Genomic DNA, 72,089 nt, shown 5'->3' on the forward strand with positions numbered 1-72,089 from the left:
AGCCATGAGGCCTCGAGTTGTCACACTTTTCTCTGGAGGGATAGGATAAGACCAAATGGAATGTTACTACTGTCTTTCATTTTGGCAAGCAGTCTCGTCATAGGATTGTTTGGAAACATGAAATATGGGGGCTTCAGTTCCGTCGTCCTCCAAAGAAGTCAACTTTGGACACTGGGTACTTTTTGGAAATTGGAAGCTAAAGCTATAGGTAATAAAAGCTCTAAAAGGAAAGAAGAGAAAATTAGGGATATGGATCTGATTAAAGAGCTCTCAAAATTATCTGCTAACATTAGATGGGTATTGGGTTTTAGGTATTAACATGGTTATATGTCTATTTTATACATTTCTATGCAGATTCAGTAGAAAAAGAATACTTAAATATATATTTAATCCCATAGGATCCCAGAGCACTTGAGGATTTAAACTGATAAGCCAACCTCAAAGGGACTGATTCTTGCAACTAAAACACAGACACCTCTGGGGTGAAATGTGGCAACAGTTTGACAGGCATAGCAGTAGCTTAGGCCAGAAAGGATTTATCCAATTAAAATTATGGGATGAATTTTGGCTGGCAGAATGTAATTACCAGCCTTGGAATGGGTCCAGGATCCTGAGGTTAACACCCCTCCTCTTGCCAACAACCCTCCTACCTGCCAACACTCCGAGATGGGGAAGGCTGGATCTGACACAATCGCACATAATACTGTTGTGACATCTAAGTACAATGATGATGATGTGAGAAGCATCATGAACCTGATTTTTTTTAACACTCATTATGTTACTTATTTTTATGCCACATTAGGCTAGAAACCAAATGTCCACATAAATGTTAATTTCCTCAAATCTGTGTTTAAAAAGTATAATTAGAAAATAAAAAATAGATTTAAAAATTAATTTATTCTGTCAAAGTAGTTACTTAGTGATTACTTCAGTTTAGGAATGAAATTGGATCAAAATGGTGACATTTAATCGTTGCTACATAAAAAAAAAAATAAAAGAAGCAGGTCCTGATTTTTTGGAAGAGAAATGTGTTCTCAGAGTTCACTGGCCTAGAAAAAAGGGAAATAAATGCCTAATGCTTGGTTCCTATTGATTGTAACGTGGACTAGATGGTCGTGTGCAAGTCATGCTTTTGTCCTGGGGTGGGTCCAGTTCGCATTTACAAGCGCTCACGGGCAGTGCTCCGCGGGAGGAAATCGACGGAAGGGGCGCTTGTGCCCGCGTGTGATCCAGGGAGAAGCGCCCCCTGCCGGCGGCCGATCGGCGGTAATGACCTCCCCGGGCTCTAATGCCCCGACAGAAGGCCGCCGGTACCGGAGAGCCGTGGAGGCGTCCGAGAGGAAGCGGCGGCGGCGGCGAGGCGGTGCTAAGAGGAACGCTAGGCCTCCGCGGGCGCGGACTCGGGGTGAGGGCCGGGGCCGGGACCCCGAGGGAACGCGGCTGGAGCGCTCCCAGCGCGTCTGGGGGGCGGGGCTGGCGGCGGAGGCTGCGCGTCGGTCACGCGCGGCGACTCAGGCTCGGTGCCATCCTAGCCCGTCGCCCGTCCGCGGGCGCAGGTCGGTCCCCCTCCCAAACCGCGGAGCGGCCGCGCGGCCACGGGTTCGAGCCGGCCCCGGGCTGCGCCGCGCTCGGACCGCGCGCCCTGCGGGTGGCTGCTCGGCCCCGGGGCCCTGGGCCCCCGCCCGTCGGACCCGGGGCGGGGCTGCGCGGAGGGGCCCGGCCGCGGGTGCAGCCCCGCAGGCGCTGGCGTCGGGTCCGCGAGTCTCTGCGACCCTGAAAGTGCTGCTGGCGGTGCGCGCGCTGGAGGCAGGTGATTGGACGGAACCGTCGCGAACTGCGCCGCTCGGCTGCGGCCCCGCCGGTCCCTCCCGGGCGAGGCAGGGTTGGTCTGCTGCCCGGCGATGGGAAGGGTAGGGTGGGCCGTCTAGGGTCCCGCTGTCCCAGGAGTGTCTGCAGGGCCTGCTCGGGTCACTTTGTTAGGGGAGGGAGAGAAATTCTTACTCTTTCGACTAATAAGCCTGAATGCTCTCCAAAAGCCTGGTACCGCCGCTAATTCCAGCTTTTGCTGTGAAGGTAGATTTTCCTAACACCATCTTTGTATGATTTAGCTGTCCACAGGGAATCAAAATGTGGAATGAGAAGATGAAACTAATCCTTTCTCTTGCACTGTTAGGGGTTGCCATAAACACCATTTGTTAAAAAGCATAATTATGTTGGGAAAGTGCCTGATGAGACAATTAAGCTACATAAACACACCGAAAACAAATGAAAGCCAGAAGACGCCCACACCCCTGTGTAAAGCAATTTTTTGTTTACATAAAAACCAGAGGTCTGAGCTGCTTTAATACAACAATGTTATTAATGCCCAGATAAACCTAATGACTGTATCTTTATGAATTTTCGATGCGATGATGGTCACAACCATGAGCTCCTGACCCCCTCTAGATTAGGATGATTAGGCCATCAATCCTAGTGAATGGGAACACTTATTTGCACCCAGCTTAAATTTATAAGCTTAATGTGTGTCTCAGAGTTGGACACCGTTCACTCAAGTATCCCCCACACGGAGAACATTACCTGACACAAAATGACCTTTGTCTGTTTGTTGAATGAACTTATGAGGGCTACATTCATTTTTAGATAGGATATTTAAAAGGCCGAAATATGATGGCCTAATCTCCAAAAGGGGGATTTTTTTCTTATTATTTTGTTATTTAAATTTCTTCATATAATTTGAGGTATGGAAAGATAATGAGTTGAAAAATGACTTTCTAGAGTACTAAAGCGAATCAAAGCAACTTCCAAAATGTGTGTAATTAATCCATTTTCAACGAAAGAATCAGTCACATTTTTGCCATTATTGAGTAACATACCAGAGTACACGTCAGCTTACAGTTCAAGGTACAGAGTCCTGTGAAAAGGTTTTAAACTGATTTAGAAAATTTGGAGATCAAAGTACAAGAGGAACTGAGTCAAATAGTTGTCATTTAAAGCCCCCAAATGAGTCCCTTTATTTCTTTTTGCTAGAGGAATGGTTTTTATAAGAATTAGCATATTAAATAATCTCCCTCATTCCTCTTTTTTTGCATTTACCTAGTAAGTCTCATTTAGCAAAAGGATCTTGGTTAGTTGTTACATAGAGAAGACCTGGAAAACAGGGATAAGATAAGGAAGACTGCTTAAAAGGGAATAACATACTTTAATGAAAGTTTCACTCACATGACAATTCAGGCTGAATAACTTGAAGGATATTTTCTATTGTTGTTAGTATGTTCATATGTAATATGTGCATGGCCACATACGCAGTTTGTTGATGAGCCAGTCTGAGGATTTTATCATTTAGATGTTCCCTAGGAATGAAAGAATGACGTGTTAATACTATGACTAACTGGTTTCCAAAGAGCTATGATTTTTTTATGGTTAATAAACATGAAAATATGAATGAACTGTAGAGACTGAAATGAAGATCCCTTTTTCTCCTATTCTAGAAAAAATCAGCATGTCTTCCTCCAGATTGGGGCTCCGTTTGGCTGCCTGTTTACTAAACATTTCAGAAGCCAGAAGAAAACACATTGTTGAGAACATAGCAAAAGCAGCTCTTCTTGGAAAAAATGGTAGGAACAACAGACAATTGAAGTGGATATGTAGTGTTTTGATAATACAGTAATTTTTGTACTGTGCAGATAGTATCTATAGAACATTTTTCTTTCTTCTTAGATTGCCCCCCTTGTTTTGGGGCTGTTACAGCTTCTGCAGGACTCCAGGATACTGAGATAGAGCAGTTCCACAGATGTGCACATATGGTCTTTTCCAAATGCCTGCATGTGCTCAGCACAGCACAGTTTCTGACACTGGGGAGAGAGTGTCTGAAATGCCCACTGTTCAGGATATTGGCACGCTCCTGAGGAGAGTGTAGGTACATGGAGGTTAAATGTTCTCCTCATAGACCATTTATTTGGTCATTAATAGAATGAGCATAATTGGGCATTGTGCTTTTTATTCAGCAGGTTACATAAAAAATAAACGTGCCAAATACCATCTCTTTTTTCAAAGCACTCCTGCCAGTAAAGCCCATGCTATCATTACAGCATTATTATTTCGATTACATTTTCTCTTTTTAAAGAAAGGCTCTTAGGCAATTGTATCTAAGTGATGCGTGTAAGATCACTTAGCAATTGAGAAGACTGGAACTCAAGCCTCCTTGTTCCCTGAGCCAGTATTTACTATGAGAGATATTACTCTTTTTAACCCTTGTTGAAATGTTCATGTGATGACGCAGTTCTAAGATATCATTTGTTTTTACTCACACACACACACCCCACAGTGAATTTATAGACTTACAAATGTTTAAATAGAAAACTTTGTTATTAAATGACATTTTTTGCCAACAGGTAAACATTAGGACCATTGCCCTAAAGCATTTCAGACAGTATATTTTAATTTCTGATTGTGGTTTTAAATTTAGTTACTGCCTTTTATGAGAAACAAGTGTTTCCTTCAGCCCATTTCTAACGATGAGCACATTTAAATTACTGTCTTGCAACTTTACAGGAGCTGGAAATGTCTATGAAAATTCCTGATAATTGCTGATAAGAAGAACCCTCGGGAGTCAGCCAGCTGAGCTTTTGCATTCTCTTTGTGGGAATAGCCCACTTGGGCCCCTCATTGTCTGACAAGTACATCTAATGGGATTGGGTTACCTGTCTCTGTGATTAAATGAATGGGCAGAGACTTTGGGGGAAGCCACACACTGATGGATGCCTTGTCTCAACTCACCATTTTTATCAGCTTATTAGTGGCAGCAGCTCAAATGGAATTATAGCTATTATGCTCCATTACAAATACCAAACAATTTACTTCTGCTGAGATTCAGACTGACAGGTCCTCCTGCCAGCAGTAATTTTTTCCCTATATGCATGCTTAAGAAATTGCAGGAGAAAGTGTTTCATTCTTTCAGCATCTGATTCAATTGAGTCATATGAAACTGAGAATAAAAGCTTTTCAGAAGAAGATTTAGGATGAAAAAATAAAATCATCTCTTTTCTTCTAGGAGCTAGGATATGTTGAAAAATACATTAAAAAGGAGCTTGTAAGATCTTGTTCTTGCTCCATCTTTTATAGTTATTAAAATGCAGGGAAGGTAGCATGAGTTAAGAAAATGACCTATTGTTTAAAGGCATTTATTTTTAAGTGAGTGGAATAAAAACCGTATCTCCTATAATTTTTCTAATTAAGTAATGTTAAAACATTTTAAATGGCCTAAAAAGTCTAAGGTAAAGCAACCTGAGTTATAAATTTTAGATCTACACCAGGGCAGGACTGTATAGATGCTCATTTGGCTATGAGCGTGTGACATAAGTTTATCTTTTCACATTATTAAAGTTAATAGCATAGGGCTGCTGTAAGCTCTGCATGCAGCTTATTTTTCCTCTCTTCTGAAAAGATTAATTGTTGAGCTGCCGGGGGACAGGGCGACAAAGGTATAATGGCATAGTGAAAGGGTTAATTACCGCCTGAAAACTTGTCCTTCTCTTTGAATTTGCTTTTGCAGGCTTAAGGGGGTCTGTTAAGGGGCCTGAACCAGGCTCATAAACTTCAAAAATAACTTTGGGGTTATGTGTGGCAGCCATACAGGGTATGGCAGCTTTCTTCTCCAGGTTACACATTCCAGTGAGTCACAGGCCCCTGAAAGCTGGAAGTCATTAACATCTGAAGGCTGTTGGTGGCCTCTGAAAAGGAGATGGTGGAGTCAGAGCAGTTTCTAATGGACAGGTGCATACATCCCAGAAACCTCTGCTTCAGGCGCTAATTGACCTATCCTAGTTTTTCCAGGTGGCAGATTTTTTTTAAAATATATCTTTATTGATTTCAGAGAGAGGAAGGGAGAGAGAGAGATAGAAACATCAGTGATGAAAGAGTCATTGATCTGCTGCCTCCTGCACCCCCCTGACTGGGGCTTGAGCCCGCAACCCGGGCATGTGCCCTGACCGGGAGTCCAACCTTGATCTCTCGGATTCTAGGTCGATGCTTAACCACTGAGCCGCACTCCGGGCAGATGGCAGATTTTTATCCAGACAGTTTGATTTCTGGGCTTTGGAAGGAAAAATTGATAAGGCCTAGAAGATGAGATTGAGAAGGAACAGGATTTAGAGTGATGTGGTGATTGAAAGAAGAGTCTACCATCTTAGACTGAGTTAAGAGATACCAAAGGCTAGTGTCTGAACTGAGCCATCTGGTAATATAGGAAGATGCTGTCAGAAGTGGACATTGCCACCCATGAATTTCATGATTCGCCAGTGTCACTTCAAAGGTCACACCCCAGAATTTTTCTATTGAACTACATTTAATTGTACCAGAAGAAATAAAGTATTAAGGCTTCATCACACAAAAATAATTCTTGCATTTATGTTTTTTTTCTTTACAGGGAAGAAACATCCTGAAGTATCAGTACTCAATATATTTTCTGATCAAGACTACAACAGATCAGTCATTACAATAGCAGCTTCTGTTGAAGAATTAAGTGAGACTTCAGTTTCTTTCTTTACATATATGTCTATGATGAAGGGAGCCTTCAGTTAGTTGCGAATGCTCTCTAATCGTTGATTTCCCGTGCAAATATGAATAGTCCATTGCATGCAGAGTCTACCTCAAAACTACATTTCATCATTTTTCTGAACATACACGTCAAACATTTCCCATTTCTTCTTCATTAAAATAACCTTGACGTCCAAGAATTGATACTATTCTTTCCCTGAAGATGATAAATGATCACACATCCTTTATGGTTAAGAAAAACATCAAGCTTTAACCAGTGGAGTAATAGTGTTGAAGTCAGCCTTGATTTCAATGATAAGTTCTCATAGAATGAAACATGCTGAGCAGTTGTATTTTGGTTGGGAGCCTGAAATCTTGAGTTGGTTCATAGGTTGAAATGAAATGGGCTCCATGTCTCATGTTGTAAGGTTTAGTGGGACAACTTGAATTTGAAGGATCATCTTTGTTTAAACAAAAGCTTGTATTATCTTAATATTGCTTAGTAAAGGTTCAAAATATTTTTAAATGAACTTTATTTCAACTCGCAGATTGTCTTTTTTTAAAAGGTATGTTTGTTTGAAGAACAAAGAGCTGATTGATAACTCCCAGCAGACAGGCCAAATGATCTTGAATGTCAATCATAAGATGTAAAATTTGCTTCTTTGTTGTTTATCTTTCTTATTAAAATGGTCATACTGTACTGCTAATGAAAACTCAGAGTAATAACATAAAACTCTTAGGTGTCTAGCATATTTATTTAGATAAAACAACTTAGTGAAAAAGCTAATTACTGGACGAGCAAAACTAAAATACTTATGCTTTTAAAACTTTATGTTTGTGTGTATATTTGAATATAAATTCATAAAATGTTCTGAAAATAAGAAATTTTATCAAATTAATTTGATAAAATTGAAAAATTTAAAGTAACCAGTAATAAAAAATACAAAGGTGTTTAAGACTCATAAACATTGTATAGTTCCTCCACTTTGAGGACTAGCAGGGAGAAATGTGAAATTTTATGGCAGTTGGGAGGTGCGGCAAGGGGAATGTTGTATCTTTTACTTTTCTTTATTTTGGATGAAAAAAATCTATGCAGATTACAAAATAAAAACAACTGGTGAGACAATAAAATATGGTTGCTTCTTTAGCTGTGTTTAAAAGTTTAATGATAGTTTTTTACAATTTTCCCTTTTTAAGACAATTCTGTTCTGGCTGCCTGCTTGGAGGCCTTCCAGTCTATCGATATGGAGGTTCAAGAAGGAATCCACCCTTGTTTGGGAGCAGTGGACCTGATTCCCATTTACCCTCTCACTGGTGTTGGAGTGGAAGAGTGTGGAGCTGTGGCCAGAAGTAAGAGAAAGTTTGGGGTAGTGTGTTATTTTTTAATGGAAACCATTTTTACAAATCAGAACAGCTGTGACAATGTAATCGCTCCTCAGCTCCCTGGGAAGTTGAGGCCTTGCATCAACAGTAAGGCATCATGGGTTGCAGTGGCACATCGTGTCTGTAACTCCTCCTTCCCGTTTCCACACCATGGTACCACGGGACACAAACTGCTGTGGGATGCAGCAAATCAATAATTTGTCTCTTACAAATTCGTGATGGATCATGAGGAAACAACAGTAGTTTCTAATGAGTTCCTTAGATTCTTCAGGGCAGAACGATGGTGTGTTTTGCCCATCTGTGTCTTATTTTCTTGAGCTGGGGTAATGATGAGGTTGAAAAACCGCTTAAATGTTAACTCCTACCCCTTTTTACTCCAACTCTCACCCCCCACGCATGCACAGCTCTCTTTAAGATTTTCTTTAGAACTGAACTGTCACATGCTTGATTTCAGCCCCTGGGGTAAGTTTAATTTGGAAAATTTGAGCTATGTCACTTGAGGTGTTTTTGAATTAGGCAAATTGGGAGAAAAAAAAGACCTTTTGCCTGGACTGTCTAGCTGCACCACGGTTAATTACGACATGCAGAGGCTCATAACCTTTGGGGAAAAGTCCGCCTTAGGATAATTGCATTCTTCTCTGTATGACCTCAGAAATCCCTCTATGATGTTGCCTCATTTTTATTTAATAGTGAATTGTCTAACATTTGGGATGTAGATTTGGACTCTAGCTGAGCTACATCAAGCACTAGGAATAGGAAATGAGACTTGTTTCCAAAGGAGAACCTCACTGTTGTGCTGCATTTTAATATGACCTGACAATCTAAGGATTACTTTGCAGCAAAATCTTGGCCCAACATTTGCTTTACGTTTTATCCAAGAATGAGTTAAAATTTAACATGGGGGAAAATATGTTTCACACAAAAATGAAGAGTTCAGAATTGTCCAGACCAGAATAATGATTTTAATTGTCTTCAAAACAATTATGTTCAATTACATTAAATCTCAAATTAGCTAGTACATGAAGTTCTTCATTACATCAGGACTAGTCCGCCCCAGATGCTCATCCTGCATAGGAGATGGTTGACGATCGGAGGGTCTGGACACAGGATCTCTCCCTTCCCTTGCCCTATTGCTTCATTGGCAGCTACTGTACCTCATGATTTAAACATGGACATTTCTAATTAAATGAGAGCTCAGCTGCATTCTTGAACTAATTTATAACATTTGATTTGAAATGTAATAGCTTCAATCTTCATCTGATTAAAAACAGTCATATACTGTACATGGTTACTATTTTGATGCTCCAACATGCAGTTTTTATTTTTACATTCCCCTTTCTGCACAGCTGTTCATCTAATATCATCCAATTTTTTTTTTTTTTTTGTAACAACATGCTCAGACATTCTTATAAGGCACAAGTATTCAAATTCTAGGGTCTGGCTGTTCTCCAAACAGTGAAGGGATGTTTTCCACTAGGGTAACCCCTTCGCAGGGAAACCAACTTTAAGTTAATAATCTAACTAGCTTTCTTTGGGAAGGAGGGCAATGGAGAGCAGTCCAGTGACATAAAAGATAGTTGATATTGGTAATTGATATTGGTAACTCATATGTGCTTTATGCATAAAAACTCTGAGTAATATATTTCAGAACTTTCTATTGCTTATACCTTAAGAAAGGGGTTCTTAAAGTGGGCCATAAAATCAGTATTGAGGAGACTTCTAAATACTGTCAAAATCATTTGCAAATTTTTATGCATGTGCTTTCTTATATACATACATAGACACATACACTCACACATAATTTTGCATATAATTTGAGTTTAAGAACTTCTAGAATAAAGGGCACAGCAATGCCGAGGCTCAGAGGTAAGAGCAGCCGGGGCTTCAGAAACTGAGAAGGACTTGAGTGCGGCTGGCCAGAACTTAGAGGTGGAGTGGGATGGAAAAGGCACTTCTGGGAATGTTAAGAAATGAAGCTCAAGAGGTACTTAGAGAGGTCAGATCATGAAATTTTATATGCCAGGTGAAGGAGATCAAACCTTATTATACAGTGATGGGAACCATTGGAGAGTTTTAAGCAAGAAAGTGGTCTGATTAGCTCTGAACTTTAGAAAGATCACTCTGCCTGCATGACAGAGAATGGAGAGGACTCAGGCAGATCCATTTGGAAAGTTGATGGTGGCCCAAGGAAATAGAGAATGGAGAGATGCCATAAGATGTTGGGGGTGGGGAACAAAACAGTGCTATGTAAGTGTCATCACTTACAAATGATGGGAGGAAGGAAATTTGGGGGGAAAGAGCATGAGTATGTTCTTTATATGCTGCTATTTGGCAGTTGAATATACTACAGTCGACAGCTAGGAGACACATAGACCTAACTCTGTATTTATTTAAGGCTTACAGTTTTTTTAATGTTTTAGACTTTGATTTTTATTTTCTCTAAAAACCACATTTGATCAGTTAGGCTCCATCTCATTTTTATCTCTATCGTTCCTCTAGATTTTTCCTCTCCTTCCTTTTTCCTTTCCTCTCTCCATCCATCCCTCTCTCCCTTCTTTCATCCTTCCTTTCCTTCTTTTTGCTGTTATCAAAATGAGACATGCATGTGACCGAAAGCCAAGTGTTCTACAGGGTTTGTACCCCAAACATTAAGTACCTACACAGCCCACCTTTCTCCCTCACCATGCACAAACTCCAGTTTCCTTCTCGCCTGAGCCAAGTACTTTCAACTTCCATTTTATTATTTAGGCTCAACTCCAGATACCTAAATATAAATGGCACTTCTTAGTTTTTTAGTTTTAGGCACTGTCTATTGGCTTCTTATTCATCCCCAACACACAGACACAGACACACAGACACACACACACACACACACACACACACCCCAGTCCTTCCTTCTCTCAATACAGCTATATCAGAATTTGGATCCATACTTAGTGGTTACATTATTATGACTATATAAACATTATTCACAATGAATTATTTAAAATATTATTTTACCCTTTCTGCAAAACGTTTTTTTGCTGAAGTTGCTCATTATCTTTTTGATTGATTACTTAGTTTTTTATCCACTTATCACTGGTTTAACCCCAAACTCTCCATTAATAACATTTCTCCATGCATTCAGATATGACACCCCATGTGTTGAGTATTCTATCAATTTCATCTTCTTGAAGAAATATTTTCTAGAACTCTCCGACCTGTTTCAAGTAGGCTGTTTATCCTCAATTTGTTGAGTATAACTGTCATCCTGGCATCTCCTGGGTGTTCCCTTTATCTTTCTCCATGTTAGAGTCCCTGGTTCCGGAATTCCAAATTCTCTCTCTCTTTCTCTCTCTTAAAATGTATGTCCTTGTTTTGGTGGAGCCCATCCTTTGATTGCTTTCAAAGAAAAGGTGGGGGGAGTACATTTCTGACACCTCGCAGGTCTGAAAATGCCATTATTCTACTTTCACATTTAATTGTTAGCTTGGCTAGGTATAGAATTCCAGGTTAGAAATAATTTACCTTTATTTTGAAGACATTGTGTCACTGAATTCTTATTTTAATGTTGCTTTTGAGACTTACTAAGCCTTTATCTTTGTGATCTGTCATTTTTCTCTGGAATCTTGTAAGATCTCACTTTGTTCCCACAGTTCTGAAATTTCTGTGCGTTCCTTTGTATGGGTCTGTTTTCATTCATTGTGTGAAGACTTGGTAGGCCCCTTGAATCCTTGAAACTCTTGTCTTTCAGTGCTGGACGAGTCTCTTGAATTACTCCATTGATGATTTCTTTCATTTACTCGTTTTTTTCTAGAAGCCCCATTATTTGGATACTGGAACTATAGTATTGGTTCTCTACATTTATTTTCTCTCACTTGATATGTTTATAGTACTTTCTGGCAAATTTCCTCTACTTAATATCCTAAGCCTTTAATAAGTTTTTCATTTATTCTGTATTAGTTTCCAAGTGCTTTTAATTTACTCTCTAAATGTTCTTTTTATTTTATTATTTTAAATAACACCTTGGTCTTGTCTCATGTATGTTGTATCAGTGGATAATTTTTGACATTTTCTTCTATCTGCACAGTGTATGTTCTCTAGCCCCCAATGCCAGGCTGCTGCTGCTTGTTTGTTTTAAAGGCTTTCCTCCGATGTCTGATAATCCATGGTTGACAGCTCACTCTAAGAGTGGGCACTGAAAGACTGAATGGATACTCCGTGTATGTAGATGGGGCTTGTTAGCTGTAGGCTGATGTGACTGTGTTGTTTCTTTGGGGACCTCTTATGTCCGTTTTTTTGTTTTTGTTTTTGTCTTTCCTCTTGGACTGTTCAAGTTCCCCAGAGAAGGATCTTCCAGTCTCCACCCTGGAGTGTAGAAATAGCTGTCTGTGTTTTTAGGAGCTACGTTCTGGAGGAGGGATGAAAAAGTTTCAGCATTTAGTTTGTACATGTTCTCTTAAGTCCCCTCTTCTCATTAGTCAGCCCTGCCCTCCGTACCCCCCGGCCCGGCCCCCTTGGGTTTCACCTCTTGGTCTTCTGCCACGTGGGCAGGCAGTTTCCTGTGTGGAGAAGTGGGGGGTCCAACTGCTGCTTAAACAGACCTCCTACTGGGGTCCCTGTTTTGATCTCCGCCTTTACCTTCCCTCCCAACGTGAGGCTGCAGGTTCTGAGGACTCGCAGGTGCCTGTGGTATTGACACAGTAATTTGCTGCCTTGAGCCTGTTAAGTAAGTAACCACCACTCCTGTGTCTGCTCTTCAAGTTCCAGCCCTGCTGTTTCCTCTTCCTTTACCATTTGTTTGAATGAGTCAATGCTTTTAAAAAAATACCTCTTTACCATCTTTTTCCTGCAGTTTTTGGAAGAAACGAAAGTAAACATAGGGATCCCACTCCTGTCTTTAATTGGGAGTCCCTGCTTTTCTAGTTCTTCTTTATGATTTTTAATTATCTTGGATCCTGCAAGAGCAATTCTGTGAATTCACCTAATTTGGAATCAGTGGCAAATGTACAGGAACTTTATTCTATGTCTGACATCTAACTCAGTATTGAAGATATTTCGCCTCACTTCCTGGACTTGAATAAGTGTTTTATATGCAGTTTCCCTGTGGGTCACGGTGCCTCCTGTGTGTTCTCCACTTCACCCTTGCTCAGTGCAGGAACCAGTGTCTCTGACCCCGTTTCCCATCTTCGTACAAACCTTCATGAGAAGGGTGGAGTGGAAATGGGGAGGGGTGGGGTCAGGGCAGAAAGTGCTTGTAAATTCTCCCAATGATTTACCAGTGAAAATGGGCGTACCTAACATGTAAGCTCATAACATTCAGCTTTAAAAGTCTGGACCATAGCTATGAGTTTTGTAAATGATATGGAAACTTGCTTTTGGTTTTATGTCATTAGTCAAATGAAATAATGCTTGTATAATGCTATGTAAATTGACAATATTCAGAAAGATAAAGTGCTAGCTAAGTTAGTTATATGTATAAAGAAATAGCTCCTGCATGATTGATTTTTTTATTTATCTTAAAATATATAAAACATTAATGAATTTGATTAGAATTATCAGCCTTGTTAGATGTTTTTCCGAGTATTTTTATGACTTGGAGGGCATGTGCCATGACAGATTCACACCACGTCAACACTTGTGTGGTAGTCATGAGACCCTTTGATTACTTTATTACAGATTGTCAAAACATGGGCTGATCTGGCAAATCAGGAACAACTTTCCACTTCAAGAATTTTCTACTCTGATTCTCCAGTTGCTATGGAGATTTTCTCATAAAACAGCCTTGGATTTGGTTGAGATTAATCAATTTAGATGCTAGGTTCCGCTACAGTTCTCTCCACTATCAGTACTGCCCTCATTGCCGTAGCATAAAAACAGTGGTTGATTTTAACAGCATATGTTCACATAGTTTTAGGACCTAGCACTTAGTTTGAGAATTATATAATACTGTCACCATATCAAAAGCTGATAAAACAAGGGATGTTGCATTGGAAGAGTACTTAAAATATTAAGATCGATTTCTAGTGACTTTAGTTCATTTTATCCATGAAGGGGAGTTACCAGGTTGTTCCTAAATGCATATTGCTACAGGCTTAATAAATGAACAGGATTATATCTACCACTGTAAAATAGAGGTACTAGTGAGGAAGGAAAAGGCCAAATGGGAGAACTAGAATATACCTACTTACTCTTCTGGCAATTATAGATGAACCCAACCATACTTGAAAAAGCTGCACTCTTTTCTTTTACTTTGGCTCTGCAGTAATCTGAAGTTCAAGCAAGTTAACGCCCCACGGGTGACTCTTGACAGAGCTGGTAGAAAAATGCGCTTGTCTTCTATCCCTGGGATGGATAATTCTAGGGCCCAGTGCAGCACAATCAAGCCCCAGTTGCGCACAGCAATGGCAGCTTGCTAACGCACCCTTGTGTTAGCTTCCCCTCCTTCCCTTTTTCACTCGTGATGCATATTGAATTGGGTTTATTGAAAGTATTGACAAGAATAAATGTACTACAAGAATCTTCTAATTGGAATGAGTAAGTGAAGTGCATGAAATCTTGCTGCCTGAGTGTATACTTCTTGAAATTCTTTCCTAGTTTAGAAGTAACTTATGAGATTTAGAGCTAAAAACTGTGAGGCCCATCTCCCCATTGCCACTTCACCTAGGGAAAGGTCTCTCAGAATATTCAGGATTAAGCCAGGGGTTATTGTGGGAGACATTGATTAACATTCACCCGTTACTAGCAAAGGGAGCCTTGGGGACACTCAAAGTTTAGGGGCTATAGGTTTTCTGATTTTGAATAGTTATCTACAGCCCCAGGAGATTGGTTTTGTATGATTACTGATGGTGTTTCAGAGAATGTGGACCTAATAGGGGATTTATAACAGGTTGACACCATGCTAACTTTTCCAGCCTAAACCCCCTGACCTTGGCAGTGCTTTCCCTGAATTCCTTTTCTTTTTTATCCCAGCTTCCTAGTACTTGTTTTGACTTCCAGTGTCAAGGCTACTAGGATTAGAAAATTCTGAAGAGATGACATAGTGACACTAGGTGGGCCTGTAAGATTTAGTGTATCAACCCAAGTCTCTCCACACTTTCAGGACGCCACCAGCCCATTGACCTGGTCTCCAAGGTCAAGGTGTGCTTCTTCAGGAGACCCAGGGCATGTGATAACAGTAATGAAGATTTTATATATATATATATAATATATATATATATATAGTGCCCCAGATTACTAATTTATCATATATTTTCACAGATTCCTATACATGGTACATTACATTAAAAATTTGGGGGCACATAATTCTTATGTTTATATAAGGATATAGGATAAGTGAAATTTTTCATTCTGTAGCTGGAAAAAAGACCTAGAAACATTAAGAAACTTACTCATAGTTTTCCACCAAGACAGCAGTAGAACAAAGAATCCTCACAATTGTTTATTAATTTTTATTCTCTTTTTTAAAGTTTCAAGCATTACAGGAAAGGATAAAGTTCACCTCTACCGTCTCCCTCATTCATGATTTCCTGAACCACACCCTGCCCAGTTATGGTATGAGGATAGTAGGCTCGTACTGAGTTTAGACTTTTCCCCGTGCTTTTATTTATATGTATATGTATATATTGATAAATCCAATGTAGTATTGCCTGTATGTGTTTATAATATAAATGTTATCATACCATAACTTTTTGATTCAGCAAGATATCTTGGGATTCTGACCGTGGTATTGCGTCTAGTTCTAGCTCATTCCTTTTAACTGCAGTATAGTTATCATAGTTTGGATTTATCACACTTTAGTCCTCAATCTGTGGACATTCAGATTGTTTCTCCTTTTTCCTACTACAAATAATGCAGCAGAGAACGTTCTTAAATAATATTCCTTGTGCACAAATGCAAGAATTTCTCTAGAGCCAAAAGAAAGGAATGGAATCATTAGGTACAAGTATTTGAAACTATTTTTTACACATTACTTTTTACATAAAAATTAATCTCGTGCTTATCCTCATTTTCTCATGACCCCATTTCCATAATACGTAACAGGTTTTTCCTTCGCATTTTATTTTTTACCGCAATGCCAGTGATAAATTGACAATTCAGCGACACAAGGGAAATGACTTTCTTTAGCAAGTCCTGTTATTTTGAATCATAGATGCTGTTGTCAGCATATCATCGTTCGTAAGCTTATTTGTCCTTTAGAAATGAAACGTGACAGAATAAACAGTAGCATCCAGCGATGTGCTGTCAAGTTTGGTTTTCCCCCTTAAATTGTTTTCTGCTATCTCACGAAAGAACAGGCCGCAGCATGTGTTAGTAGAAATGCAATTTAGGAATTGCGCTTGATCTCGTTTTTCAGCCTAATGTTTCTGTTCTTTCATCATAAAGATCAGCTGCGTTTTATTTTTCCCCCAGTCCCTAGAATAACATCCAGTTCTAGTCAGCATGTTTAATGTACTCCTCGATGTTCTAGCACAATAAATTTTCGTATCTCGTGCATGTGTACATATGGTAAAAATTTCTCCAAGTTCCAGCCACGTGGGGGAGGAATATTGCGGTTGCTTTGTTAATGCAGTGTTTGTGTTGGAGCGGTTAGGGCCCCGCGCTTTAACTCTCAGCGCTGGGTGTAATGAGATGGCTTTGATGGGGGCTTAAGAGACTAGTGGGATGGTCACAGCTTCACACTTCAAAGCCGAGCATATGGGGTGAATACTGGGTAGCTTTTTGCTCTTCGGGGATGGTTGGGAGACAGTTCTTAACAGCTCTGTTTAATGAAGACATTGGAAAAGAAATGCTCTGTCTTTAAAATAATTTTGAATTGCAAAGGGAGAAATTTCCACCACCCCCTTCCATAGACTAAACTAAGAATAATTTTTCCCAGTCTGCACTTAATTAGAGGCAGCGCAGCATCCCAGTACTGCACTGTATTTTCAAATGCCTTCTTTTTCAAAGTACTCTAGCAAGATTAATCGGCCAGTTTTATTTTAGGGATGTGTATGAATTTAGGCAAAAACTTTCAGGGCTATCTGTTTTACCATCTGAAAGATTTTTGTGGCTTCTGGTAGAGAATCTTTTTTCCCCCCCTTCTCATTAAAAAATACTAAATAAAAAAATCAACTAAACAAACTCTTGGCTCTACTATATTAAGAGAGCTATACTAAAACTAGGGGATGCTTGTAAGATTTCAAGTCTAGCACCCAGGTTAATTTTTAGATTCTGTGCTTTTTTACCTCTGCTCGTTATTGAGTATGAGGTGATGAGGTTGAAAATACTCTTGATCGCTATGTACTTATGAAAAGATTTGATACTCTTTTGCATATTATTAGAGTTCTGCTTTAAAATAAATAAACCGCATTTATATCATGTGTGGGCAAGAGGAAAGAGAGCTTATCTGTTCTAGAGGAAAGGGAATGACAGATTTGAAGTTTTTTTCTAGTTGCACATTTTGGCTGCCATGGAAAAATGTAACAAAAGTGAGCTTTTCTATTATGTTCCTTGAGCTGCTGAAATGCAGTTGGTTTAACAGTTAAATTTCAACTCCATTTATACCAGTAGTCCTAAATTGCTCCCAAAAGAACAGAAGCAGAAGGGGAAAGGATGTTAAATACGACTATAGAAGTGAAGTGTGTGTTAGTATAAGGTGGACGCATATTTAATTAAGCAGATTCTTAAATACCATCTTCACGGACTACTTTAACTGTTGTATATTCTCAATAAAATACTTCAATTTAGTCACACTTACGTCTGTTATAGGCTCAGAGAAGAACATTTGTTAATAGTATGAAGCTTAAACTTCTTATCACACAGAAAAATGTCTCATTGCATTGATCCTCTTTTGCAAAGAAGAAAAACCAAACTTATAGAAGTCTTTAAAGTTAAGACAGAAAACGATAAATATACCTGTATAGAAATGGCTAAAAATGATTTTTGAGTAAATAAGGTCAGCCAGTCATGAAGGTTAAAATATATTTTGAAAACATTGTCATCAAATCAGCCTTTTCATTATATATCTAGTAAAAATGGAAAGATCAGAACTGTTGATGATAGTGGTGGGGAAAAATTGTCAAAAATGGAAGAAAAACTAAAAAAATATTGTTCTTTTAATAAAGAGCAATTTAGGAAACGACAGAGTTTTGCTTTGCCTGTTTCCAGATGGCATGATGACGTCACACTGCACCAGCCCAGGGTGATTCCAGTGTCTGTCCTGTCCGACTGTGCTGACTGGCTCAGGCAGCCCCCGGGACAGGTGGCTTTGCCAGCTGTGGATGGGACTTCTGTTCTGAGGACAGCTCATAAGACATGATGGCAGTGGTGGAACACTGATCCCTAGTTTCTTACCACGGATACCTTGTACTCCCACCGGTGTTAAACCCAGGTCGTATTTTGTTAGCTGACCCCTTACTCTCATTTGGGGCTTTGGGAGGGACACTGCTATTCCTGGTTTGCAGTGTCCAACATCTGCAAAGTGCTCAGGACCCAAATTCAATTCATTCGACTTAACAAACCTTAATTGTTCGGGGAGCTTGAGGCTAGATGGAGGAACAAAAGTCCACAATTAACTGTGTAATATAAGTAGATTAGATTTGATGTTATAGCCAATAAAAGCTGTAAAATACTACACGAACACAAGAGAGGGAGAAATGACAGTGGGGGGAGAGCACGATTATATAGCAGGGATTAGTTCAGTAGTTCTAATTTCTTGGTAATCATTGTAAATGCTAAAGTCCCTGCCCTGGAAAATCTTGACTCCACTGGAGAAGGGAAAAATGGCTTCACAGGTAATGTGCACAGAACTGTTGCTTTAAATAGTAATGCCACTGACCTGAAGACTGATGGGACTTAGTTTCCCACAAGCTTGAGCTTGAAGTGTTTGGAATGTTTATCTGCTTTAAGAGGCCTATTTGTTTGCATGATGTGAGCATTTGCAATTACATGGAATGACTGTTGCATGGATTAATTATGAAAAAAGTGATAAAATTAAAACAAGCATTTTTGAATATGGAATTTGTATCACAAATAAAATGGCTTCCTAGTAAGTATTCTTCTGACTAAGTTTGAGACATTTCTTTGAAATGCAGGCAATCTACATTTACCTTTCAGCAAAATCACAGGTACCTACCTGCCATAGGCCCTTGGGGTGCAATCATTAGAAACCTAAATGTTCTTTCCTTGAATATGAAGAGTGTAGTGTAGTGTCTCTATTACTAAATGTCAGTTTGGTTTTGGTTGTCTTTTCATTGTGTGAGAGTGATGAAATATTTTATTTTCTTACTCCATTAGAGAACAAAAATTAAGTTTGATTTCTTCTACCATGAATTTGTGTAGAAGACATGGATTTCCAGTAAGCAGGGACATACTAGCCCAGGAAGGTATTTCAGACTTAGCAGAATTCAAAACACTGAGTAGGCTTGCACAGAGGAAAGAAAGCTAGCATTCACTGAGTACTGTGTACCAGGTGTGATGCTGATACTTTCCTTAGTTTATCTAATCTTAATTTCTCCACCTATTCTCTGGGGTAGTTTCTTTTCTTTCTTTGCTTCCTTTACTTTTCTCTCCTTTTCTCTCTTTTTATGTTCCTCTTTCCTTAGATTTTTACCAAAGTATTTTTATTTATTTATTTATTTGATTTTATAGTGTTTTGTAATTTTTACAAATATATGTAGTGCTCTACATTGATATTTACAGTTATAGAGTGGGGGGAAAAACCCAAATTATGTGACTTATATGCATAAAATCATTATAAATTGACAAAAGCAGAGTATTTTAAAGCAAGTTCCACAGATTATGTTATTTCACCCCTACATATTTAATATCTATCTCTGAGCAGTATGGACTTTTTTTTAATGTAACCACAATGACATTATTACATTTAACATAAAGATAATTCTTTTTACCCAGCTGGGCGTGGCTCAGCGGTTGAGCATTGACCTTAGGATCCAGGCGATCAGGGTTTGATTCCTGGTCAGGGCACATGCCCGGGTTGCAGGCTCAATCTCCAGTTGGGGGCATGCAGGAGGCAGCTGATCAATGACTCTCTCATCTGATGTTTCTATCTCTCTCTCCCTCTCCTTTCCTCTCTCTGAAATCAATAAAGACATATTAAAAAAAAAAAAGCTAATTCTTTGTTATCATTTAACACCCAGTGTATAATCCAGGCAAATGCTTTCGGCGATGGGTGTATTTGTGTCTGTATCTGCATGTGGTTCGTACGGTGCATTGATTGTTGTATCTCTGTCTCTTTTGATCTAAACCTTTTGCCCTGTCCCCACCCCCTTTTTCCTTCCCATTCACTGGTTTCAGAAACTGGGTTAGTTGTCCTATAGAATTCCTACATTCTGATTATGTCTGTTTGCTTTCTTGTGGAATAATTTAATTTGTATTTTTATCCCTCACATTTTCTACAAATAAAGCTCTAGAGGCTTGATTTGGTTTGAAGTTCAATGTTTTTTTTGGCAAAAAAATCTTCGAAGGTGGGCTGTGAGCTTCATACCATCATATCAGAAAGCCACAACGTCTGGTTATCTAACCTCTGGTAATGCAAACACCAACTGCCTTTGTTCCTAACTGACTTTCCATGAGGGTTTCATCCTTTGATGGTCTTTTCCTGAAGCAATTATTTTCTTAGAGGCTACAAAATGGTGATTTTCTAATTTTATCATTACTTCTCCATTTGTTAGATTTTTTCCTATTAAAAAAAATCTTTCCCTCATCAGTTCAGGCTGTCTGGCTATCCCAAAATACAATTTATACAGGGAAGACAGGATAAATGTTTTTTTCTGCCTTTTAATTGCCAAATTTCTAGGTAAGGAGTTAGAGCTTTAGAGGAAGCTTTTTTCTTCTTTTCCATCTTTCAGATAGTGAAGTTGGCTCAAAGATGTCAAGTATATTGTTAAAGATCCCAAGTAGCTATTAAGGAACAGAAATGGTATGTAAACCAAAAAAGCATATATTATTTCTACTAAAGCAAAATGCACCCCTGCCCTTGCCCCCCCCCCCCCCCCCCAGTTGCTGACAGCTGGTGGTTGCTACTGCAAATATCTCCCACGGCTCTGACCTTTAGGAACCAGGCTCTGAGAACACTCCTTTGAAGCATTTTGGGCTTTATAAACATACATTGTCCTCTAAAACTATGGTCAAATGAGATGCTGGCCTGGATAGGCAAAGAACTGGGCAGAGCCAGAAAATACAGTACTCTACCTAGCAGGAGAGGCTTTGGGCATCCCAGTGTGTGTTTTAGGCTGTAGCAGCCAAAGTGTGAGTCACTCTAAGTTATGGTTGGAGCAGATATCAGTGATCCGAACATTTGGGAGAGTTGGGATGTTAAGACATCTTAACATCTGACAACTCCCCAAAATATTCTCCTCTTTCTTCTGCCACTCCCACCCTCTGCCATTCTAGATTTGAGAATTTAGCTAACTGCCTGAACATTGTTTTACAATTCTGAAACCTCAGTTGACTGTATGTATCCTGGCATCTTCCCCCCCACCCTGCCCCCGCTCAGGTGCAGCGGTCCTTTTAGTATCTTAGAGTAGTATTAAAGCAGCAGAGATCACTTAGTAAATACTGGTGATTTTCTTGGCTTCTTGGTCTACGACATCACAGGCTTCTAATGCTGGAGTCTCTACCTGACTCAGAACATTTCCCAAGACTTCATACAACCCAGAAATATAAAAAATATTTTTTAGTAGCCTCCACATTTCACCCCTCCCATCAACATGACAGTCTACATTAGAAACAAATAACAAACCCTAGAATTGCATTTGAAGGTTTCCTGTGCTTATGTGGCTAGAGGCCCTGTCTCAGCCTCTGATGTTCCAGTAAAGAAGGCCCACATCCCTGCTGTCCCAGGCCACTACCAAAATTCCCTAAATACCTAAACTTTATACATCAGGCAAGAATTTATGCTCTGTCTGTCCTTGCTTACAGGAGACTGAAATTAGCCCCATAAAAATGTGCTGTGGGCTGTAAACAGAGGTTCTCTGAAGCAGTTCTCTAGCACAAACAAGGTAGCAATTTGGTGATCTGCTTTGAGGAGATAAGGTCAGAGACAGAGCCTATATATAAAGAATGGACAAAGAGGGTGCGAAAATGTCATTCAGAGTCGCCTCCATAAAGTTATGCTTAAATATTAGGCTTCTTTACAGAACATCTGGCGCGGCACTGTCCAACAGAACTTTCTGTGATGGTGGAAATGTTCTATGCTGTGCTGTCCAATAAGGAGACTGGAAATGGTCTACATCTGTGCTGTCCAATAAGGGGACCACTGGCTGTGCGTGGTTCCCGAGCCCTTGACATGTGGGTTGTGCAGCTGAAATACTCAATTTTTAATTATATTTCATTTTAATTGATTAAAATTAAAACTTAATAGCACATATAGGTAGGGGTTACCATATCAGACAGTGTAGATCTGGCCCTTGTACTCTTTTTACCTCTCCTAACAATATTCATAATTTGGGGTTATTATAAAATTGTTCAGAAACTGAAGGGACCAATTTCATTAATCTCAGTGATGAATTTCTCTTGTGAAATTAGATTTGTGATGGCTTCGAAATTCTAGCGTCCTTGTACAAAATCAAACTATTATGAGACTCTTCACTGGAAAATAATGCTCAAACTTTGATTTTTAAAATGAAGTATGAATTACATGCTTTAGTGGTGATGGTTACACAGTGATGGGACTGCACTTAATGACACTGAATTTTACCCTTAGAAATGGTTAAAATGGTACATTTTGTGTTAAATATATTTTACCACAATAAAAAAATTATATGTTTTATTTTCTTTCACTGGGCCCAATTTTAATTTTGTTAAAATCTCCCGCTGCCCACAGGCCTTGCTGAGGACCTGGTCCTGCATGTTCCGGGCAGCAGCGTGTTTCTCTTCGGTGAGGCCGACCTGCCCGAGAAGCGCAGTCTTGTCCAGAGAAGGAAGCAGCTCGGCTGGTTCACAAGGAGGGATTTCAGTTCTCTCGAACCTGACTTGGGAGCTGCACCTGCCCGAAGATGTGGTTTAACAGGTTCTCAGTATGGTTCTGTTCTTTTGATTTTACTCTTGATGATAGAATCCTGTCATCCCCTTGGCTTGGTCCCTCCTGCATTATGGAGGTTACAGTTGGGACTCCTTCTTGAATTGGGTAAGGGTCTTGCTCAGCCCTTACTCTCACCTTTGTCTTCATAAGCTGACTAGAGAGGTGAGAAGCCCTCCTTGGATATTTGATGAAAGGCCCTTAGAGTGATATTCAAGGAGCCCTGCAGCGTGGCCATTGGTGATGAGAATGGTTGTCACTCCTGACACTGGGGTAGGATCCTGGAGGCCTGTTGCTGTGCCAGGTGTGACATTGTATCTGAGGTGTGGTGGGGACACTTGGAGGGTAGGGACTTGGGTAGAGGTTACTTTTAGCTGGTCGGAAAGTTTCTCAGAACTTGACCATTCAGTGTGGCCAAGTTGATGCATACAGCTGGAACTCAGTTCTGAAGGCAGCTGGGGAAACACTTCTCTAGATAACAGGCTTCTAGAACAGAGAGGACAAACACTGGGAATGGTCTCCCTTCCCTTGGATTTCACCAGCTCTTGCCGCTCTTCTGCTCCAGCCCTCTCTCCTGTATGCAGGGCTTACATAGGAAAAGGCAGTGGCGACTCTCTCCAAAACTCCATCCTTGTTTCCTGTAGTTCACCATCCTGGTGCCATTATTTGAGTCTTAATTCTTTCATTCTCAAATACCTTCTGTAGGGGTTACGAATTCAACCATGCTAGATAGCATTTTGGAAGTCAGTTAATACCTTAGCAGTTAAAAAATATTGGCTACCCAAGAGGTGGGCAGGTATAGGAAACACATTTCCTCATAGCACAACTCTGCGGCAGTTACACAAAGGCCTTCAGGTAAGAACCCTGGTGCAGAATTCTCCCAAACAAATGGCATCTGTAATCGGGTAGAGTAGTGTAAGGAAAAAAAAAATCACAGGCTTTGAGGCTGTGCTTGAATCCTGGCCTTGCTGTTTACTGGCCATGTGACCTCCGAGAGTTCCTTAATCCCAAGCTTCAGTTCCCGTATCTATGAAATGGACATAATAATTGTACCTCCCCCATAAGACTGTGAAGTTGAAATAATGTCAGTTAAGTGCCAAATGCAGTACTAAAGGGCCTTTTTTTCCCCTTCCCTGTAGAGAGGAGATATATAAAAAGTGATTATAAATGTGTTGCAGTATGTAGTCATGGAAAAAGGAAGAAACTGATCGCTCCCTGCCAATTTGAACCTAACATTTTCCCACGATTTGTCTCGCAAGTGTAGAAGTGTAAGTTTTGTGACTAAATTCTCAGAAATCTAGTTCCTGGTTTCTAATTTGAGCCTCACTAAAGACTGAAGGGATTGTACCATAGACCCTGTCAGCGCAGTGCAGTGCCAGGTAGCTGGGATTACAGTCAGTGGGTGGGAACTAAAAACAGGCGTCTTGGTGTTAGAATACAGCAGGGCTGACTTTAGCGTTAGGTTAGGCGAACCCTTGAGAAAATTCAGTGCTCATTGTGGCTGGCGGTGCTGTGAGAATGAATGGGTCTGCAGTTGGGAAGAACTTTAACCAGATATTAAAAGCATATCTGAGTTGAAGACCAGATGTTCAGAGTTCGCACAAAAATGTTTAAAGATGGTATTTTCAAGGCAATTTTGATACCGGTGAAGATGTAGTTACAGGCACTTAGGCTGCTAATGGTACTATCAATTGGTTTAAAGCTTTGGTAGTGAGTTGATGATATACATCAAGAGCTCTAAAGATGTATATAGCTGCCTGGTAGGAGCTCTGTTCCTAGTGATAAATCCTAAGGAGATAATAGAAGGTACATGTACTTATGCACAAGTATATTTATCAGAGTATGACTTATAATAGCAAATGCTGGAAACATTCTAAATGTTCAATATTTGAGAATGATTAAATAAACTATGCCATACCGAAGTGAAAGACTATTATGCAAGCAATTAAGCATGGCATTGTGGAAGAATCTTTAGAGACATGGAAAATATAATACAATGTAGAGAGAATTTGTAGTTAATTAATACAACAAGTAATTTGTTAACTACTTAGTATGCACCAGGCACTGTCATCAGTGGGCAAAATAGAATTTATATGCCCTCAAAGAAGTTATATTCCAGTGGGTTGGGGTGAGGAGGCAGGAAATAAATAACAAGCTTAATAAATAATTAATTATATAGCCTGTTGGAAAATGATAAATGCTACAGCCCTATAGCCAAAAAAAGAAAAAAAAAAAGGTTCTGGGATGGGGTGAATTGCGGTTGAAAATGCAATAATCCAAAGTAAGCCTCATTGTGAAGGTGGCTTTGGAGCAAAGACGAGGAGGGAAGCCTTTAGCCACGTGTAGATGTGGGCAAGGGTCTCAGATAGAGGAACTAGCCTCTGGCAAGGCCAAAGGATATAAAGTAGTATAGCCCAGCCTGGCATGGCTCAGTGGTTGAGCATCGACCTAGGATCCTAGAGGTGGAGGTTTGGTTCCCAGTCAGGGCACATGCTGGGATTGTGGGCTTGATCCCCAGCAAGGGTCATGCAGGAGGCAGCCGATCAATGACTCTCTCATCACTGATGTTTCTCTCTCTCTTTCTCTCTCTCTTTCTCCCTTCCTCTCTGAATTCAATAAAAAAGATATATTTAAAGTAGTATAAACAGTATGATCTAGATATTGTAAAATATATATGCATCTATTTTATTTATTCCATAAATTTATAAGAAAAACATTTTAAAATTAGTAATGCTTCCAACTTATTTTTATAATTTCTCTAAATGGACCTTGTGATTATTATTTTCCGTTATCTTCCATGAAGAACAATTTTTAAGGTTTTTCAGTTGGGTTTCAGTGTATTTATTCAGATTGGATTTGATGGAAGATTCAAGATAAGAAGGAAAAAGTAGCCCAACTTTCCCTCCACGTGTCTTTTTTGCTAATATCTCCTGACAGGTGGTAGAAACCTTAAGTTGTGCATAAAACATGAAAATTACTGGAGTTGCTAAGTTTGGGCAACATTGTTTGTCTAGAGACCCTTCATTTAATAGGCTCAAAGCAGATGCTAGTAGACAAATAACAGGTTTCAAGATGGAAGAGTAAGGGTGTGGATAAATAATGTGTGTCTAGTATTTTGCAAACCAGATTGGAATTCAGGTTTAAGATACGTGATCAGCCCAAATCTGAGGTGACCTTACTTGCACAAATTCACCCTTGAAAAACATTTATGTAGGAAGGAAAAAAATGCTTTCAATTTTTAAGGTGCTATATAGTGAAGTAGAATTTACAGTACTCCTGTCATTGGGGCATACATGTTATTCACCTGATTTTTCAATGCATTTCGTTCCCAACGATAGCGATTTCCCTTATTTTAAAATGTAATGGCTTTATATATTTTTCTAACTTTTTTTAGTTATATCAGTGTTTCTCAACAAATTTTTCCACTTCTCCCATCAAAACAGAAAAGCCTCAACACATTGTTGCTGTTTATTTCTTTTCCTAAAAGAAAAAATTAAATAGAATGATTGGTGCTATCAACTGAACACTTACAGTTAACTTTCCAGTGACAAATTAATCTACACAGTCCCCCAGAGGAAGCAGATCTATGAGGGAACAGGTTTCTGTTTTGAAGTTCCCTAAGAATATTATAAACAGAGGGAGGAAAAAAGTGAGCTCAGAAATGACTAACACTCTTACTCAGTGCCAAACAGACAAAATCTTTTAAACCAAATTCCTTTTTAAAAGTTTGTAGTTGGCCAGCTCGTGGGGAACATAAATTAGGGCAAAGCAGTAATAGTTGATACTTTTAGATCTATAAATAAATACTTTATACATATATATTTAAAACCCCCAAACATTTATGGGATAATTTAAACACTGCTGGCTGATATGTTATATTAATGGCCTGCATATACTGTATGCATCATTGTTTAAAAATACAGGGACAATTCTTTGAACTACATAGTTTCATATGATGTTTTAGGAATCATAGATGGAGGTAGTTGTCACATCTTGGAATCAGGGACTTCTGTTTAGTTATTTAAATGGGTTACTGAGAGCTGCCCCTGCTACTTCTCTCTCTGTAAATCACAAGTGTAGCATCATCAGGCACTTTTCTTGACAGTGAATAATGCAATTTACTCTACATCAAAACCTTTACTTCGTCTTTGAAAAATAATTTCCTGTTTTAGAATGACTCTTTTAAGTTTTAAGGAATCTATTTTCATAATTTTCTGTTTGATTGTAAATCCAGTTGGGATGATGGGAAATGAAAGCCTCAATGTGTAATTAAATACATAACCTGTATGGACACATGAAGGACTTAGGCAATGAACTGGTGAAAAAATCGGGAGCAGGCAAGTCACCTGAGCTGGCTCACCTGGGCTGGCTTCATTCCACGACGATGTTCATTTGCACCTACTTCTATAATTTCCTCTGAATTATTGCTATTCTGAAAGATTCAAAGTTGAGAAATTGAGGCTCACAATTTCTTGCAGAGCAGGAAATCATTATAGGCATTTTGCAGAAAAACAGCTGAGCAAAAGCAGTGTCCTAAGGAGGTGGAGCTTGAATTCAGATCCCTAGGGTGCCACTCCCAGTCCTGTGCCACATGGTTTGAGCTTAGCTTTCTTTTCTGTAGGTCTGGCCACATGCATAAGAGTCCTGCATTTTTCCTGCCATGGGAGCATGGGATTTAGCAATTAGGTTTGAGTTTTACGGCTTTAGTCATCAAATGTCCTGTTTCAGCTGTGGTTTCTCTTTAGTATGTGTTCTAAAAAATTCAAAGTACCAATATGTAATGATGACTAATTGCTTTCGGTGTAATAACTATTTGTATTGTTGAACCTGAGTTCCAACTCTGTTGCCTTGCTCTCTTTGTTACTCTGAAGCAAAGACCACATTTAGGCTAGGTTTTATCTTATTTTCACCTTCTTCATGTTTTTATGCCCAGCAACCTGCATGGTTGCTGACACTTAGAAGGTTTTCAGTAAAAACATATTTACTGAGGGAGTTGCACACTGGTCCATGAGACGCTCTCTATTTATTCAAATTGTAATGTGACCCACAAGTTTGAAGTTCTCTTTTCAGATACGAAAATGCCAAATATCCCCAAACACCACCTCAGCTCTCTCCTCATGCGTGTTTGAATACTAGCCACCAAAGAGGAGCTCAATGTAATAAGTAGAACTTCTAAAGACACCCCTAGGCAAGTTCTGACCCGTTAAATCAGAACTCTTTCTATGGAGGAAAAGATATAGAATCTTTTTACCTTTAATTGATTGAAGATGATGGTATTTAAAACTGTTTTTGAGACTAATTTTGATCTAAAGGGGAAAAAAGGGCACGTGTTTCCTCTGAGCACCACTTTTTCGTTGTTCTAATGGGCTCTTCACTGTCATTTTGTCTGAATGCAGTTTTTTATTTGTGCCATTCCAGACATGGTCCTACCACAAGCATCTTTAAACCAGACACTAATAGCAGAGTTCACAGTCATTACTGCCAGGGCTCCAACACAAATATTGCATTTGTGTTTGCAAAAGCTACACATCAGATGTTAATTAAGTGCATTTGGGGTTTTTTTTTCTGCTTAAACAATCTGGCATAAAGAGTTTACATCTATATCAGTTCACCATAAGGTCTCTACAATATCTGAATCACCAGCCGTACAGTATATGATAAATACAGTGTTTCCACACAAGAAAATAACAGAATTGTCAGGAAAACATCAGGCCTGTTATATTTCCCTGTGAAATAATAGCAACGGAATCTCAGTTTCTTTTTCTTTTTGATAAAAAAAAGTATTTAACTAGGAGTAAACACCAATATTTAGAATGATAAATTTTCATTAAAGAACAGAACACATGGAAAGTGAAATCATACCAAAGGTTTTTTTCCTTGTTTTTAGCTTGCTTCAGGGCGTTGTGACAGTTGCGTTGGAATAAAATTGGGATTTGAGCTCTGCAGTGAGGAGGTTCTGCTGCCGCCAGAGCAGCGAGTGCCAATCTGTGGAGGCAGGAGAGGAGCGGAACCGCAAACTGAGAAACAAACTTTCACATCAGGTTTCTAATTTTAGAGCAAAAAATAGAATTACTTTAATTATATGACATTTCACTGAAATACGATATGCTGGGATTAATTATCTTCCTTATTTAAAAATTCTTACTAAGTTTAAATTAGCATAAAGAGTGAAATTGAGCATTTGAATAAGGTCAATGGAACTGCTGGATTTAAAAGCGGAATTTGATTCATTAGAATTAGCTCACCATGGTGGTGTTGGACTTGGAAAAGATTAAATGGAGGAAGTGGGGAAAGCACTCATTTGGGCAGAAAGTAGTTTTCTTTTCTTCCCTGCCCCCGCCCCCTTCCAAGGGAGAAATGGGTCATGGCCTCCTAACCCCACAGAAAGGAAACGACCCCCTGATTAGGTCAGAAACTTCTCAGAATTATTGATTGCCTCTGTTCATTCACCACTTACGTAGGATAGAGCAATAAAACAAATTAAATTATTGTGTAATTAAAGTTTAATAGAAGATTTAAAATAACACATAGCAATGGTATACATGAAAAATGATCATTCTATGTTAAGTGATTACCTCTTATTTTATTTAAAAGAGGATATAAAAGTTACTTTTGATGTTTAATTTTATTTTTCTAAGAAATAATTAACTTTTAAGTATGCTTTTGAAGGCATTTTAAAATAGGGTCTTTTAAAAAATTTAGTGAGTCAGTGTTGGGACAAGTGTATTCTTTATCAAACTCTTGAGAAATCAAGGGAATGAATTTATCTTAGGCAATGAATTCATCTATTAACAAGAATGATCACCTTTGGAAATCTACTGAAAAGGGACAATTATTAGGTATATGGCTGTAAAAGGTGCCTTGGAATTTGCTGGGTGTAGGATTCGGGAAACGTCCTGTGGCTGTAGGGATGGAATGGCCGTTGCCACCATAGCATGGGGAGGAAGAGCCCTGGGTCCATATGAAGGAACTTCCATTGAAAGTGACTTGCTCCCTCAAGCTGATCAATTGCATGTTAATATCTGAATGTTGGTTGGGCATATCAAAATTTTGAAATAGCAAAGCACAATAGGCCCAATATGTATTTTGAATAGTTATACTTACTATAACAGAGTATATGCATACTCTTCAACAAAACATAAGATTGTTGGGGTGATGATGAAGAGGAGGCTACTTCTTGAGTCAGAATAGGGAATGTATATCAGATTTGAGGAAATCATTACCTGTTGAGGGGTGGAGGAGAGAGAGAAAGACCATGTTTGGATATTTTCTGTTAATGAATGACATTAGCATTGGCAAAAAAATTCTTCCAATGTACTCTGCGAAATGTTAAAACCAATATACTTCTCAGAGATATTTAGAATAAGTGATTGGTGTATGAGATTATGAAAGAGAGATGTATTGACTGTTAGGAAATTTAATTTTTATGAAATCAGCATTATAGAGAAATACTGTAATCTGATTCATTTCTGCAGAATTCCCAGTAGGAAGAGGCCCAGCCTCGGGAGTTGAAATGTTTCATTATGTGTACATGTGTGGGAAAAAGCCGAAATGTGGTTTCCGTGTGCTGATTTTCTGTAAAGCGTCTATTAGTGTGAGAGTGCCCGGCTAAGGCAGCAGAGCCCCCAAACCACGGCTGTCTAGGGGAAAGTGAACCCAGAAGGATATGTCTGATGGATACTGACATCATGAGCAATAAGTTTGAAAGTAGCAAGGAAAAGCTATGACAGTAAAATAATGTTGAAATAGTAGCTAAGGAATTGTCATATGCTGAAGATGAGGTCAGCCTTTTATCCCCCATCAATCCCTGATCAACTTTGCTTTTAGAAATGTAAGGTTCCCCCAAAATGAGGAAACTGCAAACCTAAGCTTTTCATACCAGCGCTAACTTAACCAAGTTGTCCATTTTATAATGTGAACTATAATTAGAGCAGGGCTATTTATGTAACATGAGCTGCACCGTTCCTGAGGCAAGAAAAAGAGGAATGTTTGCCCCTGGGCTCTAGAGCAACAGGGCTGCAGAGTGGCACTGGCAGTCTCACGCCCTGGGGATGCTGGGGGTGGAAGGAAGAGGTGCCTCCAGCAGCTTGTACTGAAGAAGGTATGCATAGTGCCCCAAACCCTGCCAAACCCACACTCTCATGAGACACAAGTGTCTTTTCCCTTCCCAATTCCACAGCTGTTTGTCACTTTTCAGTGACCTCCTTCCCTAACCAAGACCGTTGTTGAAGTTCACTTGAATTGGATGTCAACCTAACTCAGTGATAGCAGGTGTGTGTGTAGGGAGGAAGGGAAGGGTGCAGAGAGTGATGTATTTGTGTCTCCCAGACCCTTAGGCCTGACACTGAATTCCAGCCTTTGTGGAGATGTCCTTGGAAATGAATGAAAGGCAAAGACTTCTTGCTGCTGTTAATATTTAATACTAAAATGTTCTTTCCTTTCTCTGTTGATATTTTGGAAAATCTGGACTCTTCTTAACTGTTTTAGAAAAAACAACCTTCAGATACTTTCAGAGTAGGTAAGAGTTTCTGCTTGCAGCTCATATATATATATATATATATATATATATATATATTATTTTTTTTTAAATAAAATTCTGGAGTTGATAATGAGAAATATTTGTAATATTTTAAAATAAAACTAAGTAAAGGTAGCTCCTTAGATTAAAATTGGCTAAAGAATCAAACATTCAGAGGGAGGTTTTTGCTTTGCTTGATTAACATGCTCTTCTAATGATTTAGGCATCGGCACCAGCCCGTACGTGATGAACTGCAATGTTACCATAGACTCTCAAGACTTGGCTTTGGGAAAAGAGATTGCTAGTGCCATTCGGGGCTCAAATGCAAATGGATTGAAGGGTGTCCAAGCGATGGCTTTTCCCCATGAAGGAAAAATTGAGATAGCTTGCAACGTAGAGAGTTTTGAAGACCAAGAAGCTACAGAAACCTCAGAAGACTCTCAATACATGGCTTATAGTGTTCTTGGGGATCATTTTTCTTACATATCTCCTCATTACATAGAAGCTCAAGTTAAAAAGCTGGCGGGTGATCGAGGAATTGGTACTATCGGGAGAGCATTAATTGGATTTACACCCCAAGAGTGCAAGAACTGTGCTGAATATGCTATAAAGGAAAATATTGGGGAATTCTGGAAGATACGGGGAGGTGTTTTCATGTGATCCAGTTTAAGAATTCATGGAAATTTCAAGGAAAAATATCAATCATTACAAAGATTTTTTTAGCCAATGAAGATGAAGATACAAAGAGCTTGGTTATAGCTGTATATTGGAAAATTGGAAGCATTCTTTGTTCAACAATCAGTCTTTATGGATTGTTCATAATTGCCCTGTGATATTTCTAGTTGTCATTAAAACTTTATGAGAACCTACTTTGCACCAAGTTTATTCACTTTGTGCATCAGAAACCCTCCTGAATCAGCTGAATAATATGGCCATGGTTGCTGAACCACCTTTGATTATTGTGATCAACACCAAAAATGGACTTGACTTACTGTACTTGGTTTTCCCAAACTCTTTATTCCCAAGCTCTGTATTCAACTTTTATTTTTCAAGTAATCATTTTTGTAATGTGTACTTTAAAAAATAAAGTACTAAGTGACTAAAAAGTGGAGAGAATTATAAAATAAAATTACTCTGTCGACACATGATTGTTCCTTTTTGCCTTACCACTTTTAGGATAACCTATTGTTTATTCCAGCGATAACTCCAAAAACATGATTTGTCTAATTTTTTAATGTTTATATAGGAGGGTGGAATGGTGGTGTTGGGCATGACTTCAAGGAATTGTGTTTATCCTTTTTGGAATTTAAATGGCAAGTCTGAAGATTTAGGGAATATACTGCTTTTGAGCAAAGAGAAGAGTATCAGTGGAAGAATTTTATTTGAAAGAAATCAAAATATGTAGTCATTTTGTGAACTAAAAGAAGCCACTTGTTGATTCTGGCAATTTTATGTAAATCTGTAGTATTTATATTGCTTTAGTACAAGGTACTTGCTATCCATAAAGCACAAAGAAATGTATTTTTTCTGTTGATTTTGTTTATCAAGAAAGACCATGGTCTTTCCAAATGAGAGCACATAATATGAATTTAAGGAATTAAAAATAAAAAGGAGATTGAATTCAAACTTTCTATAGGATCCAGTAATCTATCCTAATATTTTTTTACTTACATTTGACTCTTGAGTCTGGTTGTATTAATTTTGTTCCAGAATTATGCTGCTTTGGGTGTTTTTGCTGTCAATATAAACACCAAAAAGATGGAGAAATGATGGACTAGGTTTTGCTGTGGTGAAGAGAGCAAATGTTGTTCAGTTAGATGCAATGGGTCAGTTTCTTAGACTGTGAGAGCTAGGAAGCAATAGCACCTAGTTGTTCGTTGCTTTGGCAGAGGCCATGTAGCTGGTGGAACAAGCACTGGTCAGTGGATTGGAGGGCTTGGTCTCACCTCCCATGTAGCCATAGTTCCATCACCTTTAAAATAGGGAAAAGTCATGTATTCTGGGGAACTAGATAGAAGCATTTGTAAGCTGACATGTAAAAATGAAATGTATTGTTAATACTCTTTCCTTATCTATTCTAGAGCTTTGCTCTTATGGGCATCAATATTCAGCAGATGAAAGAGGGTAAAAGCACATGGTGCCGCGGAGTTATTTGGGATTGTAAGAGGATTTGATTCATTCGCCAGTTACCTGAATTAACCTCTCCAGGTTCCTGTCGCTGTCTTCCAGGCTGCTGGCTTTGCCCAAGGTCTGCTTAGAACTAAACATCAGAGTTTCAGTTTTGGAAGATAAAACATGTTCTGGAGATGGATGGTGGTGATGGTTGCACAGTAATGCGAATACTTAATGCCAATGAACTATATACTTAAAAATGGTTAAAATGGTAAATTGTATATATATGTCTATTTTACTGCAATTAACAAAAAGTATATATTAATTCCACAAAAGTTAAAAACAAACACCTGAATAAGATAATTTCACTAAGCCTATACTTTCTAAATAAAATTTTGGCAAATTTCTCATATCCATTAAATACACAAACATAAAAGACCTGTTCTTCCTTTTTTAACCTATTATGATGGACTTTGGCACTACATATGAGGTTTAATGGTTTAAAATAGAGTTGATTAAATTTGGCCTTTAATCGAAAAACAATAATTTATAATTTTTTTTATGAAGAGTTTTCAAAACCAGTACAATGATGTCTTACCCCTTGGTCATATCCTAATTCCCCTGTTCTTTCCTACTGGCTTTCTTTCCCTCCTCCCTTGCTTCACCACGGTTCTTTAGAAAATCCAAACTAGCAGTAAATTGCTGTAGGTTTAATCCACGGGCAGATACCATATCATCAGTATTTTCTTTACCTTAGCTGGCAGAAGTAGCTGGGATAGGTCTATAACATCTAAGGATTATCAAATTGGGTTGAGAAAATCTGACAAAGTGAACTGACAAATACCCTAACTCATATTAACCTTTTCTCATGCTGGCCTGTTAGAAGCAAATCGACAGCTTGTGCAGATGTTTCCGCAGCGTTTTTTTCTGCAGGACCACAAAGTGGACATTGTATGGAACGTGGCTTCATAGCTTGTTTAACCTCCATCTGCTGCCAGATGACCTTGCCTGGGGCTTGCGTGGGTTGTGACCAGGGCAAAATGGATGTGGGCAGAGAGTTTACATTTTATCAACCCTTCGGTGTTTCTGCTCTGCCCTCTTCACACTTTAACTTTTAGTCTCTCAGAAGAGGGACAAGGAACGCAAAAAGCTAGGCTGTGAGGGTGATGGGGGCTTTTGTTGTTTTTGTTAGGGGGTGGTATCATTTGTTTCCAACCTGAATTTGGGCTTGACTCAACAATAAATTAAAACGATTTCAACCTAAGGGAGTGGGGTGGACTAAGTAAAATAAAACTGCAAAATAAAACAAAATGGGGGGTAATATTTTCATTCCTCAACGTAATGAAAAGCCTTGCTTGGTAATTGGTTTGTACTGTCTTGCAAGTGGCGTCCGTGGTCCACAAAGGACCACTCTGTGAGAGATCTGCAAGGAATTTATCATTCCCTCTGGCTGAGCCAACGCAGGCTTGATATACAGTTTTGTTTAGTATAAATATTCTCATGTTACTGTTTACTCTGTGGGGATATGAGGATCTCACTGACAGGGTACGTGCTCCACTGCCTTGCTTTTAAAAGGCATTTATTTGACTCTGTTGTTTGTACTTGCCCAGAAACTTCAGAGAACGGCCCGGGAACTTGTTTGATAAGCATCCAGACCATGCTCCCGGAGTATGTCGTGCTCGGGGGTTAGAAAAGCTTATTGTTTTAAGCAGGGCCTGCACATGGCTTCGAAGGGGCCCATTTTTCATAGGTAAGAGCAATTCAGACACTAACAGCAGGCTCTTAGAATGCTCCTCGAAGCTGTAAGGAGAGATCCTGCTAAGTGTGGCTCTGGTGGGACTCAGCCTGATGTTGGATTACTCTGCCATTTCCTCTGTCCCTATTTGAAATATTTTGAGGCAATTTGGTTTGTTGTGAATTAAGATGTGAGCCAGAGACCTAAACACGGGGCGAGCTTCTCTTCGTAAATGTGCAGCGTGTGCGTCGTCCGGCTACCGTCTTCCAGCCCGTGCCCACCCCTCTGTGCGCTGCTTTCTGCCTCTGGGACTGTGCACGCTGCATGCTGCTTTGCCAGCTGGTTTCCCACAGGTTCTGCCAGTGTGGGCTGCGGGGCGGGCAGGCTGTAGGGCGGGAGGGGAGGGCCGGCTCCTTCCCGCTCGCTGCCTGTGCCTGGCAGCCCCGCCTCAGCAACGGCTCTCACCCTGATGGTGGGTCTCGTTCCAGGCTCCGGCTTTCTTTTTTTTCTTTTTTTTTGACTTTCAGAATAAGCCTCCTCGTGCCCCCAGCCTGGGCAGTTTCACCACGTCAGAGGCCTGAGCCCCAGCGCTGCCAGGGCCCCCTCTAAGCTTCTAGGCCTGAGAACCCAGCCTCCTCACTTTGTTCCTTCAGCCTGGGTCATGGTGCTTCCTGCAGTTATATCTCTGGGCTGCGATGTCCTCTCCTGGCTCTTTTACTTCTCCGACTGTTAGCCAATTTCTTTTTTTAATGTTATCTCTTTTGAAATGCTTTGTGGTTTCTGTTTTTCCTCCTGGATCCTGTCAGAAGTAAACCTACCAGTGGGCCAAACTGAAGGAAACTATCATAAGGCAGAAAATACTCGGTGTGGATATAGTTGTTAATGGAAACAGCACATTGATGACCACTCACCTTTTCTTCTCATTAGCTTTTAATTCTCTTAATTTCATTGTCTTCTTATTGTCAAGTTCTAGTCTATGTTCCCTTTCACAGTCTTGCTGTTCTTTCAGCTAATAGGGAATCTAAGTGTTGACTTGGGGTAAGACTGGGAAATATGGTAAGTCACTGGGTAGAGTTTTCTAATGAATGTCTTTTATGTGATAGTTTCTTTCACCATTTATAAAATGTAGACTAATATAATTGTAAAATTAAAAGAATTGCAGTCCTTTCAGTCTTACAATAGTTCCTTGTCTTTCCTTTTGTATCCATCTTCCCCTGCCAGGTAGATGATGCTTTTTAGCAGCTGGCAGGCTCCCAGCCTACCAAACCTTCTTTCCAAAAGCTTTTGCGTATCATCCTGTTAACTTTTTCTTAGGAAGCCCCACCAGCAACCAGTCACTGTTTCCTACGTTCTTAGGTACCTGTATCTTCATGAAGACCAACTGTTTTGTCTAGCAACGACTCCTTCTTATAAAACTACATTGTTTCTCTCATAAGTATAAATAATTTTTGGCAACCGATAATTATTATTTTCTGTCTACCCCAAAATTATGTTTAGTGACGTCTCTTCCTTCGTGATACTTACTCCAATATTTCACAAGGATAAAAGGAAGATAAAATAGCAAGATACAAGGAAAGAAGTCTTCCTTGAAATCTTTTAGCATCATTAATTGTAGCTATTTTTTATGGAATTCCAACTGTCAGGTGCTAGTCTTATGATTTTCACAACAACTCTCTGGAGTAGATGAATGTAAAGTAATAATATTCCCCAAGTTATTTTAGCCCACTACGTCAATCAGAAGCTTCCTACTACTATATCCCACATCCTGTAAATTTGTACCACCGCCCTAATCCTAAAGAGTACCCTGGACCCACAACCTCAGGACTCCAGGCCTCTCCTCCTAGGCCCAGTTGGCTTCTGTCTCTAATTTCTTGTGGTCCAGTTAGAAATTGTCCAGCCAGTTGGTTGGCCCTCCCCTTCTATGGAGGATGGGCCACCACAGAATCCTGAAACTTCTTCCAGACCTCAGATCTCTCCAATACTTCCGCAAGCCTCACTTAAAATGCCTTCTAGATCTGTCTTTTACATAATTATAATCTACTGAGTTCCTGCCCATTTATTCTTTCCTGTACCTGGAAGATCCATCAGCTTCCAGTTTCATAGCTTCCTCCCTGGAGTAGCAGTGCCTCCTCTGCGGGACATGTGTTCTGTCCCATTAGACACAATCCTGCTTTCTCACAATCCAGTGAGAAAGTAGAGAATGAATCCCCACACCCCCAGATTTCTCCCAGATGAACTTCCCTGGATTGAACCCCTGATCTTGCTGCAACTAATTGGGAGATTCCTGGAATTACTCCCACTGTCTTGAAAGGGGCAAGTCAGCCATAGGACCCAAAATGGTCCCCATCAGTATTTAAATCAGCAAGGAAAATTGCCACCAGATGGTGCCAAAACTGCAGCCAGGACCAGGATGGATTTAGATTGTTCAAGCCAATACCCCAGAACTTCTGGCTGGTGAACTGAATAGAGTCACTTGGGTTATTTCTTTTATTTTGAATTCACATCCCCACATTTTACGCAATTATGTTTTTTGGACTTGACACATTGAGTTGTGGCAGGGTTTTATTGATCTCTTACTTGTCTTGCTGGTTAGACTGTAAAGTCGCTGAGGATAAAGCTGTATTCACAAGTATTTATTGAGCACCTACTGTATTTTCAGTGGGGCAGATTTATCATGATGCTAATGAAACCTAAGCTGCAGGTGCCCTTACTTGCATGAAACCCTTGCAAGGCCTGGGACACACCCTCATAATAAGCTCATATGGTCATATAATTTATAAAACTTGCAAATGTAAGATATTTTAGCCACAGTTTATTGAAACTGCTGTCTCTTCCCATTTATACTTCTTCGTTATTCTTCCCTTCATGATCAACGGTACCAGAGTGGCCAGGATCAGCCTCATGGACTCGCAACCTGTGCCACAGCCCTTGGTTCAGCACCTTGCTGTCACTGAAATTCTGAATACTTTTAAAGTAGAGGATCCCCGTTTTCATTTCCACTGGGCCCCACAAATTATGTAGCTGGCTCTGGAAATGGCTATGGGCATTTTTGGATGCAGTTAAAGGGAAAATTGAGTTGGGATCATTAGGATTTAGTGGGATATATTTATGTGGTTCATAGTCACTTCCATGTGTAGTTAAGTTACTGCCTACTCGTCCAGCATAGGAAGGGCTTCCAGGAAAATTCCTCTCACCCACTGTGTTGTGACACATGAAGCCGGGTCAGGGGATGATCACAAATGAATGTGTCCTCCGGTGCCCAGCACCAGAAACACTTAAGTGAGGAAGCAAAACAAAGTTCAAGAGGTTTGGAGCCTGTGGAAAACCTTTCCAGTTATTAGTAGCATAAAATCGTAAAGAAGAGGAAGCCTTTCTGCATACTGTCCATCCAGAACAGAAGCTCTGTCCTGCAGGAATGTATGTAGCGTGTACAGTTACAAATGCACCAGATTCTTTTTTTCATGATGATAATATGAAATAGAACTGATCAAAATCCACGTTGGGGGAATGGCTCTTTGGTAGAACTACCAAGGGCATGCGTATCTGTGAGCAGTTAGTTGTATGTGGGGAAGTTGCATACCAAACCTTAATAATTAAAAACACATCTCTGTCAGCTATTCTAGAAGGAAGAACAAATCAGATTTGTTTTCTCTTTATATAAAGTGATAAACCATTATCACTTGAATAGGTGATCAAAGAGTATGCCACCATAAAAATGTGGAAAACATGTAGAGAAGTATTACAGAGATAATAAAAATGTCATGTTATTTTTCAGGAATTTACAATAGTGATAGTATTTCTCTACTTTTATAAATGTGTTGTGATTGATTTTCTCATTCTAAATTCATTCATAAGCTTATTTATTATTATTCTCTATATATTTATTTTTAATTGAGGTGTAATTGACATAACTGTATATTAGTTTCAGGTGTACAATGTAATGATTCAGTATTTGTATATTTTGCAAAGTGACCACAATAAGTCTAGTTAACATCATCACAATATGATTACTTTTCTTAAAGATGGCACTGAAAATTTTATAAGCTTCAGGCCTCACAGAACCCATGTGCTGAACACATGCGAGCACTTGACTCATACATTATTTTATTTAATCCTCACGACATTTATCTGAAATCGTTATTATTCCAGCTCTACAGGTGCAGAAACCAGGGCTCATGTTAAGGTAACTTCCTTAAGGTCATACAGCTGGTAAGCTGCACGTCCAGGTTCCTGTCTAGGCCTGTCCTTTCTGAAGTCCATGCCTTTCCCCGTTGCTCTCTAGTTTCTGGAGCACTACATCATTTCCTCGGAAAAATCTTTTAAAACCACCAGGTTAGGTTATATGCTCCAAAATGTCTGTCCTTTCTTTCATAGTCTGTATCCCAGTTATTGAATTGCTAAAGTGAATGTTATAATTTGCCTCAACTTCCATGGAGGAAGCTGTTTTATTTACAGCATGGGGGTCAGTATGTATAGTCATTGAATCTGTTCTTTCAGGTCTACTAATTTTCAGAGGCACCTTAGAGCAGCTTCTGGCTTTAAACTCTTTTTTCAACTCTCTTCCTCCCAGGTGGAGGGAGGGCCTGGGAACCACAAACCAGGCTCTGAATTAACACCCAGAAAGTGTTAGGGTTGTGCAGCTGATAATGGGGAGATGTGATTATTTTATTCATTCATACCTTCGTATGGAGGCTTGGTACCTGTTCTAGGTACCAGGTATCCACATCCAGGGGGATGAGGGTAGTGGCCATTCATGCCTTAAAGATACATTTCATAGTTCTGTATTTTCGTAAACTGAGTCATCTTAAAATGGGGGAACACCTGTGTCCAATTTTCTCTGGAATGTACCACCGAGTTCTCTTAGACTCCTGATTTCAGATGAGGTTTTCTGGATGACACCATCTGGCAAATGTCACTTTGATTAAAATAAATATGCAGCATAGTTAACACTGGGAGCATATTTGAATTTCCCTAAGTAGCCACATATTACAGAAGCGGGAGGCAGGCGGCTCTTTGGGTTGTGAGAACTTGAGAGTGTTTCATTCCACGTTTTGGTGTCAGTAGAATGGCAGTGTGTGGCCTACCGCGCTTTGAAGGGTTTTGTGTATTTTTCTTTTCTTACCATTGGGCATTTTTTTTCTTTTTCAGTTTATTTTGACACTAAGAAGAAAATATATAAAAATGTTAAAAAAATTAGCTTTATAATTGCCAAGTTTTTCCTCCAAACTAAGAAAAGAAACCAGTTGTTGAAAAATATGATGAATGGTATCCTTTGTTTTATTTTCAGTGTAACACACGAGGGCAGTGCCATTGGAATGAGGCCAAAGTCCCCGGGGAAGGAGGGAGCACTGGGCTGAAAAGAGGCCTAGCGATGTGGGGGGTGTCAGGTTGTTACGTCAGGATTTCCTCTGGGCCATCGCAGACATCTCTTTCCTTTCTCACACACCCAGCCCTCCTATCTTCCAGTCATTCGTTGTGTTTTCAGCACTTGCTACTGATGAAGATGTCATCTATTTGTAAGAAAATGCCACGGGTCCAATGTGGGGCTCCCAAGCCTTGAGTTGTGGTTTTCCCAACTTCCACAGCTCCCGACTTCATTTGACTGTGGGATCGTGTATGAGGGCGGCAGTCAGCTGTTAATGTGTAAGCAAGCCCTAGGATTGTCCGCATTATTCCTCCTTTATTGTTGTCTTGTCACCAAGTGGTTGGGAAGAGCCAAGGAGCAGAGAGCTCCTCGTTCTGCAAGTTCTTTGTTCTGCAAGTGACTCCGTCTTTACCAGCCACACACGGGAATGAAGAGGAAGGGGTGGGTGGGAGGAGTCACACTTCACTTTCAAAGAAGTGAGGGCAAGGTCTCAGAGGCCTTTAAAACGTGCACATGTTTCCTAGTTAAATCTAAAACTGCACTGTGGAAGTGGGTAAACTAACTCAGCAGAACCTGTAGCGCTTTCCCAACCTGAACATCCCTTCTGAAAACTTGACGCACCTTGACTGGAGTATTTAATTTATTATAAACTTTGTTTGCAATGGTGTTTTCCTCACTAGACTGTGAGCTCTTTGAGAACAGAGACTGTTTTACTCACCTGGGTGAGTCCAATGCCTGGCATCAGGAAATCTTTGTTGAATAAGTTAATGCACAAATAACTGAATTCAGAGCCCTGGTGTTGGGTCTGGACTAGACAAGTCTCTAGGTAGAAGATGGTTTAATCATTTATCAACTGACTTGAGGTTTTGTTGCATGACATTGAGTTATATTGAAAATATACATTTTAAAAAAGGAACTATTTGGAACTTCTAAGGAACAGAAAATTTGGCTCAAGTTGTGTGTGAGGCTGGGGAAATAGGGTAGAGACACCAAAATTCTTCACAAAGACAGGTAATAAAATGACTCCAGAATGCAATCACCTGACTCGACTTCGCATGGCAATGTCAGCAGAGGACAATGACTTAGTCTGAGAGCCTCACACCTCCTTCTGTTGCGTTTACTCTCAAATTGAGGCTGTCTTTTAAATGGTCTGCAATCCATTTGTAAGCTCTTCAAGAAAAAATGATGCCAGGTTCTGTCCTGTGGCTTCCAGATTGGAGCTTTTGTCCCCTTGCTTCATTCAGTGAATTGAGCTGTGCTGGGAAATTCAGTAATTTATTCTATGGAATCTTTCTGTGCAAACGATCCCAGGCTGAGGAAAGGAGACGGAGCTGAATCTCTCAAACACTTGAAATGCAGAATTCATGTTTTGGAAAATACCAGTGAGTCAGTGTCCTCAAATGTCATCAATAAAAGACAGTCTTCATCACCAGCTTTCATTAACTGAGCTCAGAGTTGCCTCCTTTTATCGCTTCTTACATGTTTACAGTATCTCATTCTTTCCTTGATTCTGGAGTTTCGCACCATATGGCCACATCTTTAAGTCATTTTTCAGCTGCTCTATTAAATAGTAAAATGAGATTCAGAACAGATTTCTTTGATTTTAAAATAGCATTTTGGGTGTGTGACTTTTTTTTTTTAAATAAAAAAAGAATTAAAGCACTCAAAAGCATGAAATTTCAGGTATTCTTGCCCAGATGGTGAAATATGTAGCTTTATACTTACTTAGAGTAAATATATGCTTATCTCGTGGAATTTCACCTGCAGTATTATTGATTCATTCATTTTGCATATTGCAATTCATTTCTGCTTAAGTAAGACTTAGCCTTTGCTATTGCTAACGAACATAGATTGAAAATGAAATGAAAAGCATGTCTTTTATAACTATTCAATATTATATTTCTCATTAGAAATGATTGCTGTAGCTTATGACTATACATACTATATATCAATAATGCTCTCTTTCTATAGTGGTTATGATCCTGAGAGTTAATAAAATAAAATGTAGGATTCACCTATGTTTTCATTTTTTCTGGAATATTTAGTGGTCAGTTTTTTGAGACACCTCAAAGGAGAGAGTGTTACTGCCAACATTTAGATCCCACAGTGTAGAGTTGAGGGCTTAAAGCACATACTCTTGCGATTTGATACAGTTTACTTTGTAAAGGATTAGCCATTTAAAAGGCTATTAAATATTTACTGCTTGTTTTCTGAGCCAGAAAAGGCATTTTGATGTAAGTTGATTTTTTTTTAAAGGGCAATACTTAACAAAAGGAAACTGCTGCATGAACAAATTTTGTAATATGAGTAAATTTGCCATTGATTCAGACTTTAGCAGCAGGGACTGTGTCAATCATAATTAACCAGCTTGTGACTATGTGATCTGAAATCTTCAATTATCCATTAAAATCTGGACATTGACTTAAAGAAATGACTGACCCGGAGTTGACTGTTTAAAGTTAAAACCAAGTGCACTCAACATCCAGAAGGTCAATAGTCTCTTAATTGTAATTCAATGGAGTCAGTTTTAAGTAGTATACAATTTGTGAGTGTTATAAATACAGTTTACATATTTTAAACCCAATGATGGTACTGTTTGCTATACAAATCTTCACTTGAGGATACGTCCATTGAGTGAGTATATTTTGGTTACTATTAGCATTTTTAAGTTTATTATTTAATATGATACATAGGGCCTGGCCTGTGTGGTTCAGCAGTTGAGCATCAGATTGCAGTTTGATTCCCCATCAGGGCACATGCACTGGCTTTGGGCTCGACCCCCATTAGGGGGCATGCAGGAAGCAGCAGATCAATGACTCTCTCTCATCATTGATGTTTCTATCTCTCTCTCTCTCCCTCTCTCTGAAATCAATAATGAAATCAACACACACACACACACACACACACACACATGATACGTAGGAAGGTAGCAATTTGGAACAACTATTCTAAATAATTTAGGTAAAATTCTGCTTTTCCTGAATTATCCTGGCATATTCCTTGTTTTTATTGTCACCATGACAAACACCTACAATATTTTTAAACTGCATTAACAAAAAAGTGAAAAATTATTTTAACCCTATTTAAAATTTTAAAATCACAATCACTTCCACATGTTCTACTGTATCTTTTTCATAACAAAAATCTCTGGAAGAAATTGAAGATATCTCCCAACACACTGTGTACCATTTCTGGAATGTCAATATGGTCTTCAGGGCCAAAACGAAGAAGGCTGATGTTTTCCACAAAGCAAAAGCCTTCACCTGAAAGTTAGTGGTGGTAGGAAACTGCATAGCCATGGTGCTTTTTCCTACAAATGTGAAATTAAGAGAGATGGCACTTACCGAAACAAGTGAAAGAAGGATGGATGACAACATGATATAGACAGTCCACTGACAGATCAGAGGACAAATATGAAATATTTCTCACATTCTGTGTTGTCATTTTCAGCCTGACTCTGAGCACAGAGATCTCCTCCTTGGAGGAAATCCAATGGAACTGGGGAGAGGTGCTGGTCTCCCATGGTTGCAGATTATTACCTGGCAGGAGGCAGCTTATTCTTCTCAGAAAAGTATTTATTCAGTAGCTACTTGTTGCGGATCTACTGTGTGTCAGGCGGTGTTCTGAGACAGAAGTGTGAGCGAGACAGGGCCCCTGCCCTCGGAGCTTGCTTTCGAGTGGTGGTCTACAAATACGTGGACAAATGGTCAGGGGGTGCCACATAAAAATACAAAGCAGAGTCAGGAGGATGTGGGGGTGGGGCATGTTTGCATTTTTGTAAATGACCATTGATAAGATGCCTTTTGAGCAGAGATAGGGTGGAAAGAACGGTGTGCTTGTACGGGAAGGAACCAAGGCAGGCAGACGCTGGAATAACCCAGGCAAACCCTCGTCTCTAGGCACCTTGTATTCAGCAGTAGTGCTTAACACAGCATGACAAGTGGGGGAGACACACCTTAATATGAGTATTTGGGTCAAAGGGTCCCTTATTCTCCAGAAAATATCATCTTGGAAACATAATTTTATCATCTCCCGTTTATTGAGTGCCCTGTGTGGCAGGCACTGGGTTGGGCATTTTGCAAAAAGTCCAAGTTGAAATTTTTATGATGTCATTTTCTTTAATGAGGGAATTAATGCTTCACTGAAGCTAAGTGACTTTCTCAGGCCCACGTAGCTGTGAATGGTGGAGCAGCATGTGACCCCGAAGTCCCTCCTTGAACGCTGTTGCCTTCAAGAGTAAAATGCCTAGGAAAATGGTCACATGAATGGATTATTACAATATCTTCAAACTGTGACAGATGTTAATGTTTTTAACTGAGAAAGAAAGGCTTAATTGTCTACTGGAAAGACAGAATAGCAAATGTCTACCAACCTGTGGTTGGCTTCATTAAAGACAGCAAAATTTCCCACCACAGAGAAGTAGAAATGTGGCTATTGTCATGTAAGGTTGGACTCTTTGGGCCACTGATCCAGATAATCTGTGACTCCTTTCTCCTCTCACATCAGAAATATTTTCTTTGGCCACAATGCTCCTTTTAAAAAAAAAAACTTTTATATACCTTATTAGGAATGTTGGTTCTTCTATGCAAATATAGCCAGCCCACTATTGTGAGTAAAAGCCACCCAGTTCCTTTAAGCAGTCTTGGAAATATATAAAAAATTTGCCAGCTCTCAACTTATCTATCAATCTGTACTCAAATAGACAATAAGATTATTATTCATTACCATTCATCTGGAATTCCACATTTTTTAGGAGATCTCTATTTTCAATGATGAAGGCAGATCAGCCAGGGACCTGATTTGTTTGAACATCAGCGTATGGAAAAGTGATCTCCAACTGGGATAACTAGAGATGCAGATCTTACTGTTTTGCTCCTTTCTGCACGGTTCTTGTCCTACACTTTCAACTAACCTTGCGGAGAAAAACGTGGTAACGAAGTGCAGGGCACGGATAACGAGTATCTGTTAAAACACTAGCTCTGGAAAGAAACTGAAGTTTAATGCAACACAGGAGTTTTCTCTACTTCTTTAGCAGATTCACATTACAGCTGGTTTTAGGTCTTGGCCCAAGTGCTTGTGAGTTCTTGATGCCAATGCCATATGTTTAGGGAGGGATATCAATCCATTAGGCATTTAGACCCTCCCTTTATCCATGGGTGCTACGCATTTATTTTAGTAGTGGCCTCTATACTTTTAAAATGAAAATGTCTGTATCAAAAAATTGGCTTAGAGTTTTAATTGTCATTTTAATCAAATCATGATTAGCTCTGAAGGATGGATACAATTTTGTGGTAAAGATTCACAAGGGCAAAATGGTTGAATAAATGCACTGAACCAAACTTCAAAATACTTTCATCCCCTTTGTTCTCTAGTTTCTTTGTGGTAATTTTATTATTTTGTTGTATTGATGATAAACATTCATATATGTTGTTTCTGTCAATTGCTTTTCAAGCACTACCCCTTCCCTGTCTATCCCTAGACAATTTGCATTAACTCTCAGAGAGTTTCCCTGGAAGATTAGACAAGAATTATGCCTTGGGTTATTTGTCCGTTAATCTATTATTTTTTCAATGTCATCTATTATTTCCATTTCCAACAGTCTCATGTTTGCAAGGGAGTTTTGGGCATAGAGATACTTGCAGGCAGTTGGAGGTGTTAATTCCATATGTACAAGTGTGGCAATTAGGATCAAGGGCTGTCTCTAGCCACTGTGTGATCCCAGAAACATTTTGAAGTCATTGTCTTCTTGTGTGTGCTTCCTAATCCATCCATTAAATACAAATCAGAAAATTATAAATTTAATACATTTGAGAGTACAGTGAAAATCCAGAGAGAGAGAGAGAAAAAAAAGACATGTTCCTTTATTTAACTAGAATTGATGATTAAATTACTTATGCTTGGTACTGGGATATTTGAAAATTTGGAAAATAGTCCCCACGGTTTCTGTTTAGGATCTTGCTTTGGATCTGAAGTATGCACACATGGAGCAATTAGAGAGCAATTTGAAGCAAGGAGATAAATGTGTATGCTGGACATAATGGGCTGTAGAGATAGGGAACTACCGGAGAGAAATACAATCAGTTATGCAAGAAATAGATTACTGAGAAGGGTGGGAATATTAAAGAATGAGTCAACGGTCAAGAGCACAGAAGTGGGAGGGAAGCAACACAGGAGGTACCGGGTGGACCCGGCCTTGGTCTTTCCCCTCAAGGAGCTCACAGCCAGGAGGGAAAGAATAGGCAAAGGACCCCTTATCGCGCTGGTGCTAAGTGACCAGAGACCACAAGGGCAAAGCATCCTCTGCCCGAGGAAGTCAGTGGAAGCTTCCTGATGGAGGAGGTAAAATTAGAAAAATAAGAGGGACTTTCAGACAAAGGGAATACCAGATTTAGTTGGATAGAAGTAAGTTCCTGGTGAGAAATATTCTCCACTGTGCTTTAAAGTATAGTAGCAATTATTGCTAAATATACAAGAAGATCTACTACTTTGTGAGACCTTGTTGCACAATTGCTTTGGGACTTCATATTTCAAGTATTTGTGAAAATTGGTGACAGTCATTAAGTATAATGGGACAATGATAATTATTCCAAATTCCATCTTCCACCACAATTAGGTTTTTCTTTCTCAACAAAATTCATAGTGAAATATTTTTACACTTAAAATTGTATGAAGAAAACAGACAAAATGTGTAATGGAAAACCACAATTTTATTTACATATTATTCTTTTCTAAAGGGAGTAACATAACTAATTCTTTTAGTCCTACTATTGAAATTAACTCACATAAGTGATTGATGTACGTTTTAAAAGCTGATAGTATATACACATATAGTATAGCATATAGTATATAAAATAAATATATATACATACATATATGTACATATTTGTTTGAAAAGGACACCTTACATTTGCTCGTAGTCTCTCTCTTCACCTTGTACTATAGCATCAAAAATTTTTCTTTACACTATTTTCCTTTGAAAACCACAGTCATCAAAGTAAACAAACATAGATGGACTTGACTGTATAATATTATATGGATTTAACATAAATTTCCTATTATGTGCAATGACACTATTAAATGTGTTAATACAACACATAAAATGACCAATTCTCTTTAAATTTTAGTGTTTAGCATATTTGTTTTGATTGTACGTGTGGGAGCTGTGAGAACTGCTCTGCAAAAATACTTTGCCAGTTGCCATAGTGACTAAGTTGTGGTGCTTTATGACGGTGTCTTTCCCCCGGGTCTCAATTCGGTTGCATGGTTTTTCAATCACAATCTAATAGGTGACGATGAAATTTCCCTATTTTTTTAAAAGTTGTATACCCACCTGTAGGTTTATAACGTTACACAAATGTATAATTTGATAACGTTACACATTCTTAAAGTCTTATTTTTCTCTTTGTCTCTTTGCTGGGTTGCCACATCCCTTTTCACCCCTTCTTCTATCCCCAACCTAATAACTTATGTTAACAAACGGTGTGTAGCCTTTCATTTCCCCCCCATTTTCAGCAATTATATACAGACCTATATATGCATGTACAACAGTGAAGCAGGATTTCATGGAAACCCTCCCAAATTAATTGATATACAGTAGCTCCTATTTATTTTTTGATGGCTAATTAATATTTCATGTTGTGAATGGGCCATAATTTAACCACTGTTTCTATTTTTTTCTACTATGAATACTGCTTCGATAAACATACATGTGTCCTCACTTACTGGTGGTAGTTTTATTTCTGTGGGATAGGTTCCAAGAAGGTGGGATTGTAGGGTCAAAAAATATGTTATGCATTTTCAAGTTTCATAGAAGTTACCATGTTACTTTCCAAGGGACTGTAAGACTACATTTATACCTTGCAGTATTTGCAAGTGTCTTTTACACATGTCCCTGCAATCAGTAAGTGTCATAATTCTCTTTAGTTTTTTTAAAAGTAAAATTTCATTTTTACTTTAATTTGCATTTCCCTGACTAGTGAATTTGTTGGTTGACAATTTGGATGAGTTTAAAGAATATGTTTATTTAAAAATCGTATCTATTTAAAAATTCCCTATTTATATTCTTGTCCATTTATTAGATTTTAACATTTAAAAAATCAAGTTGTGAGATCTATTTGCATATTACAAATATCCCCCTTTGTATATTATATTTGATGCAAATTTGTTTTTTTCTATATCCATTGTTTCTCTTTTGTCTTTCAGATGTTTTATGCTATACACAACTTAAAAATTTTTTACAAAGCCTTCAAAAATATTTAAACGTAAAATTATCTAATCCCTTTCCCACCTCCCCAAACAAAGCCCTGTTGAAATTCTAATCAGAATGGCATTATATTTATATAACTGACATTTTAATGAAGTTAAGTCTTGTCATCCAAGAACCTGATATGTTCTTCCACTAGTCAGACCTTATTTGAAATCTTTAGTAGTCTTGTGGTCCTCCTAAGACAAGTCCTGTGTCTTTCTTGGAAAATTTATTCTAAGTATCTTATCACTACAACTGTAAATACGTTTTTTCATTTCTAGGTACCAAAATGGAAAAAAATAGACTGATACTTAGATATTTATGTTATATCCAGCCATCTTGCCAATTCTGTTCATTCTAAAGGTTATTTTATTCACTTGCATTTCTCATAAGCTTCCTGGTCATGCATTCATATTACCAACAAAATACATAGTTTTAAACAGTATCTTCTTTTCTACTTTTTATACCAGCTGTTTTATTTTCTTCAAAAATCCCCAAGACAGTATTAAATGATAATGAAGACACTGAGCATAACTGCTAACTTCCTAATTTTAATTAAGATAGTTGCAATGTTTTACCATTTAGGATAATATATGCTTTGTTTTGTTTTTTTAAAAATAAACACTCTGTGTTGTGAGTTTCTTTTATTGCTATTATTCTTAGAGTTTTTATAGAGATGACTGCTAAACCATATCAAATAGCATTTGGCATTTATTAATATTTTTAATTATTTTTCTTTAATGTGATAGATTTACTATTAAACTACATTGCATTCCTCGAATAAATTGTCCTCAGTCATATTAACTACTCCTTTGGCACATTGATTCTATTTTTGCTAATACTATATTTAGAATTGTATCTATATTCATAGTGAAATTGACACATAGTTTAAAAAAATTTGTATTACTATCTTTAATAGGTCTCGATATTCAGGTTATATCTCTCTATGAAATAAATTCAGGAGTTTTCCATCTTTTGCTATAGTATGAAATAATTTAAATAAGTTTGCAACTATAATTTTTTAAAGGTTGGATAAAACCATAGTGTCCTGGCGACATTTTCAAAATGATAGCTCTCTTCTGTGTTAATTACTGTATTCAAGTTTCACTTCTTCTTAGGTCGATTTTGGTGATTTATATTCAGTTAGGAAATCATCCGCTTCCTCTAGATTGTCAACTTTATTTTCTATGAAGTTACATACAGTATTATAATTCCTAGTTTCTTTAGGTTTATTTTGTGTTTTTTTCCCCAGTTTTTTTTTTATAGGGATCATTTAATTCTTTAATTTTTAGCCTTTTTTCCTCTGTAAAAACAAATAGTTTAAGGCCATAAATTTTTCTCTGCAAAGATCTTGCTGTATCTCATAGGTTTTATTATTTAAATGGTTCCTAATTTCTGTTTTTCATCTTCATGGCTTATTTCATGTTTATTCAAGAGAGTATTTTTTAGATTTCCAAGTCATTAAGATACTTTTGGTCATCCTTTTGCTATTTACTTTTAATTTTATTGTATTGTGATCATAGAATATGCTCCATTCCAATTTTTACTTTAAAAAAATTCCTTTCCCAAGAATGTCCCTTGTTCTATTCCCTTCAGCTAGAATACAGATATACCTTCCTCTGTCCCATGCCAAAGCAGAGATATCCTTGGGGGAGGGCTGAGCAACAAGCTGGAAAGAACTTGGCCCCTGAATAAATACATGAAAAAAGCCACATCCCTGCCAGGACCTCTCACTATTATGTGAGAGAAAAATAAGCTTCTATCTACTTCGAGACATTGTTTTTGCTCTCCTTGGTGTAGGTAGCATCTCAGCCCTTATATTTATGAGCCTTATCTTCAAGCTTGTGTCCACATCACCTTTTCATAAGGTTTTGGCCTTTAATCTTTAACGCAGAAATCAAATCCCCTGCATGGAATGAAGTATGCAATGCCCACAATTCCAATTTTGCATTTCGTGGTAATGGCGCCATCACCACAATGATACAAAATAAAATTATATCCTTGGGAAAAACATAAATGTGTTCATATATTTGTAAAATTTATATTTTTATTTAAATATGAAAATATTTAAATTGTCTGTGACTGTGTCCCTGTGTTTTAGCCAATCTAAGATGCCATTGACTCCAGGCCATTTATTTATTTATTTATTTATTTATTTATTTATTTATTTTATGGTTCAGAAAGAAAAATTTCTGCCAGTTACATAGCTCAGTGATTCAATGCTTATTAATACTTAGAGTTTTTATTTGGTACTTAAAGTTTGCTTTTAGATTTGTTTAGACAGATTTTATGTCATATATTAATCTTTTGCATAGATAAATTTTGAATGGGTAAGTGAAATAAATTAGATGAACTATTCCCCAAAGTTATTTACATCCAACTTTTCTGAGCCACTTTCAAAATACAGTTATTTATATTCAGTGTCTCTATTTATAAAATATTATCTTCTGTGATATCAAGATGCAGAATATTTTAAGAGAATGCTTTACTCTGTATGGTCTCAGATTTTCTCCTAAACCTCTGACATCTGTTTTGTGAGTTTTGATAAATGTGTGTGGAAGGTAGAATGAGGGCCCCCAAACACGCCTGCATCCTAACCCCTGGAACCTGTGCGCAGATTTCATGCAACGGGAATTGTAGTTGCAAATGGAATTAAGGCTGCCAACCAGCCAACCTTAAGAACATTGAGACTATCCTTGAGTAACCATGTGGCTAAACCTAATCACAAGGGTCTTAAATGCAGACGAAGAAGGCAGACTAGGAGGTCAGAGTGATGCAGTGTGAGAACTCGACCTGCTGTTGTTGGCTTTGAAGGTGCAGGATGCTCTAGTCTGGAATCATTTAGATAAGTTTGCAATGATGATTGTTTAAATATTGGCTAAAACCATATAGCCCTGGTGACTTTTTCCGTGAGCCAAGGGAAGAGGGCAACCTTTTGAAAGTGGAAAAGACAAGGGAACAGTATCCCCTAAAGCCCCCATAAAGGAACCAACCCCTGAAGACACCTTCATCAGTGGGACCCATTTCAGACTTCTGAACCCCAGAATTGTAAGATAATAACTTTGTATTGTTTTAAGGCACTGAGTTTGTGGCAATTTGCTCAGCAGCAGTAGAAAACTAATACAGTGTTCCAGCCGTGATGATGTTTTAAGACTGACACCTGACTGACACCTGACTGAAGATATATCCAGATTTCAGAAACATTGAAAAGATACCTTGAAATTAATTAAATATGGTAAATGTCTATTAAATAGGTGTCATGGGAAGGGTCATCTTGGAAATTGTCACTGTAGACTCAGATGGTCTTGTGATACTCAGAGTCCAGTTAGACATTTTAATATCTGAAGAAATTGTGTCATTGCCAAATAAGTAAAATATAAAAAGGAAATGGTCTTTAGCGCTGGTGGGAATATATATAAATAACTTAAGAAGCAAAAAAGTGATGCGGCAACTGAGACATAGTCTAAGTGACAACACCCTTTTTAAAAGCTCTGGGTCCCCATTATGTACTATAAACAGGGCTGGAGGCAGACTGCTCTCCCAGACAAGAACCGAGACAATATTCACTCCTGTGATCATTACACAACCTCATAATCGGTGCACCATAAAATTGCATAGGATGACATTGTTTTGTTGGTGACTAAGCAGCATTAAACCCAATCATGGAATTGCTGCTAATAATAGCTAAAACTTTATAAAAATGTAATTTGAAATAATAGCTACAGATTTTGAGTAAAAGCACTACAACTTAAGACTCTCTAAGATTTCAGAGGCCCTTATAGAAAGAAAAGTATCTGATGACACATAAAAATTCAGATTATTCCCATTTGAGATCTGCGAGAACACCCCATAATATACTCTGACTAAATAGGGAGCGAAGCAGAATGCACAACTCAAGTTAGGGAAGGTGAAGGACTTGGGTGGTCAGCAATGAACTTTGACCCTTCTTCATATAGTTTGGAGACCCTAAAATGAATAGCATTAAGTACTCTTATTATTTTATGTTCAAATGAATATCAAACTTTCCCAGCAAGTCTAGTTAACTGGGCATGTGTTCTCTGTGTTCTAACTGTGCTCTGGCTACAGATCCCTCTCTGATGCTGTAGTGGACAATGTGGTGAACCACTCAGATCCCTCCTTCCAGAAACTCTCATTTCCCAGCTGCTCGGACAATTAGTTGCTGACAGCTCACAGATGAGTTTCTTCCCAGGAACTGCCCCCCGTCGAAGGGAGAGAGCCTACACAACCACTGGTCGACTGGTTGATGTGTAGTGAAAAGCCCTGGCCTCCTTGACTCAATCGAGGCAACTGAGGGAGCTGCCCAGCTCCACTGCCCCCAGTGGTTCGGCTGAGGCCCCTATTGCAACTGTCCTGCATTTATCCTCTGATTAATCCTGCTTCCTTCGCCCCTGACAGGTATTGTTTCTACAAGCACTCCTCCGTAGACCTATAGCATGCAATCCCAGAGTCTCAGAGTTTGTCTCCCAAGAAACACAATCTACCACAGGGATTTTGGAGCTGAATCACAGGCCACTGGTTGGCAGTGAGGCCCCCCACCACTGGCAGTAGATGGAGTAGCAGTAGACGCTGCTATACAATTTTGGTGCATTTCATAAATTTTACCTGGTGGTGAGCAGGGAATCGATGTGTGTAGACCAGAGTGCACTGGTGGAATATCTCAGGCATCTGAGAGTAGTAATTACAAGTATTTTGGAATCAGATTGCTGTTGCTGGGAGCCATTGTACATTAGAGCAGGACAAGTTTGAGGGTAATTATTCCCCAACAAGGCCTACTGGGTAGCATATAATGACACTCACATATCCTGTAGTTAAAGGGCAGAAAAGGCTAAGGATCAGATCCTGAACTTAATTATAAAGGCAGTGGCTCATCAACACAAGTTCAATTCTCAACCCTGGGAGGTTGGCTGCACTGAGGTTAGGCCCCTGATTGGGAAAGAGTGGGACCCTGGGACTTGGAATGGAGACACGTGGGAAGATGCACGGCCTGATCTTGAATCCCCACACTCACCTGGGCTCTGGGGGCCTGCGAAAGTGTTCCTCTCCTCCCTTAGCGGCGCACTGCCTTCCCGAGGAAGCACGATGCTAAGTCATCTTCTTTGCAGCACAGTACGAACCTCGCTCAGAATGTATCCCACCTGCCCACGTGCTGCCAGACCAATAACTGGCTGATTTACAGCAGGACCTGGCTAGTGAAGTGCTGGGCCTGCTACCGGAGGAGAGGAGTTGTATCGTGAAGTTGCTGCAGGACCCAGCTAACATGCTCATGTGTAGCAGAGCCCAGGGGCTCCAGCATCTGTGAGGCCCAAAGGAGACACACAGGTTGGAACTACAAGCACAGATGTGGGTGATGGATGCATGTTCTGTGTGAAATAAATTACTCCAGGCCTAGGTAGTTGGTGAAAACACTTATACAATTGTCCAGTAAGTTTGGGAAGTTTGGATTCCTTCGCATACCAATCTCTCTTCTAGAATATGTTTCGCTTCAACTTTATAGTTCTAGTCTTGAAATTTTAGTGGCGTGAACATCAATAAAGTCTTTTGCTCAGATGATTTAGCCACCTGACAAAAAAATTCATACTCTGTAACTATGACTTGAATAGAGCAGTGCATATTTCAATGGGCTTTCTCTTTACTGAAATAGAAGGAAAGCAGCGCTGTGCTAAGTCTTTGTTTTACTGTCAATGTCTGCCTCATGAACTCAGAGAGGTTCCTTTTAAGATTGAACAGAGGTTTCAGCTGTAATTTGATAGAAAAGTACCTGACCCAGTGCTCCTTCTTAGCAAGAGACCTCATGATGATTCCTCATGTCCACTGATAGCAGCAGCCCTGAGCCATCATAAATGCGCTTCCTACATCACCGCAGTCAGTAGGAATCGCTTGCCTGTCACAAGAATTTGCAATTACACTAGAATGTCATCATTCCAGGAAACTATAAAGCAAAGAACATGTTTATTTTCAGCCACAAAGGAAAAAAATATCCTGAGAACCAGATTTTCTTGGCAGTTTGAAGCATTTATTAGAAAATCTGTAATTTCTTTTTGTAATCCCACACTCAGTGGGCATCCCCTTTAATGGAGGTATGTCAAGCCGGGAGAATTATATGGTACATTCTGAACTTGCTTTGCTGGGAAAATAAAAGACTCATGACTTAATTTATAGGCTTGTTGAGTTCACCACCCTTCTGGCTCCCTCGAAGGTGGAATTAATGTCTCATAATGGCTTAAAGAGGCCTAAAGTGCTCTCAGGTGCCCTTAGACACTGGGAAGGGAGGACACTGAAATCTGACACGAGTATTTTACCTTAAGTAATATTTAGTACGAAAAGGTACCCTGCAAAGTTAAAGACTACTTGGAGCTTTCTGGGTAATTGCACTGGGTGGAGATTGCTTTTCTGTTTTTCTACTGTTTTTATTCCTTCCCACCTAGAAACATACTGGCTTTGAGGTGGTTGCTCCTTCAAATAGGCTCTCAATGTGGAGAGACTAAGAATCACTGATGTGCTGGGGAGATAAGGCCCGCTCCTCTCTAACCTAGCCATGTGCTGGCTGTGGTGTCCTGGTTCCTCTCCACTGGGCGTGGTGGTGGCACCAATGGACTTCCTGTTTAAGTGGCAGGTGCCTGCAGTTTTAATCCAGTAGGATTTAAACCTACTTTGGTTAATATTTCTTCCTCTTGGTTCACTACCTCTATCCTTACATTTTCTTACCCATGAAACTGAGTAAAATCTGAATTCCCTGCATTACATAGTCTGACTCTGTTTTTTTGATGTGAAATTGCTGTAATTTCTTAAGGCTCATCCACCCTCTTCCCCTGGGACCCCTCATCTAGATGCCCATGATAAGGGAAAAAAGTCCTCTGGTGCTGGAGGGCAGTTCAAACTATGCAAACCGTGGCCTGTGTGTGGGAACCCTCACCCCAGCCCCAGCCCCTCACTCCCATAAAAATCCCAAGCCAGTCCCTTTTTCAAGACTCTCTTAAGCCACTTTTGGATCTGCTTGGGAGCTGCCATACTCTCCCTAGAAATCTTCATCGTGTGAGTGTGACAGTTAATTTTTGTGTCAACTTGGCTAGGCCACAGTATCCAGATAGTTTGTCAAACATTATTCTAAATGTTTTATAAAGGTATATTTAAAATTAAACTAAAATTTAAATCAGTAAACTTTGAGTAAATCAGATGACCTTCCATAATGTGGGTGGGCCTCATCCAATCAGTTGAAGGCTTTAATAGAAAAAGACTGACCTCCTTTGAAAAAGGAGTTCTGCCAGCAGATCACCTTCAGACATGAACTGCAGCATCAACTTTTTCCCAGGTCTCTAGCCTGGCAGCCCACTTTATAGGTTGCAAGATGGTAGTAGTGATCAGTGGGATGTCACTCGCTTAGAGCCGTGAAGATGACTGCAGAACACAGCAAGCAAATCTCAGCAAATCTCAGCAAAGGAATCTCTTCTCTTATGCAAAGAAATCAAGGAAGCTAAGGGCAAACATTCCCCACCCCCTCCACCCATCCCCCCAAAATGTCACAATCCCTTCCCAGTGTCTGGACATGAGGCAGTTCTCAGACCTGGAAAAAGAGACTTGGTCTCTAGGAGAAAGGACCCACAATACCATGGCACATATTCATGGGAGTGGCTCACCTATATTTTTCCCAAAGGGACCTATGGCCGTTTACTTATTGATATTTTCTAAACTCTTACTATGAGCCACAATTTGAGAATATGACCCCTGCTCTTTGGGACTCTGCAGGAAAAACAAGAGTTAAATGCTCTAACAAGGGACGTCCAAGGTGTTACAAGATGTTTTCGCTATTCTAATTCTATTTTAGTTGTAGGTGGTGTTCTTTTAAGATCCATATGATGTAAAACATTGGTTCCCTACCAGAATATTGTGACACTGCTTCGTTTCGTCGGGAAGTGCAGGAATGTTCGGTAGCCTGGAATTCACAAAGGATCTTTCCATTTAATGAGCTAAGTGACCATGCATAATACATTTAAATTATAACTTTTCTCATTTAGCATTTGTTTTTGTTCTTTTATACCATAAGAAATTAATGAGGCTGAGAGTCTTAACCCGCATTTTATGTATTTAAAATAATTATGATCAAAGGCCTTTTACACATGTGTATTTGTCATGAATTCTTGTTCAAAGAACTATTTTTCATGGTTCAAGAAGCAAAATTAATTTAAATTGGCAGCTAATGCACAGTTCGCAGTTCCACGAGTCAACTGCATGCCACTGACATTTTTATGTGGAGCCTCCTTGAATGTAATAAAAGTGTTGCACTCAGTGGTGTGTCTAACGTAGGAAGGGGTGGAGGGCGTTTCATTGTCTGAAACGCACACCCCAGGGCTCCGGGTCCTGCCCTGGGCCACCATCGCCACCAATTCTCTGTTGTCCCGAGGTTGACTTGTGTGACTAAACTGCACAGTGCCATCAAGTGCTAATCTTGACACTCGGGCCCGGTTAAACTCAGGTCACTGATGCACACACCTTTCATTCCCCATCAGACATCAGAGCAGGGAATAAATTCACTGTCGCTAGTCCAGGTCTCCAGCACAGGGCTGTGAGGATGAGAGGAAGCGGCTCCTTCCCTGGGCCCCTGCACTGCGAGCGCGCCTTCGGGATGACCATTCAGGACCCCGTGCGCCGCCCTGAAGGGGGCACTCCCCGCAGAGCCAGGCCCAGCCCTGCGCTTCCCGGTGCGTGGGCCGCAGCCAGGCGCTCCTTGCAGGCGGTGTGCCGTTATGAGCAGTTCAGATGTGGGTCGCTGATCCCTTTCCTCCTGAGCATGTAGCTGTGAGTGAAGCTGCAGACAGCGGCCAGCATGCCCTTTGTGCTCGCCTGAATTTATCTGAGGATACTGAAGCCCAGAGCCAGGGGCTGCGCTTCCCCTTCACAGGCGTACAGACAGGAATGGAACCCGCTGTCTGCGCGCTGAGTTTTTCAAGTGGGGGGCGCGGGGATAATGCACGAAGAAGAAACAGCTCTGGGGACTCAGGAAAATTTCATTTCACTAGGAGGAATGCATCCATGCTCTTTTTGAAAAGGAAAGGGGTATATTAAGGATCCAGGTATGAAGAGGTGAATATTTTGTTAATCAGACATGAAGACACTAAAAACTAGTATCAGCAACAGCACAGAATGTTCTAAAGAGATTTCTGGCTTGGGGTCCCAGCTTTCCCACTTACTCACTGTGAGATGTTGGGCTGTTCCCTTCTCTCATCACCACAATAGGGAGATTGGGCCAAATTATCTCCTAAATTCCTTCTTACTGTATGTGATCCTGTGACATGCTGTTAAGATTTCGGGTGACTATGCACTCATACATCCTACCAAGAGCAGCGTGCCTGGCCGGGGTGGCTCAGTGGTTGAGCGTCAACCTATGAACCAGGAGGTCGTGGTCTGATTCCCGGTCAGGACACATGCCCAGGTTGCCCACTCAGACCTCGGTAGGGTGCGTTCAGGAGGCAGCCCATCAATGTCTCCCTCTTACCGATGTTTATGTCTCTCTATCCCTCTCCCTTCTTCTTTCTATAAATGCAATAAAAAATATATTTAAAAGTCACCTATTGCTGACAAACTTATTTAAAAGAGAGAGAGGAGTGGCCGCTACAACCCAAGGAGGACTTCTATCGAGTGCCTGATGCTCAGCCAGCGCAGGGCCTAAGCGAGGCACGTTTTCAGCTGTACTGGTGATGCTGGGGACCAGGACCTCTCTACTCGGCTGCCCCTCTAATGCTGGTCATCTGCAGGGATGTATGGTATTCTTACGGCAGCATAAGGACTGAGTAGTAAAATTTTTCTGCATGCAAGTATATGAACCAAACAACAATGCAATCTTTTATATAGGATTTGTGTTTGTTTTTAAGAATTCACGACTTTCAGAATATATTCTGGAATCGACATGATTCATTCCCATGTTTTGCAGCTTCTTTCCATCCCTTCAGAGGTTATCTCTGATGTGAATACAGGAGGAAGCACAAGGCTCTCCAAGGTAAGCCTCATCACCTCTTGCTGACCAAGCCTAGAAAATGGGCCACAGGTTACACACACACACACATATTTCAGGTTAAACAGAACACAATTAAGACTGCCAATTCATTGAGAAATTCCTTAGTTTGGACGTGTTATTTTAGTTCATCAAAATAAAATTTGGACAGGACTTGCGTGGAGGTTTTAACAATTAGATGGTGCAAAAGTTAATGACTACAGTTCTTTCACTGTCCTACAGGGTTGAATGAATACCAATGGGTGACAGTTAATTCTAACCAAGTTCTCTCAAATATATCAAAGGGGATTCCAACAGAGGCCGACTCTCTGTTTGGTGGTTAAGATCTGAGAGAAGTGAGATGTTGAATGAACTGATCAGGCTCCAAGGGCTTCTCAACTTGAGTTTCCAGGATTCCTGGATGGTACTCAGTGTGGGAAAGGATCTAATTTTTTAGAACTTATTAAAGTTTCTTAAAGATTATTTGGCACTTTAAAATTTCTATAGAAAATCATTTTGACTTTATAAACTTCTCACCTCACCTCAATCAAATATAACTATTTTACATTGGGGAATTTTGATCATTAAATCCTATATACTGTATATCAAAATTGTATTGATCTGGAAACTTAGTAGCAACCTGCAATATTGATTTTTTCTCTCTTCCCTCCCCCTACTCCAATGACTACAAATATTAAATATTTTAAAGATCTTTTCTTATGTTGTTCCCCACACATTTCAGTAAATCATTATTGTCTAGACACCAAAAGGAAGTCAGAAACCATTGCTGGAAGTGAAAATTCTTTGGGGATTTTTATTCAATAATAGAGCAATTAAATAGGACATATTATTGAATAATAGAAAGTACTTTCTTTACAATCTGCACACTTAGCAGACGCATCATTAACCATCAAGTCAACGCTTAAGTTCAGGGCCACGTATGCTGAGAAAGCACTGTTTTGTGCATGGATACATTATTGTTCTTTGGAAAATACTTAACACTTAGAGAAGAAAATGAAATACTGAATTTCATATTACAGCTACAATTTAGTATGTTGTGATTATCTATATAGCTATAATACCTAAATTAGATAGCAGGAACACAATTATTAAAGTATAACATCAATCTGCTAATTTAATCAAAAGATACATCCTGAAGCCTGTATGGAATTCTGACCTGCTCTGGTTCAAGGCCACAGTTCATGCCAAAGGATGGTGGATGTTTCTGTCCATAGGCTGATGTAATAAAGGCATGACAGTGGCTAAATTCAGTTTACAATTTACTCAACCTGTCAGCTTTGTCATCTTTACAAATGTTACTTCAAAATTCAAGCATAAAGCGAAGATCTTAATATTGTTAAAATTGTGCTGTTTCAAATTCACACATTTTTTTACTGCATGCAATTTTAAATTTAAATATGCACTCATATTGCTAACTTATTGCGTTAACAGCATCTCCAGCTACTTGGCATTTTAGGGAGGGTTTCATGTAGGCCCTGCCCCGGTTGTCTCTCCTTTGTTGAGCGACGGGAATCAGGGCATGATGGGAACTGCACAGAGGGAGAAGCTAAATTGACTTACATGAGAAAAACCTGTTGCTGTGTGTGTGTAGTGTGGGTGTGTATGTATGTGCACCTAGAAGCAGAAAGAAAAACAAATGCATTGGGACAGAGATTGAGGAGACCCAGTGGTGGGGCAGGAGAACCTCAGTGGGCTGATGGCTTAGGAGAGACAGACAAGAGGGGCCACGTGGTTGTAATTTCTGGGTGGGATTTCCTTTATGCTTCCTTTTCAAGAGACTGAAATAAAAACTCACGTTATTTTTTTAAAGTCCATCTTATAATTTTAGGGAAGTTTGAGCAGAAAGGACCGAGTTCTCATCTACCCTCTGCCCAACACACTCACAGCCTCTCCCACTATGAGCATCGGCACCAGAGTGGGACATCTGTTACCATCAATGACCCCACTCTGCTCACCACTGTCACCCTCAGTCCATCATTTCCATTAGGATTCACTCCTGGAGTGGTACATTGCATAGGCTTGGAAAGTCTATGATGTCATATACCCACCCTTACCGTATTATGCAGAATAGTTTCACTGCCTTAAGAATCCTCTGTGCTCTGCTATCCATCACTCATGTTACTATTTAATGCTTTTTGATGTTGAATATTTTGGACTGAATCTTGCTGATCTGGGTGCTGCGATGAGAGAAAGGAGTCCTGGGTGTATTCAGGTTCAATGTGTGCTTAACCAGGAGTGACACTGAGGCATAGCTGTCCCTAGGAGGTGGCATCACCAGGACTGTGTGACTGTGTGCCAGATCAGAGAAGCCCCCAGGCTGGGCCTGGGCAGGGCTGAATGCTGGCACAGTGGGTGGTAGGGAAGAGCTGGTGGGCATGGCCCAGGGCACTCGAAGGTCGCACTTGTACACAGAGCTGCCACACAGAAGGCACATCTGGATTCCAGGTTTCACACACCTGGGTCCACTGGGGACATTTTTTAAGGCAACCATAGTAAGTTCTTCTCCAGAGAAAATAAATGGCAGGCAGACTCCTCCGGGCCCTGGAAAGGGATAGGTTTTAGTACCTCTGAGTGTCGAGTGACAATAGAATCCCTCTTCTGTATCTCAGACTTGCTTAGAAAAGTCAGCCTAAGAGAGAGAAAGTGGAGGGAATCTGGCCACTCAGCCTGTTTTATGAATATTAGACACGTTAGCATGTATTGGAAACGAAGGCCCAGGGAGCTGAATCATGAATGCCAGCGTCGTAGGCGACTTGGTTTCAGTCTAAGTGGCGTATGGCACGATGGCTGGGTCAGAAGCCAGGTCTGCTGCTCTGTCATCTCTGCAGCGTTGGGTGGATTACTCATCTTCTTTGCGCCTCCACTTTTTCACCTGTAGATGGGAAAGTGATAGCGCCGGCCTCAAAGGGCCTTAGGGAGAATTAAACAAGGAAATGTTCAGTAATTTAGAGATGTTTTAATAGTGTCTATCCATTTGGACACTGCCTGGCCCGGAGTGTGTGCTCTGCAGTATTTATTAAATGAATACTCCATCCTTGTCATTTAACAGAGGAGGGACATTTTCTTATACATAATTTACTTCAAATTTTCACAGGGATTTCTCTAGTCTGACTATAAAACCTTGCATTCGTGAAGTCACCGGTGTTGGAAATTTTTAGATTACTCTCAGCACTGCATGAGGCTCCTTCCCAAGGAGTGGTCTCTCTGTTCAAATCCAAATTCCTGGGGAGGACCACCGAAAACAGGTGAGAGGCCAGTCAGACGCAGGCAGGGAACAGATGTGAGTGGAGGGTTGGGGAAAGGTGAGGGGGGAGATGGAAGGAGTCTGAAGATGTTGCCATTATTTCTTCTAGAAAGACCCTCAGTGAATCTTCAGTTGGTAGAAGCTAGATAAAAATATTTGGAGCAGAGAGCCTCCTGTTCCCTTCCACCTTGTAAGAGCACACTAGATTGTTTCGTAGCATTAAAGATGCAAGCTCAGTACAAACTGCAAGTCACGCCTGGGGGAGAGGAGAGTGCAAACACTGCAAAGCCCAGATGGAGCATCCGGCAATGAGCCTGGTTTTCCTGCAGGGTCAGTGGAATCCACCTCATTAGTGAAGGGGAAGCCCTGGGAGTCACTGGAGCGTTGTCATCTCTGCAGGGTGTCTCTATAATTGTGGTGACTTAGAGCTGATGGGCCCTTAGCTGTGCTTCTTGGTTAGAGGTCACTGATGTGTTATGACTTAGGACTAGGTGTGTTGAGAAATGCCTCTGGCACTTCACTTTCCCAGCACCCCCTTTTTCAGTTCAACACGTATCTAGTGGCTATTATATGATCTCTCTCAATGAATGATATTACAAAGCAGGAAACATTGAGGTTGACCTCAAATATGTTCATTTATGGTAAAACTGCACCTTGCATTTTACAGGAATGATAGTGTACTTTATCGTTTTCAGAATTTTGTTACGTTACCTCATTTAATTGTTACATGTAACATAAGATTAAGTATGAGTGTTATATACAAATGCACAAGCATACGATACATATAAATAATGTAATGTAATATAATATATAATATATAATATATAATATATAATATATAATATATAATATATAATATATAATATATAATATATAATATATAATATATAATATATAATATATAATAATATATAATATAATATACAATGTATAATATATAATATAAATCTGACACAAGCAGATTATTTTCTTATCCCCATTATACAGATGAAAGTTAAAGAGTGTATGATATCACACAATAAAGGGTAACATTCATTCATTTGATTATCCACTTACTCTTCAAATATCCATTTGTGCTCCTTCCCTGGGCCAGGAACTAACAGTTCTAAGTTCTGGGGAGACGGAGAATAAGACCAAGAAGACCCCACTTCTCCTGCAGCTTACATTTGAGTGGGGAAAGATAGACATTAACAAACAACTGAGGGATAACGTGAGATAGTAAGAAATGACAAGACGACAATAAAATGGGTGATGGGACAGGGTGACTTTTGATTGGATGGTGAGGGAAGGCCTCGCTGAAGAGATGACAAGTGACCTGAGGGTTGAGAAAAGTAGGAACCTGCCATGTGAAGACCTGGGGCCTGAGCTTTCCACCCAAAGGGAACAGAAAGAACAGAACCTGGAGACAGGACTCAGGTGGACCCCTGAGGAACAGAAAGGAAGACGCTGGCGTGGCTGGGTGTAGTGGATGAGGGTATCGGGGTCTGAGATGTCACTCTACTTACAAGTTCAGAAATTAGCCCATTCCTGTTTCATGGACGCTGAAGAAGATGCGAGACTCCTGGGTCAGATTCAGCCCAGCAAGCAGCAGGAGAATTGTGTCAGTTCCCCAAGTCCCATGGGGGCCACCTCGATGGGCAGGTGGATGCTGTACCCTCAGTGGGTTTGTGTGCAGGTGACGAACACTGAGCTTAGGAAAGCACTACTCTATCTATAGCAAGCGGTTAGCAAAAGCAAGACTGCCTTTTGTCCTGGAGAGAGAGAGTATCTCATCCAAGTCACCTGGTTCAAGAGCGGCCAGGGCCTTGCATTCTCCGGACACCCACCAAGTCTCACAGGATGCTCAGGTCCATGGCAGGTGGCCTCTCCCAACGGTGGGGCAGAACGTGCAGAGAGGCAGACTGGAGTTGTGCAGGCCCTCATCTGGCCCTGGCCAGGGTCTATTCAGGGATGGCCTGGGACTCCATTTGCCAGTTGGTGGCTTTATACCAGTATTCACAGAAGCCTGCAGACTTATTACTCTGTGCAGTGAGCAGTCAGGGTCCTGGCAGGAAAATGATGGCAGGTTTATGGAATTCGCTGGAAAGGGCTTCATGAAGTGACAAATTACAGGGTCAAGGACACCAATAAGGTGTGGTAAGGGTCTCAGGGTCCACTATTACCTGAGTCCATAGAGAGCTTGGAGCCTTGGAAGAGGGACTGCCAGGTAACCACTGTCAGCAAAAGAGTGAGGAGGCAGGACAGGAATGGGGGCTGGGAGGGGCTGGGTAACACCCCAACCTCTCTCCTCCAAATACTAATCTCTCTCACCTTGGTTCCCACTGGACGAGCTCAACAGAAGGCTGTAGGCAAGGGCGCCCGCTGTGGAGGTCGGCTTCCCTGGGCCAGGCCAGGGCAGGAGGTTGCTGGTTCGATTCCCCGTCAGGGCACGTGCCTGGGTTTCGGGCTTGATCCCCAGCAGGGGGCATGCAGGAGGCAGCTCACCTATGCTTCACCCTCACATCAGGGTGGCACATGGAGACCAGCTAGCACACTGTATCATTATGTTTTTTCTAAAAGGTGATTAGTATAAAATTATTCCCTGTCCAGAATTATTAAATGCTACTAAAAGGTATTCTGTATTTATGTTTATAAAAGGATATTTTTCCCCATAAATCTTTTTTAAAAATTTAAAGATATATAATGAAAAGCATTTAACTCTGTTTTTAAAAAATAAGTTCCTTATAAAGTGGACTCATCCACTGTACACAGAGTGCTAAAGGAATTCGTGTTTGTTCTGTTTACATTCGGGAAAGAGCCCTGAGACGGGAAAACTGGACTCTAGCCCCCAATTTATCATTAACTGGTTATAAAGTGAAAGGGCTGCTAACAGTCCCTAAAGCACTTCTGATTTGCTGCTGTGTTTGAATGCTGCTTTGGATTAGGAAGCAGGACTTTCTCTTAGTGCAGAGTTGGTTGAACTTGAAATTAGCTTTGTTATACTCCTTGCTTTATAGTATAAATTTTGTTCTCTTTTTAATTTGTATTTAATCAATGCTCCTATATCTATTCCCATGGGGATCTGAGTTATTCAGATTTTTCTGTATCTTGGTCAAAACCAGCCCAGATTAATACATGATACAAGCTACTTTTCTTTCTTAATTTCTTAAAGGCGATACGTAAAGCTGAAGAAATGCAGAGTGATTGACAGAAATCTCCAGTTTTTCTGTTGGAATGAAAACACAATGCTGACTGTCACTACAGTTCTTCAACCTGAGGCCACCTTGTGCCCAATGCAATTATACACCCACCATATTCGTCATTATGGTCTCAGCCAACCCATTCCGCCTGGATGGGGCAGTCCTGTGATTTACATCCCCACACTGACCCTCCTGGAACCAGGGTCCTGAAGATTCAATTAAATCCAAGAACTTGGATCATTTTGAGGAACAACTTGTTTTTATCAGGTCTCTAAACTTTTACTTTAAAAATAAAGAGCTTCTCGCCCTGGCCATTGTGGCTCAGTTCGTTGGGCATATCCTGTGCACTGAAAGGTTATTGGTTCAATTCCTGGTCAGGGCATTGATCCCCAGTAGGGGGTGTGCAGGAGGCAGTTGACTGATTCTTCCCTCTCACATGATGTTTCTCTCTCTCTTTCTCCCTTCTAAAGAGAAAAAAATATATATTAAAAAAAAAATAAAAAATAAAAAAGAGCTTCTCATAGCCACAGTGGTATTTAAACACAGGAAAGCCCATGCAAGTCATTTGTCCTAAGATGACTCATGGAAGCGATTATTAACTAGTTTCTCAAGAGACATGGATATGCATACTTCTTTTTATTTCTTTGGCCACATTTATTAAGTGGCCTGATTTTCACAGTCAGATGACTCTGGCAAGAATCATGATGTGATAAAGCTGAGTAGGACTCTGGGCTTCACTGGCCTGACTCCCCCTTTGGCGGGTGAGGAAACAGAAGGCCAGGAGGCTGGCACTTCCTCATGATAACACAGGTGGGTGGTGACTGGGTGGGATCTAAAACTCAGATTTTCAGCCAAAAACAGTTTCACATTGTTGCAAAAATTCAAATAACAGACCAAAAGCTGTCCTCCTTGACTGCTGTCCCAATCCTAATCTCCTTCCCAGAGTAGCCATTGCTATCAATTGACATGTGTCCTCCACACATTTTGTTTAATGTTCCCACATATGCAAACACATGCATATATGGAGAAATACGTGTGCGTGGAAACAGACGACATTGCTCCATAGTTGTTGTTGTTTTAAAACAAATACTATTACACCATACATTTGCTTCTGCAGTGTTTATCTTGGGTATTTTCCTGGGTCAGCACATATCTACCCCATTCTTTCAAACTGCTGGCTGATTTTCTAAAATATAAATAAGCCATGACATGTGATGGACATTTAGATTGTTTCCATTTTTCCTCCGTTACAAACAACGTTAGACACAGTACTTCTCAAAGTCTTGCGAGCATCAGAATCACCAGAGGGGCTTGTTAAAATAAAGTCCGGGGCCCCGACCCCACACACTCGGACCCCATTCCCAACATTTCTAACCGGCTCTCCGGGATGCTCATGCCGGTGGTCCGGGAGCAGCTTTGAGCCTCTCTGGGGTAACGAATGTCGGCGCATCAGCTCCTGGTGCATTTGTGACTGGTCTCGCGTGGGGGCGGGAGGAGGAGGTGGCTATGAAGCGGACTTGCTAGGTCCCAGGGCTTGTGTTTCAATTTAAAGATACTGAGAAATTGTCCTCCAGAGTGGCCACGCCGCTTCGTGCATTTAGCTGCTTCCTCCAGCAGTGTGTATAGTACGAGGGCACTTGTTTCTCACACGCTCACCACCTTGGATGTTGAAAATCTTTAGTCCGTCCCCAGTAGGTTTGGTAAGAGTGAGAATGGTACCTTGCTTTACCTTGATCACCAGTGAGGTTGATCGTTCATGATGGAAAGGCCACCTGAGTCTCCTCTTCTGTGAATGGTATATTATGCCCTAAGCACATTTAAAAAAATTTTTTTTTATTGATTTTTAGAAGGAGAGAGAAACATTGATGTAAGTGAAACATCCGTCAGCTGCCTCCTGCACACCCCCTACTGGGAACGGAGCCCGCAAGCTGGGCATGTGCCCGGCCTGGGAGTCCAAGCAGCAACCTCCAACTGAGCCACCCGGCCAGGGCCCTAAGCACATTTTGAAAATAGGTTGTTGGTTTGTTTTTCTTGTGTATTTGTAGCAATTTAAAAAAATATATTTTGGATATTAATTCCTTCCCTGTTTCATATGTCTGAAAATGTTTAGCCCAGCCCTCGCTCTTCTACACAACACAGTTATGACTCTGCTCCTGATTTTACCACGTTACCTGGATCATAAAAATCCCAGAATAAAACAGGATTTTCCTTTTGGACCCTCAGTTCAAATCCTGTGACCATCCCGCTCAGTGTAGGCTCGTGATCGACAAACTGCGGAGACCCTGAGAAAGGGAACAGGCCGGAGCCCCGAGCCTGGCGGGCAGGGGGGCAGCGGAGGAATGCCCGCCTGATGCCAGGGCAAAGGCTCCCTTGCGTAGCTGAGGGAAGCAACCTCCATCTTGTCAAAAAGGAATTTCTGCGAGCTCCTGAGTAAAAGTTCTCCTAAGCTACTTTGACATAGAATTACTCTCTTTTGACATATTATAAACATTAAAGAAAATTTAATGCCCATCTGGACAGTTAGTTTTTGCCAATTGCTACCACCACCAGCTGCAAAACGGCACCGACTACAAGCCATCCAGCTGCCACGCGGGGCCGGTGCCAAGAGAGAGCAACTGCCAGCGCCGCCTTGGCGGCTGGGCCGCGGCCAGGGCGGGCGGGGCGCCGCCACAGTCCCGCTCGGCCTCGCAGAGAGTGCTGGTTGTGTTTGCTTTTTTTTTTTCTGGTCATCTACTGTGGGAGGCTGCTGGGGACACCATGCCTTTCCTGGAAATGGCAGCAAAACATGTTGACCCTTCTTCCTCTGCCTTTTGTGTGCTCGCTGGCACCCTCGGCACGCGCGTTCTGCTCCCACACAGCCCTCAGCTGGAGCCGCCTGGAGCCGCTCCAAGGCTGGGTTTCCCCAGCTCCTGATCTCTCTCCCCATCCCCAATGGCACCCCTTTCCTTGTCTCCTTCCTTATTTGTTTGGCATTTATTTTCTTACAGAACAGCGAAAGGAAACAGCTCCCTCGGCTAGGGTTTCCTAGAAGTATTCGTGCATTTGTGCACTTGGGTTGCAAGCACTCTTGTAAGGCTACTTCCCCTCAGCTAAGAGGGGGTTCTTCTCCCCCCCCCCATTTAGGAGCATATCATTCTCCAGTTCAGAAGACACTTCTCCATTGACATCTGCAGGAGATTGTACCAGCGTTTGCCAAATATTCCATTTTCTTTCCCCATCCTGTTTTTCCCTGTGGGGGGGTTGATAGCTCAGCCCCTCTTTGTTGAAGTCAGGGGGAAGCATATGACTTGCTTGGGCCAATAAAGTGCGGGCAGAAGTGATGTGTGTTACTCACAGTAGTTCTAAGAGCCAGCCTGTTGTTTGAAATGTTTCTCTTCCCTCCACCAGAAGACTAGCAATGCTCAGATAGAAATTGCTCCAGCAGCCCAGGTCCTGGACTGAAGACGGGGAGCAGTGCCACAGCTGACTCTAATGGACATGTTGTGCTAGTAAAAAAAAAAAAAAAAAAAAAAAGCTGAGTTCTTAAGAGCTCCTGATATATTTGGGGTTGTTTGTTACTGCAACATAACCAAACCTATTGTGACTGATACAGCATCCTTTCATTTATAGATCTCTACAATAAAACAACATGTTGAGATTACTTAGTAGCACATGGAATAAGAAATCTAGAAAGCTATTCCTAATACTAGGCAGTGCTGCCTGCCTGCTGGTGAGTATCTGGCCAGGTTAACAAGGGATCTTGGAATGTGGGAAACTGCAGGGATCTTAGAGTTCTTCTCATTGAGCCTTCTCATCTGCACACAAGGAAGCGGGGGCTTGAAGATGTTCAGTGGCACACTTTCGGTTAGCCAGGTGGTTGGTGGGAGAATGTGGTCCAGACTGGAGGAAGCCAGGCTCCCACTCCCATCCTCTGTCCATCACGCCTTCTCCTGAGGCTTTCAGCTCACTTAGCATTGGGGAAAAGACAAGAGAAGATCCTCAAATAAACACTTTCTACCATTTTATTTTAAATATTTCTGAAAATCTTAAACCCATTGAACTTCCAGCTACCCATTTATTTATTTATTTGCTGCAAGAAGCTTTATTGTTTCCATTTGGTCCAATGCATGGGAGAGGGCTCCAGGGTGGTTAAAAGAATGGCCAGTGGTTTCAGAGAGAGGCTCAGGCAAAAGCCAGGCACCAGGGGAATGCAGCGGGGCCCTCACTGGCCTCTGGGCTCCGAAGGCTCCTAGTTGTGCTTGAGCCTTTCGAAGAGATACTCGCCCAGCCCAGCCTGGGGGCCGCCAGCCTGGGGAGGTGAGGCAGGTGTCGCCTGTCTTCTTGATGAGTTTCACCTGCTCATCCAGCTCGAGGTTCTCCAGGAATCACAGAGCTGAGGGACTGTGCGGGAGGAACCCAGGGCACCGGAGCCAAAGGCCTGGCTCAGGTTCCTCCCCCAGGCCATGGCGGCTTCCATGGCGTCCTGAGTTTTGCCCCACTCATTTTGGGAAGGCTTCAGCACGGCCTGGAAGAGAACTGGTTTTGCATCTTTAAGAGATGCTCTGCGCCCTTAAGCTTCTTCTCCGCCAACTCACCGAAGTGGCCCACGCCCTCCAGAGCTGCAGGTCGCGGTGGAAACAGAAGCCCAGAGAGAGGTAGGTGTAGGAGGCCTGCAGATGCAGGTAGGCCGGGCCATTGATGGCAGCCTCCACCTCAGTGGAATGATTCTGACGAATTTGGGAGCTCACGGTTGTTCAGTAATGAGTTAAGGTTGGAAATGGTGTTGGCTGGTCTCGGAGGTTTGAGGATGGCTGGGGTGGCTGCAAAGGTGATGACTGGGAAAGAGGCTGGAGGGAGGTCGGAGGCTGGAAGAAGGGGCGGTCCTGGGTCTGTTCCGTCCAAACACTGTTGAAGTAGGAGACAGATCCGGGAGGGCCGAGGCACTCCAGCTGCGCGCTTTAAACCCCAGACCGTCCTCCATTCCCTGTACTACTGCTTCACGTTGAGGACAGTTCATGTCACCAAAATGAGATGCTTCAGAGAAGCGAACTTGCTACGCAGGACAAGTATGAGAGGCTTTCTTTTCGGCACTGTTCCAAAATACCCACCTTCATGGTTCTCTTCACTTCACCACACAGCTAAGAACTGACAGTGCGATGTTTTTCTAAATCAGTCGTGTCTAACTTTACTTTAGGACATGTGACGGGTTCTGCTCTCTTCCTGGATAACAGGCCTTCCTGTTTTATATAGGTTGTTACTCCTGAATCATAGCAGAGGCTGATATTTACATAATGCTTACTATTACTACCGCTCTGTTCAAAGTGCTCTCTATCTTTTACACACTGAGTCCTCACAGCAAACGTGTGATGAATCATAATTACTCCTCATTTGCAGAGGATGAAATGGAGGCACAGGGAAGTTAAGTAACTTATCTCAGGCCACACAGCAAGTGAGTGGCGAAGCTGGGACTCGTACCCAGGCCATCTAGCTATACTGTCCCTAGAATGACAGAATGACTGATAACAGTTAAGGTAACAATGGCAGCAATAACATCCATGTAATTATTGAGTAATTGCTAAGTGCAGGCACTATGTATCTTTATGTTGATTTGTGATCCCTAAAGTATGTATTACAGTAATTCAGGACATGGAGGCCCAAAGACATTGAGCGATTTGTGCAAGGTCACGTAAATGGTGAGCCTGGGGTTCAAGGCTTGGTCCAGCTGACTTCAACGTCTGCCCTCCCGTCACTTGGCCACCCTGCATTTCTTTTCATGTGTGACTGAGTAAAGATGCTGTTTTAGCAAATATTTGCTGCTTTATATGTCAAGTAGATTTAATTGAATAACGGTGAGGTCTTTTTCACCTGCAAGCACAGACTCTGAGCAGCCTAGATGGCAACCATCCGACCCAGGAAGCGATGAAGGGGGGAAACAGGCATTGGATGGGTGTTTGGACCAGGTGCCCACTGATGCCTTTTTTCACCCTAAGTCTCTATGATGCTGTAATCCTCACAATATTTCTTTTGGAGAGTTGCTCTGCTCGAAATATGAAATAGAGGGACAGAGCCTTAAAGTGCTCAAGTGGCCTGACTGTGATGTCACTTGTGGGGCTGGTAGTAAAACCGGGGTCCTTTTACTCAGAGATCATGTTCTCTGTGATGGATTTCACAGTTTTGATCATGTGGGAATGTCTTTTGCAGAGATTTCCAAAGCCCGAGTGAAACTTGCTACCACTAAAAGTGTTGAAACTGTTTTCTAAAATGAAATACTGTAGGGAAAATATTTTTAAAGTTGTGTGCGTGTATGTTTTAATTTTTAATTAATGGCAGCTAAGAAGTGGTTACCGAAGGACATGGACTCACTGTGAGAATCGCGCGTATCTTAACTCAGGACACTGTCATGGGAGTCCTAGGTCCCCAAATCTGGGGACACGGTTGTGGGAAGATGCTACCTTTGTTCTTTTATCTCAGCACCTCTAGGGTGGGTGGTGATGGGAGAATTTTAAGATGTTGGAGGCTCTCTAGGAAACAACGTGTATTTTTTAAGATATGGTTTTAAATAACGGCTTAAATAAGATAGAAGTTACTTCTTTCTTACATACGAGTCAGGCATTAACTGTCCTGGCCTGGGGAGGTATGGGGCTCTATGGTGCCCAAGACCCAGGCGCCTTCCACCTTCAGTTCCCCTGCCCTTGGTAAGCTGCCCTTATCTGATCACCCAAATGGCTCAGCACCGTACCCAGAGCTCAGCCCATGGACATGGGGAA

At 40.5% G+C, this 72,089-nt stretch overlaps 1 protein-coding gene across 2 annotated transcripts; it reads left to right on the forward strand.

Annotated features, from left to right (window-relative positions):
- The first annotated feature begins 1,356 nt into the window (after positions 1-1,356).
- Positions 1,357-32,510, forward strand: FTCDNL1 (formiminotransferase cyclodeaminase N-terminal like). 2 transcript variants are annotated; one of them, XM_087819392.1, is made up of 6 exons: positions 1,357-1,405; positions 3,489-3,614; positions 6,425-6,520; positions 7,732-7,884; positions 22,724-22,909; positions 31,660-32,510. In XM_087819392.1, the coding sequence occupies exons 2-6, from the start codon at positions 3,500-3,502 to the stop codon at positions 32,094-32,096; spliced, it is 987 nt and encodes a 328-aa protein (XP_087675518.1). In that variant the 5' UTR covers positions 1,357-1,405; positions 3,489-3,499; the 3' UTR covers positions 32,097-32,510. The 2 variants fall into 2 exon arrangements, with proteins under 2 accessions (XP_087675518.1, XP_087675517.1); XM_087819391.1 differs by lacking the exon at positions 1,357-1,405 and having other exon boundaries at positions 3,461-3,614.
- The last annotated feature ends 39,579 nt before the right edge of the window (positions 32,511-72,089 follow it).

This window comes from Miniopterus natalensis, chromosome 8, assembly GCF_054644295.1.
Source record: "Miniopterus natalensis isolate mMinNat1 chromosome 8, mMinNat1.hap1, whole genome shotgun sequence".
In the NCBI taxonomy this organism is placed as follows: Eukaryota; Metazoa; Chordata; class Mammalia; order Chiroptera; family Miniopteridae; genus Miniopterus; species Miniopterus natalensis.

What these genes read in the sequence shown, in the direction of transcription:
- FTCDNL1 (XM_087819391.1), top strand. Translation starts at nt 3,461, where the DNA reads ATGAAGATCCCTTTTTCTCCTATTCTAGAAAAAATCAGCATGTCTTCC. An exon ending in GTGTGGAGCTGTGGCCAGAA is followed by an intron (nt 7,885 to 22,723) that starts GTAAGAGAAAGT and finishes CGCTGCCCACAG; the next exon opens with GCCTTGCTGAGGACCTGGTC. An exon ending in CCGAAGATGTGGTTTAACAG is followed by an intron (nt 22,910 to 31,659) that starts GTTCTCAGTATG and finishes CTAATGATTTAG; the next exon opens with GCATCGGCACCAGCCCGTAC.